Source organism: Nicotiana tabacum, chromosome 14 (assembly GCF_000715075.1).
Source record: "Nicotiana tabacum cultivar K326 chromosome 14, ASM71507v2, whole genome shotgun sequence".
NCBI classification, from domain to species: domain Eukaryota; kingdom Viridiplantae; phylum Streptophyta; class Magnoliopsida; order Solanales; family Solanaceae; genus Nicotiana; species Nicotiana tabacum.
The window spans coordinates 115,866,202-115,938,290 of record NC_134093.1 but is presented as its reverse complement, the minus strand read 5'-3'; the positions used below and the strand labels follow the sequence as shown (position 1 = coordinate 115,938,290).

General features: G+C 38.5%; 3 protein-coding genes across 14 annotated transcripts; 2 read left to right on the top strand and 1 right to left on the bottom strand.

The window, feature by feature from the left end:
- The first annotated feature begins 42,512 nt into the window (after positions 1 to 42,512).
- On the top strand, positions 42,513 to 44,846 carry LOC107802279 (uncharacterized). 5 transcript variants are annotated; one of them, XM_016625756.2, is made up of 3 exons: positions 42,513 to 43,247; positions 44,418 to 44,533; positions 44,709 to 44,846. In XM_016625756.2, the coding sequence occupies exon 1, from the start codon at positions 42,596 to 42,598 to the stop codon at positions 43,196 to 43,198; it is 603 nt and encodes a 200-aa protein (XP_016481242.1). In that variant the 5' UTR covers positions 42,513 to 42,595; the 3' UTR covers positions 43,199 to 43,247; positions 44,418 to 44,533; positions 44,709 to 44,846. The 5 variants fall into 5 exon arrangements, with proteins under 5 accessions (XP_016481242.1, XP_075086017.1, XP_016481249.1 ...); XM_075229916.1 differs by having other exon boundaries at positions 44,706 to 44,843; XM_016625763.2 differs by having other exon boundaries at positions 42,514 to 43,156.
- A 45-nt stretch (positions 44,847 to 44,891) lies between these two features.
- Positions 44,892 to 46,262, bottom strand: LOC107802305 (non-specific lipid transfer protein GPI-anchored 5-like). The gene is made up of 3 exons (XM_016625777.2): positions 45,938 to 46,262; positions 45,264 to 45,323; positions 44,892 to 45,161 (listed from the first exon to the last, which is right to left on the bottom strand). The coding sequence occupies exons 1-3, from the start codon at positions 46,260 to 46,262 to the stop codon at positions 45,037 to 45,039; spliced, it is 510 nt and encodes a 169-aa protein (XP_016481263.1). The 3' UTR covers positions 44,892 to 45,036.
- On the top strand, positions 45,038 to 49,348 carry LOC107802234 (uncharacterized). 8 transcript variants are annotated; one of them, XM_016625702.2, is made up of 7 exons: positions 45,038 to 45,176; positions 45,282 to 45,332; positions 46,970 to 47,093; positions 47,343 to 47,621; positions 48,467 to 48,493; positions 48,610 to 48,684; positions 48,972 to 49,348. In XM_016625702.2, exons 4-7 carry the CDS (start codon positions 47,390 to 47,392, stop codon positions 49,175 to 49,177), a joined length of 540 nt encoding a protein of 179 aa, XP_016481188.1. In that variant the 5' UTR covers positions 45,038 to 45,176; positions 45,282 to 45,332; positions 46,970 to 47,093; positions 47,343 to 47,389; the 3' UTR covers positions 49,178 to 49,348. The 8 variants fall into 8 exon arrangements, with proteins under 8 accessions (XP_016481188.1, XP_016481194.1, XP_075086011.1 ...); XM_016625708.2 differs by having other exon boundaries at positions 47,340 to 47,621; XM_075229910.1 differs by having other exon boundaries at positions 46,975 to 47,621.
- The last annotated feature ends 22,741 nt before the right edge of the window (positions 49,349 to 72,089 follow it).

The window sequence follows — 72,089 nt, the reverse complement described above, 5'->3', positions numbered from 1 at the left end:
TTCATCTTTGTTTTGTTTTTCTTCTCTTTTTTCTTTGTTATTTCTTTTTTTTAATAACATCTTCAGGTTCCAAAGAGGGCAATCAAAGAAAGGTAACCGACTCAAAATGGTTAGCAAAAGGGTTAATGATGTTTGGATAGCGAGAATGAAAGCCTTCGTCATCCCAATCAGAGAACATTAATGCCACATAGAGGGTCCAACATAGTACCTTTTGACTACATCCGCATTGACAGTTGTTTCAGGGACATTTTCTTTGATGCTTCCCAGGTACAACACTCTCTTTTGCAGTACTCTCGTTACAATGTATGGACCTTTCCAATTTGGAGCCAATTTTCCTTTAGCTTCTTCATGAGGTGGGAGGATACGTCTCATAATGAGTTGTTCTATTTCAAATTTAATGGGCCGCACTTTCTTGTTATAGACACAGGCTATTCTTTGTTGGTACAGCTGCCTGTGGCAAATTGTGGCTAATCGTTTTTTATCAATCAGTGTCAATTGTGGCCAATCGGTTCGTGACCCAATCTTTATCCTCAATCTCAGCTTCGACAATGACCCGGAGAGAGGGAATTTCAACTTCTGCAGGTTTCAATCGGGTTTGGCATAGGCTTATTCTCATACTGTTCTGATTTTTTATTTTATTTCCTTAACCTCATTTTCATTGCATTCTGCTTCTTGATTCATTATTTCGATGTCTGACAGAGTTTTACGATCTAGTCATGAAGTCCGCAAGCATGTCATGTTATTAAAATCTGCATGAATCAAAACTGAAAAGAGAATAAGAAAAGTGATAAGATTAAAAAAAATAGACATTCCTAGACAATGAAATATTAATTTCATTTGATTTTTTTATTCTTTTTTTTTTTTGCTTTTTTTTTTTTTTGAATTTTGAAGATAGAAGGGTTTACATCGAAAAGTAAGACAATAAAGTAAAATATCTGGATCACACCCTGAGATAATCCGGACGTAGAAAGGATAGCAAGACTAGCTCCCGAGACTCCCGTCTGATGAGAAACTTTCAGGCTTGGCGAACTTTTTTTAGCTTTTCTTCTGTCTCGACAATGGATGCAATGGCCTTCCATGCCGGATCAAATTCTTCATCTTCACAAATCATTCCGACTAATGGCACATTGGTGTGAGTAGGCAGAGGATTGTTCATCATATTAGGGTCCTTTTCTTCCACTGCTCTTTTGAGAGTCCAACAATCTTCAATATCATGTCCCACTCCTCCGGAGAGGTATTTACATCTAGCATCAGCTCGGTGCAAGGGGGACTCGGGGTTTGGCCTGTTCGGGGCTAATGGCTGCAGTAGACCTAGCATGACTAGCTTTTAGAATAAGCTCGAGAATGACTCACCAACATGGGTGAACTGATTCCATCTCGGGAGAGATTCTTTTTTTTTTTTTGATTTTTTTTCCATATCTTGATTTCTTTTTTTTTTTTGGTTATTTTCTTGTCACTCTTTTCTTTCTTTTTCACTCAATTGTTTTTTTCGGTTTATTTTTCACTCAATTTGTTTATGGCTATGATCGAATTCGATGGGGATTGCCTACGTATCATGACGCCGCATGAATCAGATCTCGCGTAGTTCGGGAAGATAAGAAATAAAATATATAAACTAACTCTTTTTTTACTCATATACAAATAATCCGACAAAATCTCCTAGCAACGAAAATATTTTCAATTGTTTTTTTTTCGATTTCGTTTTTATTTTATTTTATTTTTGTTTTTGGGAATTGGTGAAAGAAAGACTTCTAAATAAGAAAGAAAATATTTTTGGATTTTGAATTTTTTTTTTTAAATTCCAAAAGAAAGAAAATATTTTTTTAGATTTTGAATTTTGTTTTTTGAATTTTGGGAGAAAGACTTATAAAAAAAAGGTAGAAAATATTTTTTTGGATTTTGATTTGATTTGTTTTCTTTTTTCAAATGAAAGACTTCTACAAAAAAAAATTGGTTTAAAGTTTTTTATTTTTATTTTATTTGTTTGGATTTTTCAAAGAAAAGACTCCTAAAGAATGAATTAAAGAATTTGTTTTTTGGATTTTTAAAAATTGGGGCCGGAACCGATGATGTTTGCCTACATATCTCATATCCGGTGAGAATCAGACCCACGTAGTTCACTCAGTTTAGGAATAAAATAAATAAACTAACTCGTTTTTGTTTTTGGATTTTGAATTCCTTTTATTTTTCCGAAAGAAAGGCTTATAATTGAAGAAAAAAAATATTTTTGGATTTTAATTTGTTTTTTTTTTTTTAGAATTTTTGAAAAGAAAGACTTCTAAAGAAGAAAGAAAATACTTTTTTGATTTTTGATTTTTGTTTTACAATATTTTGGAAAAAGACTTCTAAAAAGGTAGAAAATATATTATTTTGAATTTCGATTTTTTTTTGTTGGGAATTTCGAAAGAAAAATTTCTAAAGAAGAAAGGAAATATTAAACTTCTGAAAATATTTTTGGATTTTTAGAAGAAAAAAAAATATTTTTGAATTTATTTTAAAATTGGGATCTCAAAGAAAGACTTTTCTAAAGAACGAAGTAAAGGAAATGTTTTTTGGATTTTTCAAAAATTGTGGATCGGAACCGATGAGGTTTGCCTACGTATCTCACATCCGTTAAGAATCAGACCCGCGTAGTTCGGTCAGTTTTGACGGAACACGGGAAGAAGCATGACTTTTGAAAACATTGGCTTATTTTCTTTCTCTCTTTTTTTTCCAACTTTCGGCAGAGTTTCGAAATTTTTCAAATACCTACCTTTCACTCTTATTTTATTTATTTATTTATTTACTTTCTTTCTCTATTCTAGAAACTGGTCAACATGAAAGACGAAACAAACATATGCATAAGTAGCACGTAAAAATGCATCAGGATGGTCTTTTATATTGGGTACACATGTCCTAGACGGACCCAACCCTTGTGTTGAGTCCCCAAAGTTAAATGCACGTGATGCAAACAAACGTTCCGACTAGGGATGTTATTCTAGGTTTAAATCCTGAGTGTGTTGTTCTAAACCTGGCTTACCCGAGCAGACAACTCGAGCCGGGGAGGGGGGGGCAGCATGCCGGGAATACAAAAGCTTCACCGGATTTGTAACTTGTCCGATCCTCGTTCTAAAATTATGGGTATGACTCTAATAGAAAAGAAGCCACGCGAAGCGCACGCTTCCCAAAAGATTTTGAAGACCTAGAGAGAAGAAGGGTGTCCTAACAATTTTATATACAGTTCACGGCAATATCAAAGCGGTAAAAGGCGGCAATTAGCACATTAGGCTCAAACACGTAAAAATCAGATAATAAACAAAAGCCAAGTATAACAGTTATTCTAAGCTCGAATTCTGAACCCTGAACCAGAGATTCTGGGTTCTTGTCCCCAGTAGAGTCGCCAGAGCTGTCACACCTCCTTTTTTCCGTGGTTTTAGCACGGTCGCTCAACTATTAATGATTGGCCTAATTATCTGATTTAATACATGTTTAAACCCTATTGTGCATTTTAAACTTTTAACCGCTTTTAATTATTTATGAAACTTATTTAAACAAGTCGCGATGCCGCACCCTCATTTGTTTTTGTACATATTGCGAATCGCGTCACGTGAAACGCACCCGCGATTTACAACATGCTTATTTTTATTATTATTCGAAGTTGAAGTCAAGTCGTGTGAAACATGCATTTGAGTTGGGGTTTACATATCGTGACTTTGCAACGGGAACCGTACCCATAGTCACGATGATTTATTAATCGCGCCTAAAGCAAGCTACGAATGTTTATGAGTCTATCTTCCTAAACTAATTTGAGATTATTGTGAAAGCCATAGCTTATGAAATTTATTTGTGGATGACATGTCTTAATTGCTAATGGATCATTTAGTACTTGATGACCAAAAGGCTCTTTTAATTCATCTTATAATCTATAGAATATGCCCTAAGTGATAGTAATATATTAATTAATCCAATCGTTCTTATCATTAAAAAGTAATTCCTAAAGCCCAATCATTTCATGTGAATGTCCAACTCATCTTTCAAGATATTAGTGTATGGCCCAATTAGAAAATAATTCATTTACCAATTAAGCTTTGAGCCCATATTCTTAGCACTAACAATCATTCCAAAATAACGACACCGGTGAAGCAAAACTCACGTCTTAACACCAAAAGAATTAACCAAGGACTTCAAGGCATGCTAATTAACTAAAACTAAAAACAGTAAGCAATTAGACTAAAATATTCTTAAAAAATAACAAGTGAAACAGTAAACCAATCGTGAATCAATCTTTAAGCAAAACAGAAGGAAAAAAAAACATTTAAACTTATAGCAAACATAATATGAATTGGAATCCGAAAACTGGAGAAGAAGAAATGGACCTTTCAATAGCTAAATTTTCTTCGGTACAACATGAACAAATCTCTAATGGACTTTTGTAAGAACTAACCACAATCGGAAACGGTATCGAGAACCTCGACGGAGCTTCTAACCTCGACTGAAACTCTTTTGTTTTAGTGTTTGGGTAAGTTTCAGCTGGTGGTTCATAGAGGAAGATAAAGTGTTAGGTGCTGGTTTTTTGCTGGAATTTTAGGCTGTATTTTCGAAAGAAAGACGAAGAAAGAATGACACAAGTAGAAATTTCCTTATCCTAGAAGAAGAAAATACATTTCTCTCAATTCCCTCCTCCCTCTTTTTTTTCTTTCTTCTCTCCCATTTTTTCCTCACATTTCTCTTCTATTTATAGAAAAAAAATTCGGAATTTTCAGATTTTTTTTAAATTATTTTTTTATTTTTAATTAAAAAAAATTTCCACTTCCCATTTTTTATTTTTTTAAAACAAATATTTTCCCACTTTCCTTTTCTTTTATTTTTTAATTTATCAGTTTTTTTACTTTTAATATATTTAAAATCCCAATGTTTTTACTTTTCTTTTTTTATTTTCCACTTATTTTACTTTTTCTTTTTAATTTCCACTTACTTTTACTTTTATTTAAAAAAAAATTCAGATACCCTTACTTTTATTTTTGAATTCCAACTTTATTTTACTTTTCATTTTTTTAATTTTCCATATTCTTTTACTTTTATTTTTAAAATTTTCCTCTTTTTTTTATTAAATATTTCTACCTACTTTTACTTTTACTTTTTAATTTTACTATTTTTTTAATTCCCCTCCGCAATTTGTTTTTAAAAAACTTAATACATAAATAAATAAATGTTTAATTATTTTCGGTTTTTAAATTTATTTTATTTAAAAATAAAGATAAAAATAAAAATAAAAATAATACTAATAGTAATAATTTAACTTTTAAATTATTATTAATTTTATATATTAAATTTCTGAAATTATTTACATAGTAGAAGGTGGTAAAAATTCAGATATAGTCAAAAATTAAGTGCTCATACAAGCCTGTAGGCTACTTCACCCACCCTTTCAAGAATTTCAAAGGGTCCGATATATCTAGGGCTCAACTTGCCCTTCTTTCCGAACCTCATTACACCTTTCATAGGTGAAACCCGGAGAAATATTCTTTCTCCAACTATGAATGAAATATCACGAACTCTTTTTCATTACGGCCGGCATAACTCTTTTGCCTAGACTGAGCTGTGCGAAGTCGATCCTGAATAATCTTGACCTTATCCAAGGCATCCTGTACCAAATCGATACCCAACAACCGAGCTTCTCCCGGTTCAAACCAACCAACTGGCGATCGGCATCGCCTTCCGTATAATGCCTCATATGGAGCCATCTGAATGCTCGACTAGTAGCTATTATTATAAGCAAACTCCGCAAGTGGAAAGAATTGATCCCAAGAACCCCCAAAGTCCATAACACAAGCGCGAAGCATATGTTCCAATATCTGAATGGTGCGCTCTGACTGTCCGTCTGTGTGTGGATGAAATGATGTACTCAACTCAACCCGCGTGCCTAACTCACGTTGTATAGCTCTCCAGAAGTGTGAGGTAAACTGCGTACCTCGATCTGAAATAATAGACACGGGCACACCATGAAGAACACAAGCGCGAAGCATATCTTCCAATATCTGAATGGTGCGCTCTGACTGTCCGTCTATCTGTGGATGAAATGCTATACTCAACTCAACCCGCGTGCCTAACTCACGCTGTACAGCTCTCCAAAATTGTGAGGTAAACTACGTACCTCGATCTGAAATAATAGACACGGGCACACCATGAAGGCGGACAATCTCACGAATGTAAATTTCAACTAACCTTTCTGAAGAATAGGTAACCACCACTGGAATGAAATGTGCTGACTTGGTCAACCTATCCACAATAACCCAAACTGCGTCAAATTTTCTCTCAGTCCGTGGGAGCCCAACAACAAAATCCATAGTGATACGCTCCCACTTCCACTCAGGAATTTCTAATTTCTGAAGCAAACCACCAGGTCTCTGATGCTCGTACTTAACTTGCTGACAATTCAGACACCGAGCTACAAGTGCAACTATATCCTTTTTCATTCTCCTCCACTAATAATGTTGCCGCAAATCTTGATACATTTTGGCGGTACTTGGATGAATAGAATACCTAAAACTGTGTGCTTCTTCAAGAATTAATTCACGAAGCCCATCCACATTAGGCACACAAATACGACCCTGCATTCGTAGAACTCTATCTTCCCCCACAACAACCTGTTTGGCATCATCGTGTCGCACTGTGTCCTTAAGGACAAGTAAATGAGGATCATCATACTGCCTCTCTCTGATGCGCTGATATAAAGAAGACCGAGCAACTGTTCAAGCTAGAACCCGAATGGGTTCTGAAACATCTAACATCACGAACTGATTAGCCAAAGTCTGAACATTTGCAGCTAATGGCCTCTCACCAACTGTAATATACGCAAGACTGCCCATACTCACAGCCTTTCTACTCAAAGCAACGTCCACCACATTGGCCTTTCCGGGGTGATACAAAATGGTGATATCATAGTCTTTCAACAACTCCAACCATCTTCTCTGCCTCAAATTAAGATCCTTTTGTTTGAATAGATACTGAAGGCTACGATTATCAGTAAATACCTCACACGAGACACCGTAGAGGTAATGCCTCCAAATCTCCAGCGCATGAACAATGGCTGCCAATTCTAAGTCATGAACAGGATAATTCTTCTCATGAACTTTCAACTGCCGCGATGCATATGCAATCACCCTGCCATCTTGCATCAATACTGCACCAAGCCCAACGCGAGATGCATCACAATACACCATATAAGATCCTGAACCTGTGGGTAATACCAATACTTGCGTCGTAGTCAAAGCAGTCTTGAGCTTCTGAAAGCTCAACTCACACTCGTCTGACCATTCGAATGGAACACCTTTCTAGGTCAGTCTATTCAATGGGCTTGCTATAGATGAAAACCCTTCCACGAACCGACGATAATAACTTGCTAAACCCAGGAAACTCCGGATCTCTATAACTGAAGTAGGTCTAGGCCAATTCTAAACAGCCTCAATCTTCTTAGGATCCACCTTTATGCCTTCTGTCGATACAACATGCCCCAAAAAGGCAACTGAGTCTAACCAAAACTCACATTTTGAAAACTTGGCATATAACTGATTTTTCTTCAAAGTGTGAAGCACACTGCGAAGATGCTGCTCATGCTCCTCTCGACTGCTGGAGTAAATCAAGATATCATCAATGAATACAACCACAAAAGAATCCAAATAAGGCTTGAACACCTGATTCATCAAATCCATAAATGTTGTTGGGGCACTTATCAACCCAAATAACATCACTTGGAATACGTAGTGCCCATACCGAGTCCGAAAAGCTGTCTTAGGGACATCAGATGCCCTAATCTTCAACTGATGGTAACCAAATCTTAAATCATTCTTCGAAAATACCTTGGCACCCTGAAGCTGATCAAATAAGTCATCAATTCTTGGCAGCGAATATTTGTTTTTGATAGTGGCTTTGTTCAACTGCCGATAGTCTATACACATCTGCATAGAGCCATCTTTCTTCTTTACAAATAATACTGGTGCACCCCAGGGCAAGACACTGGGTCTAATGAATCCCTGATCAAGCAAGTCTTGTAACTGCTCTTTTAATTCTTTCAACTCCGGTGGGGCCATACGGTATGGTGGAATAGAAATGGGCTGAGTGCCTGGAGCCAACTCAATACAGAAGTCAATATCTCTGTTGGGTGGCATCCTCGACAAATCTGCAGGAAATACTGTTGGAAATTCATGAACAACTGGTACTGAGTCCATAGAAGGAACATATGCACTGGGATCGCGAATATAAGCCAAATAGACTAGACACCCTTTCTCTACCATACGTCGAGCTTTCATATAAGAAATAACCATGCTGACAGAATAGCCAGGAATTCCTTTCCACTATAACCGAGGTAACCCCGGCATAGCTAGGGTCACTGTCTTGGCATGACAATCCAATATAGCATGATAAGGGGATAACCAATCCATACCCAAGATGATATCAAAATCTACCATATCAAGAAGTAGAAGGTCCACACTAGTCTCAGGATTACCAATAGTAACCACACACAAACGATAGACATGATCTACTACAATAGAGTCTCCAACCGGTGTAGATACACACACAGAAGCACTCAGAGAATCACAAGGCACAACCAAATATGAAGCAAAATAGGAGGACACATAGGAATAAGTAGATCCTGGATCAAATATAACTGAAACATCTCTATGGAAAACTGGAATAAAACCTGTGATCACAGCATCAGATGACTCAGCCTCAGGCCTAGCTGGAAAAGCATAAAATCGGGGCTGGGCCCCACCACTCTGAATTGCGTCCCTGGGACGGCCTCTGACTGGCTGGCCTCCACCTCTAACGGTCTGACCTCCACATCTAATGGCCTGACCTCCACCTCTAGCTGCCTGACCCCTACCTCTAGATGGCTGAGCAGGTGGTGAAGCAACCGATGCCGGTATGATGGCACGAGAATCTTGCTGAGCTCTGTTACTCGCCAATCTAGGGAAATACCTCCTTATGTGACCAATGTTCCCACACTCATAACACCCATCCTGATGCCGTGCCTACTGAAGCTAAAGCTGACCCAATGGGCCGGATAACCGCTGTAATAACTCTGGAGTGGTGATGCACTGATAGGAGCTGAATGTGCACTGAATACTGGCTGCCCAAAGTAAGGCATAATAGGACCGTGACTCCTTGAAGCACCGGGAGCTACATGAAATGCTGAATGAAACGGTCTGGGAGGATGAACCCTACCAAAATTACCCTTGCCTCCAGACGAGGCACCACTGTAACCACCGAACTGACGATGCCTCTTATCGGACCTCTGCCCTCTTTCCTGTGCAAGAACCATCTCGATCCTCCATGCGACATTAGCAGCCGCCTGAAAAGAAATCTCACTTCCGGTCTCCTTGTCCATCTGAAGTCTGATAGGGTGAGTGAGTCCCTCAATAAACCTCCTCACTCTCTCTCCCTCCGTAGGTAGTAAAAGGAGAGCATGACGGGCCAAATCCATAAAACGGGACTCATACTGAGTAACAGTCATACTCCCTTACTGTAGACGCTCAAATTGCTTGCGGAATTCCTCTCTCAGTGTGATAGGGAGGAACTTTTCCAGAAATAGCCGAGAGAACTGCTCCCATGTAAGTGCAGGCGATCCGACTGGTCGGGTCAATGTATAATCTCTACACCACCTTTTGGCGGAACCCGTCATCTGAAATATAGCAAAATCAACCCCATTGGTCTCAACTATACTCATGTTCCGTAGCACCTCATGGTAGCGTTAAAGATAATCTGTGGGTCCTCAGTAGGTGTACTACTGAAGTGAACTGGAAAGAGCTTGGTAAGCTTATCCAGTCTCAATAAGTCCTCAAAAGACATGGCGGGCCTATCACCGATCTGTGCCGCTACAACTGGCTGAACTACCCTAACTGGCGGGGCTGATGGAGCCTGATTTTGGGGAGCCATCTACGCCGGAGCGGGAGTAGTGGGAGTTTGTGCTCCTCCCCCAGCCTGTGAGATGGCTGGTGCCACTGGAAATGTACCATTCTGGGTCACGCCCTCCATAAGACTTACCAAACAGACTAGAGCGTCCTGAAGTACTAGAGTGGCTATGAATCCTTCCGGGACCTGAACTGGTCCAACTGGTATATTCTGAACTGGAACTTCCTCCTGAAGGTCCACCTGAGGTTCTTCAACAGGTGCAGCTGCTTGAGCTCTGGACTGAGTTCTACCTCGGCCTCTAGCACGACCTCGACCACTACCCCTGGCCATAGTTGCCACCGGGGGTTTTGGTCCCTGTCCATCGGTAGATGTATTATATGTTCTCTCCATCTGTGAGAGAATAAGAATAGAATGGTTCAATCACTGATGACAGAATAAAATCGCACGACAGAATAAGAAAGAAGTGATATTGTTCCTAAACTTCATAGCCTCTGAGAGATAAGTACATACGTCTCCGTACCGATCCTTCAGACTCTACTAAGCTTGCTCGTGACTCGTGAGACCTATGTAACCTAGTGCTCTGATACCAACTGTCTCGACCCGAAATTCCCACCTTCGGACCGTGATGGCGCCTAACATTTCACTTGCTAGGCAAGCCAACGTTAGAATAATATTAAGCAATTTTTAAACAAATTTTAAATTATTAATAATCAAAGAAACAAATGCGGAAGCAAAGTTTGAAATATAGTGAAATAATCCATAAAAAAAATAACGGTGTCTAAATACCATCCCAGAATTGGTGTCACAAGTGCACGAGCTTCTAGAATAATACAATTAAAGGTCTGAATGAAATGAAACTGTCTGGAAATAAATACACAACTAAAGTAAAATAGACGGGGACTTCAGAACTGCGGACGCCATGTAGTTATACCTCAAGTCTCCTCCGAGTAGCTGAAATCCGAGCAAGTCTATGGCACGCCGCTGGGACCAACTCCGAAATCTGCACAAGAAGTGCAGAGTGTAGTATCAGTACAACCGACCCCATGTACTCGTAAGTGCTGAGCCTAATCTCGACGAAGTAGTGACGAGGCTAAGGCGCTTCACTTATATTAACTTGTACGCAATATTAATAACAACAACAAATAATAGAAATAAATCAAGTAACTCATTTATAATAATTGAAGCCAACTCAGCAGTCATAATTCATTATTATTTCACCCAATTCTGTTGCAGCATGTAACCCGCTCTCACAATATATTCACCTTCAATTTTGTTGCAGCGTGCAACCCGCTCTCACAATATATTCACATTCGGTTCTGTTGTGGCTTACAACCCGCTCCTCCAATATATTCATTTTAATCAAGTTTGTTGCGGCGTGCAACCCGATCTACCAATATATATATATATATATATATATATATATATATATATATATATATATATATATATATGTGTGTGTGTGTGTGTGTGTGTGTGTGTGTGTGTGTGTGTGTGTGTGTGTGTGTGTGTGTCGACTTTTAAATAAGTCTGTTGCGGCGTGCAACCCGATCCTCCAATATGGACTTTTAATAAGTCTGTTGCGGCGTGCAACCCGATCCTCCAATATGGACTTTTAATAAGTCTGTTGCGGCGTGCAACCCGATCCTCCAATATATTCATTATAATTAATTCTGTTGCGGCGTGCAACCCGCTCCTCCAACATATTCATTTACCAATTCTTATAGAAGAAATTTTCCCAATAAATGCAACAATTAATATAAAATTATAAGACAACAAGCATACAATAATTATAATTTAATTAAAATTATAAGACAACAAGCATACAATAATTATGATTTAATTATGAAACAAACAATGACAAATAGCAAATTATTATGGAATCAAAGAGAAAATATGCAGTTTAATATTTAATAAGCTAAATGTCAAATAACAATTAAGGCACACAATTCAAATAACATGTAACAATTAATGCAGGAATTCAAGAATTAATATTTGACAAAGAATAGGAGAGAAATAATTATTATAATAATTAATTCATGATTTAAAATAATTTATGATTTTTCAAGTAAGCAGGCAAAATAATTAATTTGACGACGTATAGACACTCGTCACCTCGCCTATACGTCGTTCACATGCAATTCACATAACAAATAATTTAAGGGTTCTATTCCCTCAAGTTAAGGTTAACCACGACACTTACCTCGCTTTGCAAATTCCAATCATTTACTCGACCACAACTTTGCCTTTTAAATTTGTCTCCAAAAGCTTCAAATCTATTCACAAACAATTCAATATACTCAATACGAATCATAGGAATTAATTCCATATGAATTTATAAATTTTCCAGATAAAAATCCAAAATTCATTAAAATATTCGGTAGTGGGACCCACATCTCAAATCCCGAAAAAATTTACGAAATACGAACACCCATTCTGAGATGAGTCCAACCATACAACAATTATCCAATTCCGATGTCAAATGGACCTTCAAATCTTAAATTTTCGTTTTTGGAAGATTTTATAAAAATCTGATTTTTCTTCCATAAATTCACGGATTCATGATATAAATGAGTATGAAATCATGAAATATAATCAATATAGGATAAGGAACACTTATCCCAATGTTTTCTCGGAAAAATTGCCCAAAACTTGCCTTACCCGAGCTCAAAAATGGAAAAGAGTTGAAAATGGGTCGAAACCCCATTTCCAGAACTTAAGTTCTGTTTCTCGGATTTCAAAAATTTGTGTTGTCCAATTTTACTCTTTGCGAATGCAAGGTCTACCTCGCGAACGCGATGCTTGCCTGTCTTGGCCTTCGCGAATGCGAAGGCTAATTAGCCTGGCCAGCCTCTTTCTCTTCGCGAATGCGAGGCTTCGATCACGAAGGCGAAGCTTCGCACCTCAAGCCTTCGCGAACGCGGTCCCCCTCTTCGTGAATGCGAAGAGTAATTTTCATCTGCCTCTCGTTTCTTCTTCTCGAATGCGAGCCCCCTCTCGCGAATGCAAAGAAGGATACCAGAAGCAGATTTCTGCAGTTTTTCCCAAGTCCAAAAATGATCCGTTAACCACCCGAAACCAACCCAAGCCCTCGAGGCTCCTAACCAAACATGCACCCAAGTCCTAAAATATCATACGAACTTGCTCGCACTGTCAAATCGCTAAAATAACACCAAGAATTGTGAATCGGACACCAAATCAAAGGAAATTTTCAAAAAAACTTTAAAACTTATATTTTTACAATCGGACGTCCGACTCACGTCAAATCAACTCCGATTCTCACCGAATTTGGCAGACAAGTCATAAATATTATAGTGGACCTACACCGGGATCCGGAACCAAAATACAGACCCGAGGTCAATAAATCCAACATCAGTAATTTCTTAAAAATCATTAAGCTTTCAAGCTTTTAATTTTTTATCAAAATTCCATATCTTGAGCTAGGGACCTCAGAATTCGATTACGGGCATACGCCCAAGTCCCAAATCACGATACGGATCTACCGGAATTTTCAAAATACTGATCTGGGTCCGTTTTCTCAAAATGTTGACTAAAGTCAACTCAGTTGAGTTTTTAAAACTCTATTTCACATTTTAATCCATTTTTCACATAAAAACTTTTCGGAAAATTGTACATACTGCGCACGCAAGTCGAGGAATGATAAATGGTGCTTTTCGAGGTCTTAGAACATAGAATTACTTATTAAATTTAAAGATGACATTTTGGGTCATCTCATTTTAAAACGAGGGTTTGACTCAATTTCACTTCATTTTGTCCATGGGAGCCGATTTTGGAGCACTTTTGGAGTGCCATCTTCATCAACTATAATGGGGTAAGTTCTTTCTTCACATTGTGAGTTAAATACATAATTTATATATGGATTTAAGCATGAAAATTAGTAAAAATTTAGGATTTTGGTAGAAAACCTAGAAATTTGTATTTTTAGATTTTAACCATGAAACTGGGCATGGAATTGAGAATAAATTATATATTTGAATTCGTTATGTTACGGGTGATGGTTATCTTCGAATATTTTCGGAATCTGGACACGTGGACCCGAAGGTCGCTTTATCGACTTTTCGAGCGGAGTTGGGAATTTGTTTAAATTGATTCGTTATGAGTATTAGAGTATATTTGTATGGGTTTGTACTTTGTTTGACTAGTTTTGGAGCGAATCCGAGAACGTGTATGGTACGCTAATGGACCACATTCTGGATCGGGTCATACGTCCTCGGCAGAAATCATGCTTAATAATAATAATTACACGATACTTTGATAATTTATTTCAGCTTGCGAAGCTAATTGATAAATTGGAAAATCCTTGAAATTTAATGAATTATTATTCTTGTTTGTTAAGGAATTAATTGTTATTCCTGTAAATAAGATTTAATTGATAAATTGAAAATTTATTGAAATTGAATTGCAATTTGTAAAGCTATTTGATAAATTGGAAGTTTTATTGAAATTGCATGATTTAAATAAATAAATTGGAAAATTGTTGCATTTGAAGGATTTTTATTATTTCTGCTAATTGAATAAAATTATTGTTAACTCTGTGAACTATGTTGATTTGAATAATTACAATTTATTTTAATTATTATTATTGACCCATAGTGAGTGTCAAAGTCGGCTATCTCGTCTCTACCACTTCGAGATTAGGCTTGATACTTACAGGGTACATGTTATTTTTGTACTCATACTGCACTTGCTGCATATTTTATTGTGCAGGTACATATATGTATAGCGGCCTTGTAGGCGCAGAGGTGTGGTTAATAATTATGGGGACAGATGCTGTATTTTATTTTTAATTCCCTAGTAAATGCTCATGCACTGGTGACACCGGGTTTTGGAAACGATTGTGAATTGTTTAGAAATTTAGTTGCTAAAAAAATATTTATCATTTACTCTATGAGTTTTATCTTTACAATTTCATTGAAGAATTTTTTTTTTCAAAAATACTAAAATGGGTAATTAAGTTAATTGATTATGGTTGGCTTGCCTGACAGTGGTGTCCGGCGCCATCACAACCTTTTTGGATTTTGGGTCGTGACAACTCATTTATGGAATTCAATTCTAAATTGAATTCTCCAAATTAGTCAACATTTTAAAATAAAAACATGTAACTCATTTATGGAATTCAATTCTAAATTGAATTCTACAACTTAGTCATACTTTTAAAATAAAAACATGTAACTCATTTATGGAATTCAATTCTAAATTGAATTCTACAAATATTAATTATAATTACCAAGTACTAGCAAAGAAATATTATATAGTTATTAGTCCAAATAAAATATTATTATCAACCAAGAGATGTAATTTAATTTTCTTATTTAAAATAGAAAACTTCAACGTGTCCACAATATTAATTATATCCTCTGTGCTAGCAAAAAATATAATAATATTTTATTTGGACTAATAACTATATTTATTTGACCAATTAAATTCTTTAATTTAATTATCAAATAATAAAGTAATTAATCCTTTAGCAAAGATCAGAACACTCGTTAGTGTGCGACCCCATAGGTTCAATACTAAACCGGTAGTAAATTGATCACATCAATATACTAATCAAGGGTGGCGTCTAGCAACACTCCTTAACGACCGGATAGCATAAAGTATACAGTTTACTCTCAAGAACCTGTAGAAGAATAATGTATTAATTCCTTCTGTCCTTATAGCTCTAGGTCACCCTAGGATATGGTTCAACTGTCAAATCCTAATAGGGGCCGACTATGTATTCATGTAAAAAATAATCGACCATTGAATGACCTAAGAAACTCTTTTTTTCTTTCATTCAATCGCCCTGGCCAAGGTCTTAATTTGGTCAGTTATAATTTACGACAACTTGAAGCTTAAACTCATTACCAAGAGTTGACAGATTCTATCTTGGCCAATCACTAATTCTACAAGTATTTAATCATACCCAATATCCTTTCAACTATCGCCCTAGGGCCATAGGTGTCTAGTATCAAAGCACAATAAATAACTTGTCAATTAATATAATGATATCAGATCAAAGGAAACTCTTGCATCACATTCTTCAAGAGAATATCCTATTAACAGTTTATGGTAATTCTAACCATTAGGAATTATCCAATGAATCGGTTCAATGATCATATATCTATATGCATCATCTATTTATGTTATTTAGTTAATGAGATCAACTAATCTTTAACCCATAAAGACGATCACATAAATATTGATCTAACCGGATTACTAATGTCCAAATTAATACTCCCACGATCAAGAACAAAATTTAGATTAAATTGTAAGAGACTTTACTCTCATTATTATGATCTCCATCATGATGACAAGTCTCAAAATTTAATCAAGGACCTTATTAAATTAATCAAGAAATTAATAATAACTATGATAAACGAATATCAAATGCCATATGTTTTTATATCAAATAACATTCACAAAAATATGTTCAAATCATCAAATATGAGATTGGATCTAGGACATATCTAATATATCCCTAACAGCGCGCACGAAGACTGTTAGCAAAATATTGTTCATCTTTTTTACTCTTTTAAATTAGAGATTACACTGAATAAAATAGTTATTTTATTTTTTTTCTAATTTTTAGAAATAGTCATTTAATTAACTTTTCTACTATTTAGGAATAGTCATTTAATTATTTCCCTAATATTTAGAACTTTTAATTCCTTTTAAGTTTTAGAATTTCAAACACTTTTAATTCACACTAGAAAAGTTTCATTCACTTTCAACTCCACCTATATTTAGGAGTATTAAATTTCTCATTTAAGGTTTAGAAGGTTTTTATTTTTAGTTAATGAAATTTTGCAAGAGATTAGTTCCACTAAGAAAGTTTCGTTAACTTTCTAATTCCATTTAGATTTAAGAATATTATTTTTCACACTATGAAAGTTTGGCCACTTTATACTCGTTCTAGGCTTAGGAGAGTTTCTTTTAGTTAATAATAGATATATGTCAAAGCACATAAAATATGGGTATGTCGTCAATCATCATATTTGTCGTATGAAACAAAATACACGACGGGACAACATATTCCGGTTTCATATTCATATTTGACAATTTAAAAATACAATAGTAGCTTGTAAATATTTCCTAGGTAACGCAATTTAAGATTTACCAACTAAAAATTAAATATTATTTTCAGTTACAATCCAATAAAGAAGTAAATTATAAACAATCATTAATTCATAAGGAAACAACAATCTAAAAATTTTAAAAATACAAATTAAGAAAATATCTCGTGAACCTAAAAGGACAACAAAATAGTCGAGACTTCCCTACTGTGAATTTTCCTAAAATGGAGTTGAAAGTAAAAAAATCATGCAATCAAAAGCTGGTACCTAAAAATGAATACAATCATTATATAAACAATCATTATACTTGAAGTCAATAACGCATATACATACTTCCTAAATTTAAATGGAGTTGAAAGTAAAAAAATCATGCAATCAAAAAGGAAGTATTCATTTTTAGGTACCAGCTTTTTGATTGCATGATTTTTTTTACTTTCAACTCCATTTAAATTTAGGAAGTATATATATATATATATATATATATATATATATATATATATATTGTTCTTCTAATTACTATATCATTTGGTTTAATGTTGTTCTTTAAACTTGAAGTCCAATTTCTAATTGATAATACTTAAAACTATTTAACCGAGTGATTATTTAATTCTTTTTGTTGAATTTTTTAAATCTAAGTTTAAAGCCAGAATTTTGTAATATAGTAGCTTACTAAAGTAAGGAACTTCTACAAAGTATAATAGAAGAAATAGATTATTAATGTAAGAAACTTTTTGAAAGTAGAGTAGAACAAAGGAACTAAACAATAAAATAATGACAGTCAATTTTTAATTTTTAGTGATAATAAATCGCCCATCTTTGTCAGTTAAAAATGTTAAAGCCTTTGGACCTTATGATTATGAGTCGGTAAGATCTTAAGCAAGTACTAGAGCCAATTGGATGAAGAACCATTCGAGTTGATCCAAATCCCTAAATGATCAACATTTATCATCACGTTAGGAACCTTTTTTGCTTTAATTATTTATTTTATGACTCAAGAAATATCTTTTAAATATTATCTATATTATTTTCAAAAACATTATTTTCATTGATAAAGGGTCACGCGCAACGCGCGTATCCAAATATTAGTATATAAAATAATATGAAAGAAATATTACAAAAGTTCTTTTTCTCTTAAAAACATATGGCTTGAAAATTCTAATAGAAAATATTTTTCCTTTTAAATTTTAATAGACCTTATGTTGTTCGAATTCAAATTACTAAGGATGCTAAAGCGGGAATCCGAATCCCTCAAAAGAGTGGAGATTAAATGGGTTTTCTAGCCCCCACAGACAAATATTGAGAAAGGACTAAATATTTATGTACATACATACATCAACAATTAACCATACTAATAACAGTAATTAACAATATTGATATATAGTATTTTAAAGAGATATTGCATATGCTACCCTTAGTAATTCCACAGCAAAGACGGCTCAAAACAGCTTGAATTACAAAATTTTCTTTCATGGTTTTTGATTCATGAAAGAGAATCGAACTTTGACGTGAAAAACATGTTGAATATATAATTAAATAAAGACAAAAAAAGAGAGGTTCAAATCTGGATGTATTAGTATACTATAGGTTTTGACCAATATTGTCCCTTATCTTTGAGAGTAAGTCTATTTTGGTCCTTCAAATATAACCCTGAGCATATTTAGTCCATTAAGTATACTAATGTGGAGCACCTTTAGTCTCACTGACACAATGTGTTCAAAAACTAACAGTGTTACCCAACTCTGATTCATGAAGCAAATCTTCTGCTCTGAAGCAAAAGTTGCCTCTTTTTTTATTGGATAACGCAAATTATCACTTTAATTTCTCATTTTTAGATAATGTCTTCTAAAATTTCGACCTTGAAAATATCTCCTTTTGTGCCAGTTTTCAATGAGAAAATGACATTTATAAATTTTATACATTTTTCGGCTATTATTTTTACAGCGGCTATACAGTGTCATTTTCTCATTGAAAACTGGCACAGAAGGGGATATTTTCAAGGTCGAAATTTTAGAAGACATTATCTAAAAATGGGGAATTAAAGTGATAATTTGCGTTATCCAATAAAATAAGAGGAAACATTTTGCTTTAGAGCAGAAGATTTGCTTCATGAATCAGAGTTGGGTAACACCGTTAGTTTTTGAATATATTGTGTCAGTGAGACTAAAGATGCTCCACTTTAGCATACTTAAGGGACTAAATATGCTCAGGGTTATATTTAAGGGACCAAAATAGACCTACCATCAAAGATAAAGGACAATATTGGTCAAAACCTCTAGTATACTAACCAGAATTGGTTAATTTTGCCTTTTATTATAGATTATCTCGTATTTATTTTTATATTAATAGAGCTCCAATCTGAAATGGTCGGATATTACGCATCCAAAACTTTTGAGAAGAAAAGAAATCTAAGTTTGTTTACCCTTAAAATTGGATAACAATTAAACTTATAATGTGGTTCTAAGTACACGTGATTTCACTTAATGCCAATTGATAAATAAGAAGATTAATAACAGAAATGAACTATAAAGTAAAGCAAACCAGTGTTTGAATGGAACTCAACCCTCGAGTTTTGATACCATCGAACTGGTTAATGTAAGAACAATTAAAATATAACAAGTTGATGAGCAATAGTATAAACGAGAAAGAGAATTATATTGCTTTGATATCTGTGAACAATGTGTGTTACAGATGATTAGAATCCCCCTTTAAATAGTAGAAGAATTTCACTTATAGTATAATTCTAATTACAGAAAAAAATCCCATGATTAGCTAATTAACCATTTCTGATTTGATCCATTCCGAGATTTACGCTATGATCCTCGACCAGTCATAGATATCTCGCCTTTCTGTTATTGTGCTATCTTTGATCTTGCTCGATGTCTATCTCATTTGGCTTCGATCGCTACTAGCCTCGATCTCGACAGGTGCCTCGATTCTGAACTCGATACTTTATCCTCATGATTTAGTCTGTTTTGTTACGAGGCCATCTTTCGATGCAACCTCCCGGTCTCGGTCAAATAGTAAAATTGGATGGGCCCGATTTTAACCGTATACAGATAGTCCCCTCGTTTTTTGGAGTGAAATGATAAGAAACGAATTGAGCCTTCAATTTTCTACCTCGACCTGTCATGATGTCATCCTTGTGACGTAAGCGACGGGAGTGACCGAAACATCTCGTCGATACAGTTCCCTAAGTCATTAATGAGTGTCAGTTGGTGGTCGGCCAATAGTGCCTTGAACCATTGCCGTAAATCCAATAAATAGGCCCCTTCTTCATTGATTCAAACTTTACTTTCACTTCCTTCTAATCTCCAAAGGTTTTACATCTCTTAAGTTCTTCCCTTTTATAAATCTTCAGGTTTTGCTGTTAATCCTTTCTCAAACGTCAAGTCCTATTATCTTCCTCTTCTTCAAACTTACACAAAAATGGCAAAAATATCGAAAATGGTACCATAAAAAGAAGCTGCTTCATCTTCTCAACCGGCCGGTGGTAAAATGCCGATGGAACCCCATCTTGAGGAATGCATTCTTGGGGGGTGCGCGCTAAACTCCGATTTCAAGACTGATAGAGCCTCGTCGATTCCTGGTCGATGCGAGCCAATGTCGAGGTATATATGCTCAATAACTGATGGATACCTTAAGCAGGTAAAGAAAGACTGCAACTGGGAGGGCAAAGAGGTGGTGACCCCGATGCCCGAAGAAGACATCACGACCCATGTGGAAGGGTTTCTAAGTGTTTACACTTACCCTTTCACGTTGGCCCCCCTCGACCCCGTCATCGTTGATTTTTGTCTTCAATATCAAATAACCCTAGGCCAAATCCATCCTTCCTTTTGGCAAATTTTAATCTACTCCGATTCTTCGTGAGCAAAGTCGAGGGTTTCCCTTTCACCCTCGATCACCTTATCAGATTGTATAGCCCCGCCTCTATCGAGGCGGATGTGATGACCCAAAAGGTCATCTTTAAATTTAATAACTAATTCTATGTTCTAAGATCTACAAAAGTACTATTTATCATTCTTCGACTTGCGTACGTAGTCTTTATAATTTTCTGGAAAGTTTTTATATGAAACATTAATTAAAAGGTGAAATAGAGTCTTAAAACTCAATTAAGTTGACTTTGGTAAATATTTTTCGAAAACAGACCCGGATCAGTGTTTTGAAAGTTCCGGTAGGCTGGTATCGTGATTTGGGACTTAGGCGTATGCCCGAAATTTAATTTGGAGGTCCCTAGCTCAAGTTATGACCATTTGACGGAAACTACAAATTTAAAGGCTAAAGATTTTTAAGTTTGACCACAGAGTTGACTTTTTGATATCAGGGTCGGAATTCGATTCCGAAAATTGGAATATGTCTGTTATGTCAATTTTTGGAATTCGATTCCGAAAATTGGAATATGTCTGTTATGTCTTCAAAGTCTATTATGACTTCGAATGTAGAAGTTGAAATTTTTTAAGTTCCTTAAGCTTGAATTGTGGTATGATTTGTGGTTTTAGCGTTATTTGATGTGATTTGAGGTTTCGACTAAGTTCGTATGATATTTTAGGACTTGGTGGTGTATTTGGTTGAGGTCTCCGGGGCCTCGGGTGATCTTCAGATGGCTAACGGGTTGAATTTTGGACTTGGAACTTTGTTGGAATTTTTCTGATGCACTGTCTGGTTTCCTTCTTCGCGTTCGCGAAGAGGTCTCGCGTTCGCAAAGAGGAACTGGAGGCAGGCGAAATTTACTCTTCGCATTCATGAAGGGGTAAAGGATAGTGTACATCACGAACGCGTGGGAGCATTAGCATTCGCGTAGAAGGGCGAGGCCTGGCCGGGCACCAGGCGATAAGGCTTCGCGTTCGCGTAGGGGAGACCACGTTCGCGAAGGCCAAGTTTGGCAAGGCATCACATTCGCGAGACTGCCCTCGCGTTCGCGAAGAAGAAATCTAGGGCAACGCAAAAATGTTCTTCGCGAACGTGAGGGTGCTATCGCGTTCGCGAAGAAGAAATTCCTAGACAGCAAAACTTAAGTTCTAGAAATGGGATTTCGTCCCATTTTTCATTTTTCAAGATTTTGAGCTCGGGTAAGGTGATATTTGGGCGATTTTAATGGGAAAACATTGGGGTAAGTAATATTTATCCTATATTGATTATATTTCATAATTCCACACTCATTTATATCATGAATCCGTGAATTTATAGAAGAAAAATCAGATTTTTATAAAATCTTCAAAAAATGTAAAATGAAGATTTGAAAGCCAATCCGATGTCGGAATTCGATAACTTTTGTATGGTTGAACTCATATCAGAACAGGTGTTCGGATTTCGTGAGTTTTTCCAGGATTCGAGATGTGGGTCCCACTAATGAATTTTGAAATAAATTTCGGGTTTTAATCCCAAAAATTAGTAAATTCATATGGAATCAATTTCTACGATTTGTATTGAGTATATTGATTGTTTATGACTAGATTTGAGGATTTCGGACACAAATTCGCGAGGCAAAGGTTCATTGGAATCTTGAGTTGGTTGCAAGTCGAAATAAGTGTTGTGGTTAACCTTGACTTGAGGGAATAAAACCCTTGAATTATTTGCTATGTGAATTTCATGTGTAACGATGTATAGGCAAGCTGACGAGTGCCTATACTTTGTCAAATTAATTGTTTGCTTAATTATTTAAACATCTTAAATTATTTTAAGACACGAATTAATTGTTATAATAATCGTTTCTCTCCTATTCCTTGTCAAATATTAATGCTTGAATTCCTGTAATAATTGTTACATGGTTATTTGATATATGTGCCTTAAATGTTGCTTGACATTTAGCCTATTAAATATTAAACTGCCTATTTTCTCCCTGATTTTCATAATTAATTGCTACTTGTCGTTGTATGTTTCATAAATAAATTATAATTACTGTATGCCTTAATGCTTAATAGTTTCTCATTGAACGTGGTATTTATTGGAGTATTTTGTTTTTTGTTATAATTAAGAGTTGTTAAAATATATGGGGGGGAACGGGTTGCACGCCGCAATAGATTTATTTAAAGTTTATATTGGGGGGAACGGGTTGCACGCCGCAACAGATTTATTTTAAGTTTATATTAGGGGATCGGGTTGCACGCCGCAATGGAAACATGTTGAAGGATTAAGACTGCTGAATTGACTTCAATTATTGATATTATTTACCGGTCTTACTACTATTCCTGTTATTATTATTATTATTATTATTATTATTATTATTATTATTATTATTATTATTATTATTATTATTATTATTATTATTATTATTATTATTATTATTATTATTATTATTATTATTATTATTATTATTATTATTATTATTATTATTGTGTACAGGTTAATGTAAGCGACCTGCCTTAGCCTCGTCACTACTTCGTCGAGGTTAGGCTCGATACTTACCAGTACATGGGGTCAGTTGTTCTGATGCTACACCTTGCACTTCTTGTGCAGATTTCGGAGTTGGTCCCAGCAGCGTGCCATAGACTTGCTCGGATTTCAGCTACTCGGAGGAGACTTGAGGTATAACTGCATGGCGTTCGCAGCTCTAAAGTCCCCTTCTACTTTATCTTAGTTGTGTGCTTTCTTTCAGACAACTTTATTTTATTCAGACCCTTATTTATATTATTCTAGAAGCTCGTGCACTTGTGACTCCAGTTCTGGGATGGTATTTAGATATCACATTTATTATGGATTATTCACTTTATTTCAGACTTTATTTTCGCATTTGTTTCTTTGTTATTAATTAATTTAAAATTGTGTTAAAATGGCTAATTATATTCTAACGTTGGCTTGCCTAGCAAGTGAAATGTTAGGCTCCATCACGGTCCCGAAGGTGGGAATTTCGGGTCATGACAGTTGGTATTAGAGCCCTAGGTTACATAGGTCTCACGAGAAAACTTAGTCTAGTCTAAAGGATCGATACGGAGACATCTGTACTTATCTTTCCGAGGTTATAAAGCTTATGAACAATATCACTTCTTTCTTATTCTGTCATGCCATCTTATTCTATCATCGATAATTGAACCATTCTATTCTTATTCTCTCGCAGATGGCGAAGACACGTAATATATCTACCAACGGACAAGGACCAAAACCCCCAATGGCAACTAACGACAAGGGGTAGAGGTCGAGGTTGAGGTCATGCAAGAGGCCGAGGCAGAGGCATATGTAGAGCTCAGTGTAGAGCTCGAGAAGCAGCACCTGTTGTAGAACCTCAGGTGGATCATCAGGAGGAGGTTCCAGTTCAAACAATACCAGTTGGACCAGTTCAGGTCCCAGAAGGATTCATAGCTACTCCAGTGCTTCAGGACGCTCTAGTCCGTTTGGTGAATCTTATGGAGGGCGTGGCCCAGAATGGTACGTTTCCAGTGGCACCAGCCGTCTCACAGGCTGGGGGAGGAGCACAAACTCCCATTACTCCAGCTCCGGAGCAAATGGCTCCCCAGTATCAGGCTCTAGCATCCCCACCAGTTGGAGTAGTTCAGCCAGTGGTTGCGGAAGGGGCCGGTGATAGGCCCGCCATGTCTTCTGAGGCCTTATTAAGACTGGATAAGTTTACTAAGCTCTTTCCAGTTCACTTCAGTGGTATACCTTCTGAGGACCCACAGGATTATCTTGACTGGTGCCATGAGGTGTTGCAGAACATGGGTATAGTTGAGACCAATGGGGTCAATTTTGCTGTATTTCACATGACGGGTTCTGCCAAGATGTGGTGGAGAGATTATACATTGACCAGACTAGTTGGATTTCCTGCATTGACCTAGGAACAGTTCTCACAGCTATTTCTGGAGAAGTTCCTCCCTATCACATTGAGAGAGGATTACCGCAGGAAATTTGAGCGTCTACAGTAGGGCAATATGACTGTTACTTAGTATGAGTCCCGTTTTGTAGATTTAGCTCGTCATGCTATCCTTTTACTACCTATTGATGGAGAGAGAGTGAGGAGGTTTATTGAGGGACTCACTCACCCTATCAGGCTTCAGATGGCCAAGGAGACCGAAAGTGAGATTTCCTTTCAGGCGACTGCTAATGTCGCGAGGAGGATCGAGATGGTTCTTGCACAGGAGAGAGGGCAGGAGTCTGATAAGAGACCTTGTTGGTTCGGTAGGTTCGGTGGTGCCTCGTCTGGAGGCAGGGGTAATTTTGGTAGAGGTCATCCTCCCAGGTCGTTTCATTCAATATTTGAGGCTTCTCACGGTGCTTCAGGGAGTCACGGTCCTATTATGCCTTACTCTAGGTAGCCGACATTTATTTCACATTCAGCTCCTATCAGTGCACCACCACTCCAGAGTCACTACATGTTATCCGGCCCGTTCGGGTCAACTTCAGTAGCCACGACTGCAGGATGTGTGTTATGAGTGTGGGAACATTGGTCACATCAGGAGGTATTGCCCTAGGTTGTTGGGTAACAGATCTCGGTAGGATTCTCGTACCATCATACCGGCACCGATTGCTTCATCGCCTGCTCAGCCAGTTAGAGGTAGGGGTCAGGCAGCTAGAGATGGAGGTCAGACCATTAGAGGTGGAGGTCAGACCATTAGAGGTGGAGGCCAACCAGTTAGAGGCCGTCCCATAGACGCAGTTTAGAGTGGTGGGGCCCAACCCCGATTTTATGCTTTTCTAGTAAGTCCTGAGGTCGAATTTGCCATAGAGATGCTTTAGTTCTATTTGATCCAGAATCTACTTATTCCTATGTGTCCTCTTATTTTGCTTCATATCTAGTGATGCCTCGTGATTCTCTAAGTGCTCATGTGTGTATGTCCACTCCGGTGGGAGATTCTATCATGGTAGATCATGTCTATCTCTCGTGTGTGATTACTATTGGAAGTCTTGAGACTAGTGTGGATCTTCTACTTCTTGATATGGTAGATTTTGATGTAATCTTGGGTATGGATTGACTGTCCCCTTATCATGCTATATTGGATTGTCACGCCAAAACGGTGACCTTAGCCATGCCGGGGTTACATCGATTAGAGTGGAAAGGAACTACTGGTCATTCTACCAGTAGGGTTATTTCTTATATGAAGGCTCGGCGTATGGTCGAGAATGGTTATCTAACCTATTTGGCTCATATTCGCAATTCTAGTGCGAATGTTCCTTCTATAGATTTAGTTCCAGTTGTCCGTGAATTTCCTAATGTATTTACTGCAGATCTACTGGGATGCCACTTGACAGAGTTATTGACTTCTGTATTGATTTAGCTCTGGGCATTCAGCCCATTTCTATCCCACTATATCGTATGGCCCCGCCGGAGTTGAAACAATTGAAGGAGAAGTTACAATACTTGCTTGATCAGGGATTCATTAGACCCAGTGTCTCGCCCTGGGGTGCACCAGTGTTATTTTTAAAGAGGAAAGATGGTTCAGTGCGAATGTGTATAGATTATCGACAGTTGAACAAGGCTACTATCAAAAACAAGAATTCACTACCAAGAATTGATGACTTATTCGATCAGCTTCAGGGTGCCAAGGTGTTTTCAAAGATCGACTTGAGGTCTGGTTACCATCCGTTGAAGATTAGGGCATCTTATGTCCCTAAGACAGCTTTTCGGACTCGGTCTGGGCATTACGAATTCCTAGTGATGTCATTTGGGTTGACAAATGCCCCAACAACATTTATGGATTTGATGAATTGGGTGTTCAACCCCTATTTGGATTCTTTTGTGGTTGTATTCATTAATGATATCTTGATTTACTCCAGCAGTCGATATGAGCATGAGCAGCATCTTCGGAGTGTGCTTCAGACTTTGAAGAATAATCAGTTATATGCTAAATTTTCAAAATGTGAGTTTTGGTTAAACTCAGTTGCCTTTTTGGGGCATGTTGTATCGGTAGAAGGCATAATAGGGGATCCTAAGAAGATTGAGGTTGTTCAGAATTGGCCTAGACCTACTTCAGTTATAGAGATCCAGAGTTTTCTGGGTTTTGCAGGTTATTATCATCGGTTTGTGGAGGGATTTTCATCTATAACAAGCCCATTGACCAAACAGACCCAGAAAGGTGTTCCATTTGGATAGTCAGATGGGTGTGAGTTGAGCTTTCAAAATCTCAAGACTGCTTTGACTACGACGCCAGTGTTGTTATTACCCACAGGTTCAGGATCTTATATGGTGTATTGTGATGCATATCGCATTGGGCTTGGTGCAGTATTGATGGAAGATGGCAGGGTGATTGCATATGCGTCGCAGCAGTTGAAAGTTCACGAGAGGAATTATCCTGTTCATGAATTAGAATTGGCAGCCATTGTTCATGCGCTAAAGATTTGGAGACATTACCTTTACGGTGTCTCGTGTGAGGTATTTACTGATCATCGTAGCATTCGGTATCTGTTCAAACAAAAAGATCTTAACTTGAGGCAGAGAAGATGGTTGGAGTTGTTGAAAGACTATGATATCACCATTTTGTATCACCCAGGAAAGGCTAATGTGGTGGCCGATGCTTTGAGTAGAAAGGTTGTGAGTATGGGCAGCCTTGCTTATATTCTGGTTGGTGAGAGACCGTTAGCTGTAGATGTACCAAACTTTGGCCAATCAATTCATGAGGTTAGATGTTACAGAACCCAGTCGGGTTCTAGCTTGCACAGTCGCTCGGTCTTCTTTATATGAGCGCATCAGAGAGCGGCAGTATGATGATCCCCATTTACTTGTCCTTAAGGACACGGTGTGGCATGAAGATTCCAAACAGGTTGTTGTGGGGGAAGATGGATTTCTGCGAATGCAAGGTCGTATTTGTGTGCCTAATATTGACGGGCTTCGTGAATTAATTCTTGAAGAGGCACACAATTTCGGGTATTCTATTCAACCAGGTGCCGCCAAAATGTATCAAGATTTGCGGAAACATTATTGGTGGAGGAGAATGAAGAAGGATATCGTTGCATATGGAGCTCGATGTATAAATTGTCTGAAATTTAAGTACGAGCATCAGAGACCTAGTGATTTGCTTCAGAAGTTAGAAATTCCTGAGTGGAAGTGAGAGCGTATCACTATGGATTTTGTTGTAGGGCTCCCACGGACTCAGAGGAAATTTGATGCAATCTGGGTCATTGTGGACAGGTTGACCAAGTCAGCACATTTCATTCCAGTGGCAGTTACCTATTCTTCAGAGCGGTTAGCTAAAATTTACATTCGTGAGATTGTCCGCCTTCACGGTGTGCCCGTGTCTATTATTTCATATCGAGGTACGCAATTTACCTCACACTTCTGGAAGGCTGTACAACATGAGTTAGGCACGCAGGTTGAGTTGAGTACAACATTTCATCCATAGACAGATGGACAATCAGAGCGCACTATTCAGATATTGGAAGATATGCTTCGTGCTTGTGTTATAGACTTTGGAGGTTCTTGGGACCAGTTCTTTCCACTTGCGGAGTTTGCTTATAATAGTAGCTACCAGTCGAGCATTCAGATGGGTCAATATGAGGCATTATACGGAAGGCGATGTCAATCGCCAGTTGGCTGGTTTGAACCGGGAGAGGCTCAGTTGTTGGATACCGATTTGGTACAAGATGCCTTGGATAAGGTCAAAATTATTCAGGATCGACTTCGCACAGCTCAGTCTTGGCAAAAGAGTTATGCCGACCGTAAAGTTCGTGATGTTGCATTCATGGTGGGAGAGAGAGTATTGCTCCGAGTTTCACCTATGAAAGGTGTAATGCGGTTCGGAAAGAAGGGCAAGTTGAGCCCTAGGTATATTGGACCATTCAAAATTCTTGAAAGGGTGGGCAAAATAGCCTACAGACTTGCATTACCACCTAGTTTATCAGCGATTCATCCGGTGTTCCATGTATTTATGCTCCAAAAATATTATGGTGATCCGTCCCATGTGTTAGATTTCAGCTCAGTCCAATTGGACAAGGATTTGACTTATAAAGAGGAACCGATAGCTATTCTAGCCCGGTAGGTCCGGCAGTTGAGTCTAAGAGTTATCCTTCAGTTCGGGTGAAATGGAGGAGTCAGTCGGTAGAAGAAGCTACCTGGGAGTCCGAGTCGGACATGCGAAATAAATATCCACACCTTTTTACCAGCTCAAGTACTTTTCTAATTACGTTCGAGGACGAACGTTTGTTTTAGAGGTGGAAAATGTGATGACCTAAAAGGTCATCTTTAAATTTAATAATTAATTCTATGTTCTAAGACCTCGAAAAGTACTATTTATCATTCCTCGACTTGTGTGCGCAGTTCGTATAATTTTTCGGAAAGTTTTTATATAAAAAATTGATTAAAAGGTGAAATAGAATCTTAAAACTCAATTAAGTTGACTTTGGTCAATAGTTTTAGCAAACGGACCCGGATCAGTGTTTTGACAGTTCAGATAGGTCCGTATCATGATTTTGGATTTGGGCGTATGCCCGGAATTTAATTTGGAGGTCCCTAGCTCAAGTTATGACCATTTAACGAAAACTAAAAATTTAAAGGCTAAAGATTTTCAAGTTTGACCACGGAGTTGACTTTTTGATATCGGGGTTAAAATCTGACTTTCGAAATTGGAATAGGTCCGTTATGTCATTTATGACTTGTATGCAAAATTTGACGTCAATCGGACTTGATTTGATAGGTTTCGGCATCGAATGTAGAAGTTGAATTTTTTAAAGTTCCTTAAGCTTGAATTGTGGTATGACTTGTGGTTTTAGCATTGTTTGATGTAATTTTAGGTTTTGACTAAGTTCGTATGATATTTTAGGACTTGGTGGTGTATTTGGTTGAGGTCTTGGGGGCCTCGGGTGAGTTTCAGATGGTTAACGGGTTGAATTTTGGACTTCGAACTCTACTAGAATTTTTCTGATGCACTATCTGGTTTCCTTCTTCGCGTTCACGATAGGGGCCTCGCGTTCACGAAGAGGAATTGGAGGCAGGAAAAATTTACTCTTCGCGTTCGCGAAGAGGGGACCATGTTCGCGAAGTGGTAAAGTACAGTGTACATCGCGAACGCGTGGGAGCATTCGCGTTCGCGTAGAAGGGCGAAGCCTGGTCGGGCACCAGGCGATAAGGCTTCGCGTTCGTGTAAGGTAGACCGTGTTCGCGAAGGCCAAGTTTGGTAAGACATCGCGTTCGCAAAGAAGAAATCTGGGGCAGCACAAAAATATGCTTCGCGAACGTGAGGGTGCTTTCCCATTCGTGAAGAAGAAATTCCTAGACAGCAGAACTTAAGTTTTGGAAATGGGATTTCGTCCCATTTTTCAAGATTTTGAGCTCTGGTAAGGCGATTTTTAGGCGATTTGCACGGAAAAATATTGGGGTAAGTGTTCCTTATCCTATATTGATTATATTTCATGATTCCATACTCATTTACATCATGAATCCGTGAATTTATGGAAGAAAAATCAGATTTTTATAAAATCTTCCAAAAATGTAAAATGAAGATTTGAAAGCCAATCCGATGTCGGAATTCGATAACTTTTGTATGGTTGAACTCGTATCAGAACGGGTGTTCGGATTTCGTGAGTTTTTTTGGGATTCGAGTCATGGGTCCCACTGTTGATTTTTTAAATAAATTTCGGATTTTAATCCGGAAAATTAGTAAATTCATATGGAATCAATTTCTACGATTTGTATTGAGTATATTGAATTGTTTATGACTAGATTTGAAGATTTCGGATACGAATTTTCAAGGCAAAGGTTTATTGGAATCTGAATTGGTTGCAAATCGAAGTAAGTGTCGTGGTTAACCTTGACTTGAGGGAATAGAACCCTTGAATTATTTGCTATGTGAATTTCATGTGTAACGATGTATAGGCAAGGTGACGAGTGCCTATACTTTGTCAAATTAATTGTTTGCTTAATTATTTAAACATCTTAAATTATTTTAAGACACGAATTAATTGTTATAATAATTATTTCTCTCTTATTCCTTGTCAAATATTAATGCTTGAATTCCTGTAATAATTGTTATATGCTTATTTGATTTATGTGTCTTAAATGCAACATGACATTTAGCCTATTAAATATTAAACTGCCTATATTCTCCCTGATTTCCACAATTAATTGCTACTTGTCGTTGTATATTTCATAAATAAATTATAATTACCATATGCCTTGATGCTTAATAGTTTCTCATTGAACGTGATATTTATTGGATTTATTGGAGTATTTTTGTTACATTTAAGAGTTGTTAAAATATATGGGGGAACGGGTTGCACGCCGCAATAGATTTATTTAAAGTTTATATTGGGGGGAACGGGTTGCACGCCGCAACAGATTTATTTTAAGTTTATATTAGGGGATCGGGTTGCACGCCGCAATGGAAACAAGTTGAGGGATTAAGACTGCTGAATTGACTTCAATTATTGATATTATTTACCGGTCTTACTACTATTCCTGTTATTATTATTATTATTATTATTATTATTATTATTATTATTATTATTATTATTATTATTATTATTATTATTATTATTATTATTATTATTGTGTACATGTTAATGTAAGCGACCTGCCTTAGCCTCGTCACTACTTTGTTGAGGTTAGGCTCGACATTTATCAGTACATGGGGTCAGTTGTAATGATGCTACACTCTGCATTTCTTGTGCAGATTTCGGAGTTGGTCCCAACGGCGTACCATAGACTTGCTCGAATTTACGCTACCTAGAGGAGACTTGAGGTATAACTGCACAACATCCACAGTTCTGAAGTCCCTGTCTACTTTATTTTAGCCGTGTGTTTTCTTTCAGACATGTTTATTTTATTCTGACCCTTATTTATATTATTCTAGAAGCTCGTACACTTGTAACTCCAGTTTTGCGATGGTATTTAGATATCGCGTTTATTATGGATTATTCACTTTATTTCAGACTTTATTTTCACATTTGTTTCTTTGTTATTAATTAATTTAAAATTGTGTTAAAATGGCTAATTGTATTCTAACGTTGGCTTGCCTAGCAAGTGAAATGTTAGGTGCCATCACGGTCCCGAAGGTGGGAATTTTGGGTCGTGACAGTGGGTTAATCACACTCCAACGTCGGGCTACCGAAGTGTTGTTCTCGAGCATAGATGAGGACAAGGATCGAGGCTGGATGGGCCGGTTCGTTCGAGTGAGGATTTCCGACCTAATCCCAACCGAGAAGATGCCATTTCCTGAGAAATGAAACATGAATCGTAAGTATTGTCTCACGGTTAGCTTCCATGTATTATTTGTTCCTTTATCATTTCTCATTGATGTATTTTTCCATGATGTAGCGGTCGCTTGGATGCCCCGTGTGATTCTCGACCTCGAGAGCTAGGTTCGGAACCTGGCCTTGACCTCTACATACGCCGAGCGCTCATGGCGCAATTTACTAAAGGGCCGATGGGAGGCCAAGAATCATGGTAATCCCACTTTTTGTGTATTTGATGATTTTACTAAGATGCCCTTCTTCTACTTATTCAATTTTCTCGTGTACAGGCCTAGGAAAGGATAAGGTCATGAGGCTCCCGTCTGGTGAGGAGGAGACTTTGACCCCGGTTCCGAAGCCGGCGAAGGATAAGAAGAGAAAAAGGACCTCAACCTCTGAGGATCCAAAGCCTAAGAAGAATCCGGTTCGTAAGCCGAAGAAAGACATTAATGCCCTGCCTGCAGATGTGATTCAATGGCTAAGGGTGGAAGAAGAACAACAAGAAGAAGATTAAGACGATGGCTCAAAATTTGGTGGCCCGAGTGAAGAAAACCATCGAAGCCCCAAAGGCCACTGAGTCGGTGGTGGTTGAGGAGATTCCGCCTCGAGCCGAGGGGGTCTTGGAAAAGGACTCGAGCAAAGTCCCCGAGTCGTCGAAGATCAAAGATGCCTCCCGCCGAGATGAGCAAAAGGTAGGTATGTCTGAAGGGGCCGACTCGGAGGCCCTTCGCAGAGAGGAGAACACCCCAAGTGGCTCACTTGGGGCAATAGATATTAGAGACTCGCCGATTCTCCCTGCATTTTCCAAGGAGGCAATTCAGGAGGCCCAAGCTACGAGGACTCCTGAAGTAGATGGGGCCTATAGAGGGGAGGACCCCGTGGTTACTTTATCGGGGTCGAGGATGCTACCGACCTGAGTGAAACATCGAGTCTCCTCGATGAGGCTCAACAAGCCTTGAATCGGGTGAGTCTCAACTCCCTTTGTCGATATCATACTTAGTTTATTTCTTCTCTTCCTATCTAATTTTCTTTCTTTTTTCCGTATAGGCTTTGGCACTCCATCAGGAGGAATTTTCAAAGTCCTGAGCAGAGCCGAGTCCAGCCGATGTAAAGCCGACCTCCGAGGGCTCACGTAGGAGAGAAATGCCCTTAAACTTCTCAGTGGGAAAAAGGAAGAGGAGATCAAGGACCTCCGAGCCGAGTTGTCCAAGGCTCACCAAGATCAGGCCGACCTGATCGAGCAGGTAATGAAAATCTTAAAAGATCATGGGCTCGAATCGGGAATGGTGGCTAACATTTCAATCTCACAGTTGCAGTAGAAGGACGAGAGGATCGAGCAGTTCTGCGAGGAGGCCAACATGATGAAGGCAGAGACTTTGGGGTGGAAAGAAAGTATGGACCTCTTTGCTGCTGAAAAAGAGGCTGCTCGAGCCCAATTATCATCGGTCAAAAGTTAGCTTCGAGGCATGAAGGAGAAGAGCTCAGCTCAGGCAAAGAAAATAAATGAGCTTGAGGCTTGGTTGGCTTTCGAACTTGCAAAGGCCAAATCTGAAGCCAAAAAGGCAAAGGCCGAGGTAGAGGCGATCGTGGCCGTCTACTGGGCCGATGTTGAAGTCGCTCAAGTCCAAGCGAGAGAGGCAGCCGAGATCACTCAAACTCGAGCACATTGGATTTTTGAACCTTCCAAATGCCAATCTCGAAGGGAAACCCTCGAGGAGATCCATGCTCGAGGTTTCGATCTTACCGACGAGATAATAAAGGCTAAAGAGCATGAAGCTGATGCTAGAGCGCTGGCCTCTTCCGATGATGATGATGATGATGATGGCAGCAAGAGCGGGTCCGAGAATGGGGAGGACCTCGATGGAGAAGAAGCTGCCCCTGAGGAAAATTAGGAATCTTAGGCTTTTTTCTTTTTTGATTTTTTGTGCGGGACCCTGATCTGTCCATGTAAATATTTTCATATAGATAAAAGATCTTTTTACTCTTTGACTTGTCTTTATTCTATTTCTTTCCTCGTAAAAATTCTATTTCATTCATGCCTTATGGAGATTTTGCTCACAAGTTTGGGACTTTAGGCAACTAGACCGAAGTCGAACTAGTGTAGTCTTTAAAATCGAGTGAGTACTTGCTCGAACTCCAAGTAGAGTGACCCTTAGGTTTTAGTTAAGTAAGGACGATTTCTCGAATTCAAAAAATAAAATGGCCCATAGGCTCTTGAATTAGGCCGATATGGCCTCAAAAGAATGGTTTTTTCCCTTTTTCAGCTCGAAAAATTAATCATAAAAAAATTTCATGCCTTAGCATGAGATAAATTTGAACCCATTAGGTTTTTCGAGGATTGTTGTTATCGAAATCCTTTGCTTTGTTATGCCTTAGCACAAAATTATCCGGGAGTTCGAATAAATCGCTACCCTTTAGGGTTTTTTGAGGGTCGATATTATCGAGACCCTTAGTAATTCAACCGAGGGTTGCCTTTTTTAACCGGTTTATGAGAATATTTGAAGGCCTGTTTTATAACAAAATTCGGACGTCTCCGAGCCGTATTAATTTGGCCGTAGCCTTTAGTTTGTGATTTGCCCCTTAGGCTTGTTTCCCTACTATACTTCGAGCTCGTTCGAAGTGTCAATCCCCGAGTAGGGTGGCCGTGACCTATAAAATCAAAGATTGCCTTTTTAAGGTCTTACGATTTCGAGGTTTAGTAATTTGATCATGTCGATTTTTTGGACGGCAGTCCCCGAGTATAGGGTAAATTATTTGAACTTCAGTTGTGATCGGCCCTTAAGCCAGTTTCCACAATATATCATAAGTATGAAATTGTAAAGTATAAATTTTTCTAAGGCATGGAACATCTGGTAAGGAAACATACTTCTTTCAATAGATTATACATGCGTACATGTTTTGCTATTAGGGCTCGAGTAATCTACATGGACACGGTTCATTTCACCGTTTGGTCCTTTACCTATCGAGACCCTGTTGACACGAAGTATTTTTCTTGTAACTATCCAAGGGTGATGCCCCCCAGTATTCAAGGTTGATTGTAAAGGAGCCTTGGATACTGTTGAATTGCTCTAAGTTAGCACGAACAATGATTTCCTCATTAAAAATCTCACCGGAAAAACCCATTTGAGACAAAACCCGGTCTAAGGGAAAAAAGAGTGCAACGCATGCTTTCAGACCTAAGGACTTTGTGTTTGAAGAATCCTTTGGTGTCTTCGATTAAACACCTACAAATGCTTAGTATAAAATATAAACGAAAATGGAGAAGGTCGTACCTTAGCAGTAATATCGTTTGAGGAGTGATATGTTCCAATAGTTTGGTAATTGTTGGCCGTTCATCGTGCCAAGTTTGTAGGATCCCTTTCTGATGAAATCGAGGACCTGATACGGTCCCTCCCAATTAGGGCCAAGTTTTCCTTCGTTTGGGTCTCGAGTATTGAGGGTGACCTTCCTCAGAACCAAGTCCCCGATTTTAAAGTGTCGAAGATTGGATCTTCAATTGTCGTACCTTTTGATCCGTTGTTTCTGTGCGGCCATTCAAATGAGGGAGGCTTCCCGTTTTTCATCTAGCAATTCGAGGATTGTATTCATAGCCTCGTGATTTGAATCTTCCGTTGCATATCGAAACCTAACGCTAGGTTCCCCGACTTCAACGGGAATCAGAGCTCCGGCGCCATATACTAAAGAGAACGGTGTTGCCCCAGTACTGGATTTTGACGTTGTTCGATACGCCCAAAGGAAGGACTTCGGACAATATTTCTCTCCATTTTCCCTTAGCGTAGTTCAATATTTTCTTTAGATTTTGAATGATGGTTTTGTTTGTCGATTCGGCTTGTCCGTTCCCACTAGGATGATATGGCGTTGACAGGATCCTTTTTATTTTGTGATCTTCGAGAAACTTTGTCACTTTGCTGCTGACAAATTGCTTTCCATTGTCGTATACGATCTCGGTAGGCATCCCGAATCGACATATAATGTGGTCCCAGATACAGTCTATGACTTCTTTCTCTCTAATTTTCTCGAAAGCCTGCACTTCAACCCACTTAGAGAAATAGTCAGTCATAAACAAAATAAATTTAGCTTTACCTGGGGCCGATGGTAGAGGGTCGATGATATCCATTCCCTATTTCATGAATGGCCATGGGGATAAGACTGAGTAGAGTTTCTCTCTGGGTTGGTGAATCATCGGCGCATACCTTTGACATTTGTCGCACTTTCGAACAAACTCTTTTGTAACCTTTTCTATATCGACCCAATAGTATCCTGCTCTGATGACTTTGTGAACCAATGATTCGGCACCGGAAGTATTTCTGCAGGTGCCCTCGTGGATTTCTCATAGGACGTATTGCCAATGGTCCATCGAACATCTGGGGTCAGTTGTGCTCATACTACACTTCTGCACCTTGCGTGCAAATGTTTGTTGTTGATGTTGCTGTGATCGATGGGAGCTGGAATTGAAGACGTACCTGCATTCCAGTTGTAGCTGCCTCTCGTTCATGGTAGCCTTAGATTTATAAAAATCGAACAGATGGTGTATCTATTTCATACCATCTTTGTAAATTCTAATCTGAGAAGCTCATGATTCGTACTACCAGTTCTTGGGGAGATGTATCAGTTTCAGATATTTTCTTTTAATTAATTGCCTTATTATTTCATTGGAATTGGTTAGTTGTTAATTGGCTTACTTAACGGGTTGGGTTAGGTGCCATCATAGTGTTCCATCTTCGGCCAATGTGAATCGTGCGGCCTTCCTATGTAGAGTCCTCGATTCCTTAGGATCCGATGGAAGCTTCCTGTTCTTTAGGTACTCGATATATTTATTCCTCCAATCCCAGGTCATACTTGTGGAGTTAATTTCGGCGTGGCCTTCTTCGATTACTGACCTTGAAAGTTGTACGACAGTCCCCGAGCTAATCTCGTTGTCTTCGACTGATGACCCCAAATTTGCAAGGGCATCGTCCTTGCTATTTTGTTCTCGAGGCACATGCTGTAGGGTTCATTCTTTAAACTGATGTAGAGTCACCTGTAGTTTGTCCAATTACCTCTACATTCAATCTTCTCGAACCTCTAAGGTTTTGTTGACATGGTTTACCACAAGTAGGGAGTCACATTTGGCCTCGATGACCTCTGCTCCCAAACCTTTAGCTAGCTCGAGACCTGCAATCGTGGCCTCATACTCGGCCTCATTGTTAGTTAACTTGGAAGTTTTGATATCTTGTCTAATTGTATTACCTTTGGGCGGCTTCAAAACGATGCCTAGCCCGGACCCCTTCACGTTTGAAGCGTCGTCTGTGAAGAGGGTCCACACCCCCGATGATGTACCCAAATTTAATAATAGTTCCTTTTCGACCTCGGGTATGAGGGATGGCGTAAAGGCGGCCACAAAGTCCGCTAAGATTTGAGACTTGATGGTCGTTCGGTGTCGATACTCGATATCGCACCCACTAATCTCGACGGCCCATTTGGCCAATCGGCCCGAAAGTTCGGGCTTATGCAAAATATTACAAAGGGGATAAGTAGTCACCACACAAATCGGGTGACACTGAAAATATGGTTTTAATTTCCTAGAGGCGCTTATTAGGGCAAGCGCTAATTTTTCTAAGTATGGGTACCGAGTCTCAGCCTCACCTAAAGTTTGACTAACATAGTAAACAAGACTGCAAAGTAGGACCCCACTTACCGCGATTTCCAAGACTGCAAAGTACAAGTAGAGTTGCTCGTCTGCTTTCGGAGTATGAAGCAGTGGAGGGCTCTAGAGGTACCGCTTTAATTCTTCCAATGCTTGTTGGCATTCCGGGGTCCATGTTGTGAGAAGAACCTGTGACTTCTTTCTGAAGACCTCGAGATGAATCGACCTAGGGCGGCTATGCGCCCTGTTAATCTTTGTATGACCTTAATATTGTCCATGACTGTGTTGTCTTCGATTGACTTCATCTTATCGGGGTTGATTTCGATCCTCCGATTTGATACCATAAAGCCGAGGAACTTGCCCGAGCCGACCCCGAATGCACATATCTCCGGGTTAAGTTTCATGTAGTATTTCCTTAGTATATCGAAGGTCTCCTGCAAATGTATCAAATGGTTCTCTGCTCGTAGGGACTTAACTAGCATATCATCAATATAAACCTCCATTGATTTACCTATTTGTTCTTCGAACATTCGATTTTCTAAGCGTTGATAAGTGGCACCATCATTTTTTAGTCCAAACGGCATTACATTATAACAATAGGTGCCGTACTTAGTGATGAACGAAGTCATTTCCTGATCCTCCAGGTTCATTTGTATTTGATTGTACCCGGAGTAGGCATTGAGAAAACTAAGGATCTTTTGGCCGGCCTTGACATCGATCATGCAGTCGATATTCGATAGAGGAAAAGAGTCTTTAGAACATGCTTTATTCAAATCTTTATAGTCTACGCACATTCTAAGTTTATTTCCCTTTTTAGGAACTATGAATACGTTTGCTAACCATTCGGGATATTTTACTTCCCGAATGGATCCTATTTTGAGAAGTTTGACTACTTCGTCCTTGATGAATGCATGTTTTACCTCGGACTGGGACCTTCTCTTTTGTTTAATCGGGTGAAACTTCGGGTCCAAGCTCAGTCAATATGTAGTGATCACCGGAGGGATCCCTGTCATATCTAGGTGGGACCAAGCAAAACAATCCATATTATTGATAAGAAATTTAATGAGTTTTTCCCTGATCTCGGGGGTTAACCTCGTACCCAGGTATTCCTTTCGATCGGGTAGATGCTCGATTAGTATGACTTGCTCCAGCTCCTCGACTGTCGATTTGGTGGCGTCAGAATCCTCGAGGATTATGAAGGATCGAGGGGTCCAGTAGTCATCGTCCTCGTCCGTTCCCTGCTTCTCCGACTGAGTCGAGGGTGGTGGTTGCTATTTAGCTTCCTGATTTCCTTTGGACTCCGATCCCTTTGTTGACGAAAGCACCGATACCGGTATTACTTTGTCGACCGCGAACATCTCTTTGACAACATGCTGTTCCCCATACACCGTTTTTACTCCATTCGGTGTTGGGAACTTCAGCATTTGATGAAGGGTTGAGGGGACCGCCCTCATGTTGTGAATCCAGGGTCTTCCGAGCAGTGCGTTGTATCTCATATCGCCCTTGATCACATGGAACTTTGTTTCTTGAATAGTTCCGGCTACATTTACTGGTAGGATGATTTCACCTTTAGTTGTTTCACTTGCCATGTTGAAGCCATTGAGAATCCGAGTTACTGGTATGATCTGATCTTGTAGGCCGAGCTGCTCCACGACCCTCGATCGAATAATATTGGCCGAGCTTCCTGGATCAATTAAAACATGTTTAACCTGAATTTTATTCATACGGATAGAGATTACCAAAGCATCATTGTGGGGTTGTCAGATCCCTTCTGCTTCTTCATCATTGAATGATAAAGTGCTTTCTGGCACATAGTCTCGAGTTCGTTTTTCCCTGGTGATTGATACTTTAGTGCGTTTGAACACGGGCCCTTGTGGAATATCGACCCCACAAATGATCATGTGAATCACGTGTTGTGGTTCTTGCTGCTCGTTTTTCCTATTTGCATCCCTGTCTATGAAATGGTTTCTAGCTCGGTCGCTCAAGAATTCTCGAAGGTGACCCTTGTTGAATAGACGGGCCACCTCATCCCTTAGTTGTCTGCAGTCTTCGGTTCTATGACCATGTGTACCATGGTATTTGCATTTTTTATTGGAGTTTCTTTGGGATGGATCTGTTTGTAGGGGTCTGGGCCATCTAGTATCTTTGATTCTCCCAATGGCTGACACAATACCTGATGCGTCGATGCTGAAGTTGTATTCTGATAATTGTGGTGCTTCTGTGGGATCGACATGTTTATCGAAGCCACTTTTGCTCATGAGCCCTCGAGAGATCTGTCTTTGATCGTTCCTTCGATCATTCCAGATGAGATTGCGTCCTGGGCCGTTGTTTCTACGATATGTGTTGTATGGTTGATACCAATCTCTGTTCGACTGGGGTTCTCTATCGATATCCCTTTGAGTTCTGCCAACGGGCCTGTTTGGATAAACGGAACCGGAATGGGTCCCTAATTGATCATCCTTGACCCTGATCTTTGACTGGTACCGATTATGTACATCGGCCCAGGTTACCGCTGGATATTCAATTAAATTCTGCTTTAGCTATCGTGATGCCACCGAACTTCGTTCGTTCAAACCTTGAGTAAAGGCTTGAATAGCTCAATTGTTTGTGACCGGTAGTAGTTTCGTGCGTTCCATCTGGAACCGAGATACGAATTCCCTCAACATTTCGTTGTCTTTTTGTTTCACCTTGAAGAGGTCCGACTTCCTAGTCGCAACCTTTATTGCTCTGGCATATGCCTTTACGAAGGAGTCTGCAAGCATGGCGAAGGAATCGATGGAATTAGGCAGCAAATTGTGGTACAATATCATTGCTCCTTTTGACAAGGTTTCTCCAAATTTCTTCAGTATAACAGATTCAATTTCATCGACTTCCAAGTCATTCCCTTTTATTGCGCATGTATAAGAAGTGACATGCTCATTAGGGTCAGTGGTCCTATTGTACTTAGGAATTTCTGGCATTTGGAATTTCTTCGGAATGGGTTTCGGAGCCGCACTTGGAAGGAAAGGCTTTTGTACGAATTTCTTTGAATCCATACCCTTTAGAATCGGCGGTGCCCCTAGTATTTGGTCAACCCGGGAGTTGTATGTCTCTACTTTCTTATCATTTACCTCGATTTTCTTTCTCCCGATTCAATCAATTTAGTGATCTCCTTGAGCATTTTCATAATGGCGGGGTCAGTCCCCGATTCGTTGGTGTTCGACCTTTCCGGCACAGACTCGGTCCTATGGACGAGTTCTGGTTCGATCCTACTCGGTGTTCGGTGCTGATTTTGTGGTTATGCTATAGTGACTTGTTGAGCCTGTAATATTTCGAATATAAATTGGAGGCTAACTCCACCATCTTCTCCTCCCTACGTACCTCGACCACCTGATCGAACTTCCCTGCGTACGCTACCTTCGGGATCAACGCCCGAATTTGCATTTAGGGCGACATGTGAACTGGCATCGACGAGATTTGCAATTGGTGCTCCCTCGAGGTCAGCCTGAGGCACCTCGATCCATGTGGCGGCTATATTGTCATTTTTCCCATGAAATCTGAGGCCGTTGTCACCATGTGTAGGTGCGGCTTATGAGTTTGACAAGTTTATCTTGAAAACAAAGATTCTTACGAGAACAAGTGTAAAACAATGTGTGTTATCAGAATCAGTATTAAGCAATCACTATTATCCTTGGCCCCACGGTGGGCGCCAAACTGTTTACCCTTAAAATTGGATAACAATTAAACTTATAATATGGTTCTAAAGACACATGATTTCACTTAATGCCAATTGATAAATATGAAGATTAATAATAGAAATGAACTATAAAGTAAAGCAAATAAGTGTTTGAATGGAACTCAATCCTTGTGTTTGGATACTCTCGAACTGGTTGATGTAAGAACAATTAAAATATAACAAGCTGATGAACAATAGTATAAACGAGAAAGAGAATTATATTACTTTGATATCTGTGAACAATGTGTGTTACAGATGATTAGAACGCCCCTTTAAGTAGTAGAGGAATTCCACTTATGGTATAATTTTAATTACATAAGAAAATCCCATAATTAGCTAATTAACCATTTCTGATTTGATCCGTTCTGAGATTTACGCCATGATCCTCGACCAGTCACGGATATCTCGCCTTTCTGTTATTGTGCTATCTTCGATCTTACTCGATGTTTGTCTCATTTGGCTTCGATCGCTACTAGCCTCGATCTTGACAAGTACCTCGATTATGAATTCGGTACCTTATCCTCGTGATTTAGTCTGTTTCGTTACGAGGCCATCCTTCGATGCAACCTCCCGGTCTCGGTCAAATAGTAAAATCGGGTGGGCCCGATTTTAACCATATACAAAGTTTACCCCTCAACGTTTGATTATAGTTCAAAACTACCCTTAAGTTTGAGCTATGTTAAGAGTCAAAGATAAAAATAACACTTTTCTTAATTTTCAGATAATATAATACAAAAATTAACGAAAGGTAAAATTGCTCAATTTCGAATTATACATCACAAATTCGACTAAATTCACTCTAGTAAATAATACAATTGTTTCAATTTAGGCGACAAAATTTGACTCAGTACCAAAACTTAAGTAAAAAGAAACTTTTGAATTTTATGGTCCGGTCTCAAACATGCAATAAAATGAAGTAACTATTTTCTCATTAAAAATAAATTGAAAGGGACTAATAAAAAAATATTGTGGCATAATCGCAATATTACCTTTGATGGTTAAATTGTAACGTTACCTTTGATTGATAAAACACAGGAAAATATTAGAATTTGTATTTATATAGGTACTTTTTTATTATCACAAGTAGCCAAAGTGACTAGTGATTTCTTGGTATTTTAAATTTTTATCAGAATCTTGGAATTGTTAGCTAGGGTCCAAAACTATGCACGTTAGAGCTTAATATTGATTAACTACAAAAAGAAAATGTTACTGCAAATTTATGCCCCATTTCATCTCCCTTCCCCAAATTTTCCATCAAATCCTAAACATTCGAATCTTGTAGTAATAGAAATGGATGAAGAAATCATTGATATCACCCTACGGCCAATTGAAATATCAGATGCAGATGATTTCATGTCATGGGCAACAGATGAAAAAGTCAGCCGTTTTTGCACTTGGGATACTTACACTTGCAAAAACCAAGCTTTAGAATTTCTCAGCACCAACGCTATTCCCCATCCATGGTTTAAAGCAATTTGTATTAGTAATAAAGCAATTGGTTCCATTTCTGTTACACCAAATTCTGGTACCAGAGCTGAGCTTGGATATGTGTTGGCTTATAAGTATTGGGGCAAAGGGATTGTTACAAATGCAGTGAAAATGGTAACATCAATCATATTTTCTGAGTGGCCAAATCTTGAAAGGCTAGAAGCTTTAGTGGACGTAGATAATACAGGGTCGCAAAGGGTGCTTGAAAAAGCTAGTTTTTTTAAAGAGGGAGTTCTGAGGAAGTACGTGGTGTTGAAGGGGAGATCAAGAGACATGGTAATATTCAGCTTTCTCGCAACCGATTCTCCTCTATCGTAGCGTCCTTTCGTTTTGCTCTAGAGGCGGATCCAAGATTTAAATTTGATGGGTACGACATATAAGGTTCTTATACGGAACTCATTGTACTTTTATAGTTTAGGAGTTTAGGTATAATAGTTGTTGAAATTTCAATGGGTTGTTACATGTAAATATATGCTTCGTGTAGAAAATATTGTGTTCGGATGAATCCTTTGTGGGAGTGTGGTATCCGCCCTTGTCTTATCCTTGGCTTTGTGTTGTGGAAATTTATCATAAATATATAGGCATTTTATATATACTAGCTGTTAACTTACTGCTACTCTTTTTTATACGAATTTGGGATTGGCAATCTGAGGAAGTTCATTTAATTTAATTTTATATAATATTGGAGTGGAATGAGCTTAATATGGATGATATCAACCGTGTGAATTCATATAACCGACTCCAACTTGCTTGGATTTGAGATATAGTAATTGTTGTTTTTGCTTTTACCACTTAGCTTTGTTTGATGGTTAATCAGGGAAGTAAAGGGTGCTATCTCATTGTGATGCTGTAAAAACCTGACCCCTTGTTTTGCTTATTTGCATTCTAAATATGTTTTGAGCATGTTATGATGTTTATTGTGATTTGTAAGCATGGTTTGGATAGAGTTTTGAGGGATTAAAACATGCTTTAGGCGACATTGGAAGTTGGAGATAGTTGTTCAAAATTTGATATATGGTGTCATCACGATCGTGGAAGGAGGACCCGCGATCCTAGTATGGTTGACTGGGAAAAATTCACATTTTCTGTGATCCCGGGTCTTGGTCCGCGATAGCGGTATGTTGACCAGCTTACTGGAGGTTGACCTCTGTGATTGCGGAGGTAATACCATGATTGCAGACGTGTTGCTGGCCAAAGATAGTTGACTCTCCGTGATTGCAGAGAAGAGGCCGCGACTGCAGGACTTGTTGACTGGCCCAAGAGAGTTGAGTCCCTGCATTGCGGCGAACCTGGCCAAGGCCCAGATGGTTTTTTTTTCTTGATCGCAGTAGGTACATTGCTGTTAAGGTTGAGGTTCTAAGACTAAGAAGTCTTTGGGTTTAGTTCGATAAAAGCATAGGCTTTTGTTAAACTAGTACATTGGCTTTCTCCATCTTTTATGTGTGTAGGTGAAGTTTTTGGTTCCATTTAGATTGGTGTGTATAGTACTCTTACTTTTATTTTCCTAACTATAAGCTTGCATTGCTGTATTAATTAGAATGAGAGGAAAGATTTCGTGAAGCGCGTTTTAGCCAGCTGAAGGAAGGTCGCGTTAGCGCCCCTGCAATCAGAAAGCCTTTTGATAGATGCCAAAGTTACTTCATTAAACAAAGGGTTAGTTACTTGAATTCTTATGTATTATTCTCCTGTTGAGTACCGTTGCGCTAGCTGATGATCTTTCATAATTTCTTTGTTTTCCTAGCCTAATAGTAAAACAGCTTGTATTCTGAAATCCGTTTATAGTACTTGACTGCCTATTAATCCTGATATCGTGCTTTTGTTGCAGCAGGTGAAATAAGAAAGTAGCAATTATCACAAACAGAAGCTGGACCGCTGACTCCCGCTATTTCCAATAAGGCCGACAAATTTGTTAATGCAAAGAAAAACTAGCTAATACATATCACAACAATGGGCAGTCGAGTGCACAAGGTATCCCACGTTCACGCACTGTTCGAGGAAGAGCCGCACCCCATTGAAAAGTTGAATATATGTATTGAATATATATCTGCAGAGACAATAATTGCAGAGGAACTAAAACAAGACAAAAATACAATAAAAAATCAGTCTCTATGGGAAAGTTGACTTCTGATATGATCCCAAAGCCTGATAATCCCGAGTTACGCGGTGGTGAATGTTGAAGCATAAGAACTAATGAAAAGAAGGAAGAAGAAAGGAAGACCGATCATCTTGGTTAAAGTTGCATCACTGGAACCGCCTTCTGATGATGGTACAGATCCACGCCCTGTCACGCGATATGGTATGTGTAAGTAAGTGTTTCGAGTTAAAAACCAAAATTTAAGCTTCCCAAAAAAATGAAATATAATTTTAAAGGATTATAATGTACCTGAAGCTTCTGTACCAGGAGAATTTGGTGTTCCAGCAGGAGAGCTATTCGGGGAGCCGGCTGTTACAGGTAAGTAATGTTATTGAACTATCAAATTCGCAAGGAACATAAAGTTTATAGTTGATACTCCCTCCGTTTTAATTTATGTGGTATTACTTACCTTTTACTTTGTTTCAAAAAGAATGTCTATTTTGTAAGTTTTTACTTTCAACGTTCTCAACTTACCCTTAATGACACTAAAAGGCGGAACTAAGTACAGGGAAGGGGCTCAACTGAATCCTCTTCATCAGAATAATTATATTGTGCAAGTAAGGTGAAATTATTATTTTCTGATTATATATAAACCGTTGAATTCACTTGACATGAAGAATTTTAGTGTAGTAGCAAAAGGAGGTTCAAACGTTGTGGTAGGTCATAGGTTCAAATCCCAATTGTCATATTCTAGAAATTTGTGAATCCCCTTTTTTAAATTCCTGGCTCCGTCACGGATGACACTCCATAAACGACTCTTTAACACTCCAAATATCAAAGGGTACTTTTGGTATATTATACATACCTTTAGTTCAAGATTGCAAGATTCAAAAGTCTTCTTTACATTCTTAAACTTCGTGTCTAGTCAAACTAAGACATAAAATGAGCGAAGGGAGTATTTTAGAATGAATTGTCTTTCTTACCATTGCATTTGCTGACTGATGGAGTCTGAACTTTGCAAGCAGTAGGAAGAGCTAGAGCTTGAGTCTGGTTAATATTGAGTCCAAGGTTGGAACCACCACCATTGAGGACCTGGCACAAGCATACGGGGTTGTTCTTAACCACCGTGCCAAGCTGCGTGCAGCATCCTGAGGACGGCGATGAAGAGTTCCCCGTGATGTAATTCAAGCATGGCGACATACTAACCAACACATTCGTGCAGTCATCGCTTGATTGAGCTGCAGCTCCTGTCCAGATCATCGCCAACGCAACAAAAACAAGACTCATTGAGTTCCTTTGAATTGCCATTTGATTGGCGATTGGTACTCAGAAATCGTTGTGAGGTGCAGAGAAAATTGTTTTGCTGGTGTTAATTGAGCACACAATCTTGCTGGAAGAAGAAAGTGTGGCTTGATTTATATAGAAAATAGAGAATGAAGAGTCAAAATAAGGTGTTCATATAATTGGTGAATTGGAAAGGAAAAATAACTGTTGAGGATTTTTTGTCATAATTTACAAATGAATTAGGTAGAGTTGGAAAATAGTTAGTTATACAGGTTATCAACTCATGCTAATTGTACCCCACAATTTGTTTACTGGTAAACAGAGAACAGCTAAGGCTTAAAAAGCTGTTCAAAGATAAAGACTTTAATGAACTTAAAGAAGGTTATGATTGGAATCTGATTCCAGCTTTTGCGGCTCTGCTACTATTATTTCAAACTTTCCTACAGGCAAACTAGATTTATGCTGGAAAACCTTTATTAAAGTTCTATTTTTGCATTTCAAGAAAATTTGCTTTTGTGTTTTGAGAAAATTTAATTTCATTAAAAAATTTAAAGTAGAATCTGATACATTATAATTAGTTTTTATGACTATGAGTAAAAGTAAATAGTAAATTGCAAGATAATGTCACTTGTCATGCATTTGTTGGTTAGTTCAAGTCTAAAAGTGTCGGCTCAACGCATTCAAAATTTTATATATATACGAAAAAATTTACTTCTGTTCTATTTTCACAGTACAGTTGAACCCTCTTCATTGGCTGTGGTGGAACTCAAAGGCAAAAACAACAATTAGGCCACGGCAAGCAAAGCCAGCAAGTCAGCAAAACTATTGGAGAATTTGACAAAAAAGTTTGTTAAGGTAGTTGAACTTCATCACCTGCTTATTTATCAACTACATAGCTACATTTCTCTTTTATACATTTCCTCTATATATTCCCTCTTCTTTCTCCCCACTTAACCATTCAAACCATCAACAAATTCCTCAAACAAATTACATTAACAAAACCAAAACAAAACTATCTTTTAACAGCTCGTCTAGCTAGTACAATGGCTATTCAAAACTCTGTGTTATTTCCAGTTATGTTTCTTTCTTGCATTGTCTTAGCAGCTCTGCCTATTAATGCCCAATTTCCGACTTCCCCTTGCACGTCGACGATGTTGACAAGTTTCACCCCATGTTTGAGTTTCTTGGCGAACAGCAGCAGCAATGGGACAACCCCATCTGCAGGCTGCTGCACTGCACTCAAAACTATGATGAGCAATGGCACTGCTTGTCTCTGTGTTATTGCAACTGGTGGCATTCCCTTTCAAATTCCGATCAATCCGAACGCAACCATGTCTCTTCCCCGTGCTTGTAACATGGCTGCTGTTCCATTCCAATGCAAAGGTAAAAGAATTTATGATCAAATCTATAACAGAAAAGACATCAAATGTTCATAGTTTTGAAAAGAAGGAAATGACCACCATTTCTTTCCATTTTTAGTTCCACAGTTGTGTTGGACAAAGAAGGGAGAGCCTTGGCGTAACTGGTAAAGTTGCTGCCATTTGACCAGGAGGTCACGGGTTCGAGCCGTGGAAACAACCTTTTGCAGAAATGTAGGGTAAGACTGCGTACAATAGACCATTGAAGCCGGACCTGGCGCATAGCGGGAGCTCAATGCTTCGGGTTGCCCCTTTAGTTGTGTTGGATAAACTCAAAGTTTGAGCCATTACATTCCTCTTATCACAAGGGCAGCTTGATACATTAAGCTCCCGTTATGCATGGAGTCCGAGGAAAGGTCGAGCCTAGAGGCGGACCTATGCTGTAAAGAGAAGGGTCATCGGCACGGAAAGTTGGCAAAAATTTCATATATATATATATATATATATGTATTTAGAAAATAGTGATATAGTAGTAGTGATACCATATATACAAAGTAAATTTTGGTTGAATGCAAAAGTACACTTGCGACCTTCAAATCCTGGATTTCCCTCTGGTCGAACCATATTGGGTCTTATATACGCAGCTTTATCTTACATTTCTGCAAGAGACTGTTTTCACAGCTTAAATCTAAGGCCTCCTAGTCACAAGATGCAACTTTTACTGTTGCGCCAATACTCCCCTTCATTCCTCGATTGTTTTATAAATAAGAAAATTTAAGAGGACTATTATGTTTATATTTAATTTTTTAGTCTTATTGGTACCAAATTTTAAAGGATTACTAACACCCTTAATGGTTTTTTTTATTGCAGCCTCAAGTCCACCTGCAGCGGCTCCAGGTATATATTACCTATTTTATGTCATCTATTTTTCTATAATGTCCATTTCATTGATTTTATCATCTAAAATTGCCATGAAAAATTATGTGAATTTAATACTTGTTTTTGTCAACTAGGTCCTTCTGGTGCTGGTGCTACTGCTCCAAGTTCTTCACCAACAGCTGCCCCTAGTCCTTCTCCTAGTCCTAAAGGTATTAATATAATTTTAGGATCTTTACATAAATAGCCGGTATACATAATTTTTACATTAACTATACACGGTTATACACATATTATACACATTTGTCTATACTAACTGATTAAAAGCCATGGGCTCTGATCCTTCAATAATCGCGTCAGGTGTAAATCGGATTCCCCAAAATTTATTTATTTTTTGGAGGACCCGACACAAGTCCAATGATATTTTTGAAGGATCTGACCAACATAGATTAAAAGTTTATGAATTATACGATTTTAACTTGATAATTACTTTACGCAGATACGACTGATTCTCCGCCAATGTCACCAACTTTGGCACCAGAAGCTGAGGTAGTTCCTGCTGTAACTCCAACATCTCCATCCGCGACGAATTCCGGCCGTCGACAAAACCCTGTTACGCCATCAGCTGCCCTTTCTCTCAACTATGGTTTTTCACCATTATTCCTCCTTGTTGCATTTGGTGCAATTGGTTTTATGTTGTATTAGTTTGAGATGATAAGACACCAAAATTAGTGAATTTGTGTTCAATGGGGTGGGGGTATTTATGGCATTTATTTTGAGATTTTTATTATAATGTTAAGAAATTATTCTTTCATTTGTGAAGCTATGATACTGATGTAATATAGATATTCAGAAGATTATGTACTTTTTGTGTTATTTGGGACCTTTGAATTAATTTAAATTTGGGCATTTGTTATGTTTTCAATTGGACAAATTTGAGAACAAAAACGAGTTTGCTATGTCACTTGGTGGGGTGAAATTCAAAAATAGCAAGATTTACGAGTGGTAATTGAAAAATAGCCACAGTTTAAAAAATAATCAAAATTTAGCCACTTTTCATGTAAAGATAAATCTGAACGAAAACACTGTTAAAAATTCAGAAAATATTCCAGCATAATATACTGGAGTTCGAATTTTTTACATGTGAACTTCAAGCATAATATACTGGAGTTTCAGAATATTATGCTGGAACTCCAGCATATTATGATGGAGTTCCAGTGTATTCATACACAGGTGCTCCAATCTCCAGTATATTATACTGGAACTTTCCGTGTTGCAGCAAAATAGTGACTATTTTTTAATTACCAGTCCAAAAACTGGCTAGTCCGTGCGATTTTTACCACTTCGTGAGTCTGTGCTAATTGCTCCCCCGTTTCATTTTATATGATCATATTTGACTGGACATGAAGTTTAAGTTATTAATTTTAAACTTTTAATATGTTATAATCTTAAACATTTCATAATGTAACTGTAGCTTTATTAAATATTTTCGATTTTTTAATAAAATTAGACATGTCATAATATTTTTGTAGCTATATTAGCTTATTACACACTAAACTAAAAGTTTTAAGTATTTAGAAATTAGTCTTCCAAACAGACTTAAAAGGAAATAGAGTATAAAATAGAGTTAAAACAGTTTCCATAAACTTCTTTTTTTTAAAAAGATTTTGGTTTTACAAGCTAAAAACAAGATAGAAACGGTCAAATGTTTATTGGATAAAATTTAGGGATTTTTACCTTCCTATACACTATTTGAAACTTTATTACCCTTGTGAGCACCTAATTTTTGACAATATTTGAATTTTTATCACCTTATACTATGTTTATATTTTTAGAAATTTAATATATATTTTTTAGCTTTGTTACATTTGTTTTATATATAGGGTAAAAATTAAAAATAATTTAAAAGGTCAATTATTGCCATTAGTATTATTTTTATTTTTATCTTTATTTTAAAATAAATTAAATTAAAAAACCGAAAAAAATTAAATTTTTTTTTAAAATTTTCGGATGGGAATAAAAAAAAGGAAAAGTAGAAGTATGAAATTTAAAAGTAAAAGTAAAAGTAGGTGGAAATTGTTTAATAAAAAGTAAAAGAAAGTGGAAAATTCTAAAAAGAAATTAAAAGAATGTGGAAATTTAAAAAATGAAAAGTAAAAGAAAGTTGGAATTAAAAAATAAAAGTAAAGGTAGGTTAAATTTTTTTAAAAAAAGTAAAAGAAAGTGGAAATTATAAAAAGAAAAGTAAAATAAGTGGAAGATAAAAAAAAAAGTAAAAAAAAGTGGAAATTTAAATATAATAAAAGTAAAAAGTGAGAAATTAAAAAATAAAAGTAAAGTAAAGTGGAGAATTTATTTACTTTTTAAAAAGAAGAAAAATGGGAAGTGAGAATTTATTAGTTAAAAAAATAAGAAAATAATTAAAAAATAAATCTGAAAAAATTCCGAAATGTTTTCTATAAATAGAAGAGAAATGTGAGGAAAAAAGAGGGGAGAGAAAGGAAAAAAAGGGAGGGAGGAGGGAATTGAGAGAAATGTTTTTGCTTCTTCTACGCTAAGGAATTTCTATTCGTGTCATTCTTTCTTCGTCTTTCTTTTGAAAAAGTCATCAGCTTCACCACCCAAAAATCACCTTGAAACCCATAAAAATCCAGCCAAGTCCCAACCTCGCTCTCCCATTTGCGTGAGGTTTAAGAGGTCTTGTTTGAGGTCCATTTTCAGCGAGGTTCTCATTCATCCGAATTCGGTTCCGTTGAGGCTGTTCGAACTCCGTTCGACGTCCTGTTCTCATTCGAGTTGTAGCCGGCACTTTCCTTCTGTAATTCAAACTTGGAGATTCTTTTTTTTATCAATATAGAGAAGAAGGTTTTTCACCTCAAAGGTCCGTTTCTTTTCCATTTCATTAATGTTTATTGCCATGCTCCAGTCATATCTCTTTGAATTGTAGTTCTTTGTTGACTTTATTTGGCATGAACTTTTATCATAATATTATGTGTTTAGTTGTTTTCTATGATTAGTTGGTGTTGTATTTTTCATTATCAGTTGGTTTGATTGTTGATCATTTTGGGGTTAAAGGTATATTTATTTTTGATTTATATGAATCTAAAGTCATGTGTAGTAGTAGGAAGACACGCATTCTCTGTTTAAATTTGAGATAGAAAAATTTGTATATGTAAAAGTAAAGATGTCTTGGTCAGCACATTTTGTATAGTTGGGTCATGAGTGTTAATTAGATTTAAAGGGAGCTGAGTTTGTTTAATGAAGTATGTACTACTGAAAATGGCTAATGGACAATGGACTAATGGAGTAGCTTGGTGAACTAGTAACTGAGCCTACTTTTTAGTTGGTTTTAAAAGGCCAATTGTACTACGATCAATTTTAATTTATCTGGGCCAAAATTATTTCTGTCATGCCCAATTTAGTAAGAGCAAAAGCTCACCCATTTTCCACAATTGATTTCCATAGCTCTTGACCTTACAAAATTCTCAAACTCGTAAGGAAAAATAAATTATGAACACGTGCTAGTTGCTTTAGGCGCGATTAATAAATTATCATGACTATGGGTACGGTTCCTGTGGCATGGTCACGATATGTAAATCCCAACTCAAGTGCGCATTTCACGCGACTTGATCATAACTTCAAAATAATAAAATAAACATGTTGCAAATTGCGGGTATGTTACATGTGGCCCGATTCACAATATGTACCAAAACGATAAGTGTACGACATCGTAGCTTGTTAAAAACATAACTCCATAAATACTAAAAATCGGTTAAGTAAATAATTAAAAACGGTAAAGAGTAAAATGCACAATAGGTCTAAAACATGTAATAAATCAGATAACTAGGTTAATCATTGATAGTTGAGAGACTGTGCTAAAACTACGAAACCCCAGAATGCCTAATACCTTCTCCCGGGTTAACAAAATTTCTTACCCGGTCTTCTGGTTTTCGCGGACTTTAAAATAGAGTCAAATTTCCTCGCTTTGGGATTTAAAATAAATCGGTGACTTGGGACACCATAAATTATTTCAAGTGGCGACTCTGATTTAAATAAATATTCTCATCTCGAATAATGTTACTTTAATTGGAAAAATTTTCTATCCCCTATCCCTCGGGAAAAAGGAGGTGTGACAACTCTGGCGACGCTGCTGGGAACAATAACCCAGAACTTCTGGTTCAGGGTTCAGAATTCGAACTTAGATGACTGTTATACTTGACTTTTGTTTATTATCTGATTTTACATATTTGGGCCTAATGTGCTAAATGTTGCTTTGATATTGTCGTGAACTGTACCTAAAACTATTACAACACCCTTCTTCTCTCTGAGTTTTCTAAATCATTTGGGAAGCGCACGCTGGCGTGGCTTCTTTTTTGTTAGAATGTCATATCCCTAATTTAGAACAAGGATCGGATCAGTTACAAAACCGAACGGCCTTTTGGTTCCCGGTACGTTGCCCCCTCGGCTCGAGTTGTCTTCTCGGGTAAGCCAAGTCTAGAACAATACACCCCCAGATTCAAATCTAGAATAACATATCGTGCATTTGACTTTGGGGACTCAACACAGGGGTTGGGTCCGTCTAGGACAGGTGTACCCAATATAAAAGACCATCCTGATGCATTTTACGTGCTAGTTGTGCATTTATTTATTTTGGCTTGCATGTTGACTGGCTTCTACAATAGGGAAAAAAAATCAAGAAAAAATAAGATTGAGGTAGAAAAGAAAATCACCCGGTTCTGAAAATTTCGGTATTCAAACTATCCCGAAACTCAGTCGAAATTTTTGAAAAGAAGAAAAGGAAAAGTCATTTCAAAATAAGTCATATTTTCCTATTGCGTCAAAACTGACCGAACTATGCGGGTATGATTCTCAAAGGATGTGAGATACGTAGGCAAACCTCATCAGTTCTGACCCCAAATTTTCAAAAGTCCAAAAATATTTTCCTTTAATTCCTTCTTTAGAAGTCTTTCCTTCGAAAATCCCAAATAAAAGAAAAAGATTTTAAAGCCAAAAAATATTTTCTTTCTTTTTAGAAGTCTCTCACTTGAAAAAACAAAATCAAATCAAAATCCAAAAATATATTTTTTTTAGAAGTCTTTATCCCAAAAGAAAATCAAAATTCAAAAAAAAAAACATATTAGTAATTTAATAGTTTAACAAAATAATAATAATAATAATAATAATAATAATAATAATAATAATAATAATAATAATAATAAAATAAAAAATAAAAAATAAAATAAAACATCAATCCAAAACATATTTTAGAAAAAGGACTTTTATATACAGGGAAATACATATAAATATAGGAGCATTTTGTTGTACAATTTTTTATTTTTTTAAAAATAAAATAAAAATAAAATGGTGAATAAAAAAAAGAGTTAGCTCAGTTACTTTATTCATGATCTGACCGAACTACGCGTGTCTGATTCTCACCGGATGTGAGATACGTAGGCAAACCTCATCGGTTCCGGCCCCAATTTTCAAAAAATAATTCAAAAATATTTTTTCCTTTCCTTAATTCTATGTTTAGAATTCTTTCCTTAGAAAATCCAAAAAAAAAAAAACAATCAAATCAAAATCCAAAATATTTTCTTCCTTATTTAGAATTACTTCTTTTAAATTAAATTCAAAATTTCATAAAAAGAAAAAACTCAAAAAACTATTATTTTAAAGTCTTTATTAAAAAAAACAATGGGACCGTCTATTCCCGATCTTTCCGAACAACGCAAGATCTGAATCATGCGGCGTCATGATACGTAGGCAATCCCCATCGGATTCGATCATAGCCATTAAATAAACTGAGTGAAAAATAAAAGAAAAAAAAAAGAAAAGAAAAGAAAAGAGTGACAAAAAAAAAATAACAAAGAAAACAAAGAGCGAAAAAAAGAAAGTGAAAAATCCAAAAAAAGAACCATGTGTCGAGTTTGAAAAGAAAACCGCGAAAAATTTCCATGAATATTCTGTCAAATGGCGTGAGCAAGCTGCCAGGGTAAAGCCTCCAATGGACGAAGCAGAAATGATTACGGTCTTCCAACAGGCCCAAGAGGCGGACTACATCTAGAACATGATGTCCGCTATGGGTAATCCATTCGCTGAAGCTATCAAAATTAGGGAGATGGTCGAAAATGGTTTAGAAACGGGCCGAATCTTGAGTCATGCTGCCTTTAAGGCCACATCACAGGCCGTTCAAAATAGTTCAGGGGGTTTGATGAACAGAAACGAGAGAGAAGAGGGAGCCATGATGGCTTCTAGCTCGAGGGGACCCGCAGGTCATTCAACCAATCACATATGCTTCCTAAGGTCCCACAACACTATTATTCCCATCAAGATGCTGCTTATGCAGTGGCTATGCCTCCCTATGCGGTGATGAAAGTGAGACAGTACACGCGGCCACAATATTATACACAAAACCGAGCTTCACCTCCTAGAAATGCCCATCCTTACCAAGCTCTGTATAATCCCCAACCAAATATTCCCCAATACAATCCTCGCCCAAGATATCTGCTCAGAATGAATAAATTCACCCCTACTAGTGAATCATATTCAAGTTTGTTTCAAAAGCTAATCGGGCTAGGTGTGCTGCAGTTAGTGGCCCCGAACCGGCCAAACCCCGAATCCTCCTCGTACCAAGCTGATGCTAGATGTGAATACCCATCTGGAGCAGTGAGATATGATATAGAGGATTGTTGGGCCCTCAAAAGGGCAGGTGAAGAATTGATGATCCAACATTGAAAGCCACAATAGCCATTGCCGCGACAGAAGAGAAACCTAAAAACGAGCGCCAAACCTGAAAGTTCCCTGTCAGACGGGAGTCTCGGTAGCCAGTCTTGCTATCTTTTCTGCGTCCGAATTATTTTAGGGTGTAATCCAGATGTTTTTACTTTTATTATCTTACTTTCTGATGTAAACCCTTCTATCCTTAAAAAAATAAAAAATAAAAAAATCAAAATCAAATGAAATCAATATTTCATTGTTCAAGAATGTCTCTTTTCTTAATCTTGTCACTTTTCTTATTCTTTTTCCAGTTCTGTTAATGCAGATTTTAATGACATGATATGCTTGCGGACTTCATGCCCAGATCCTAAGACACTGTCAGACCCCGAAATAATGAATCAAGAAACAGAATATTTTGAAGACAAGGCTTGTAATAAAATAAATAGAAAATTAGAACGAAGTTGAGATTCCCTCTCTTCGGATCATTGTTGAAGTCGAGATTGAGGATAAAGATTGGGTTGAACCGATTGGAATAATTGACACCGATTAATAAAAAATAATTGACTGCAGTTTGCCACGGGCAGTTGTACTAACAAAGAATGGCCCATATCTACAACTAGAAAGTGAGGCCCAGAAAATTTGAAGTGGGGCAACTCGTTCTGAGACGTATTCTCCTACATCATGAAGAAGCCAAAGGAAAATTTGCTCCTAATTGGAAAGGTTCATACATTATAAGAAGAGTGTTGTTGAAGGGAGCGTTGTATTTGGGAGACATCGAAGGAAATGATCCCGAGACAGCTGTCAATGCAGATGCGGTCAAAAAGTATTACGTTTGACTGCTTTCACAGCTTTAACATGCTCCGATTGAGATGACAAATGATTTCTTTCTCACTATCCAAACACTACCAATCCTTTGCAAACCCTTTGAGCCAGTTCCCTTTCTTTGATTACCCTCTTTGGAACCTGAAAGTGTTATAAAAAAATGAAAATTGAAAAAAAATAAAATAAAATCAAAAATAATGTTTCTTGAACTACGTTCGACTTGATTCCGAAAGGATATATAGGCAGCCTCTCTCCGGGATTCAGTCACACCAAAATAAAAATTCACATTTCCCCAAAGGTTGAAACTGGGGCAGATGATTCGGCGATTGTTTCGCCTGAAAGGTTCCAAAGTTGTATTTTAATCCGATTTCTTTTCACCCAAATCCTTTCCAAGTCCTTCCGATCAATTGGCAGGAATGTTCAAGAATTGGAGGATATAGTCACTCGGATCTGATACAACCAAATGAGAGAAATAAAATGAGAGAGTCTTATTGTTTAAAACTCTCATGGGTACCGTAAGGCGATAGTAAGCAGAGAAATTGAAAATGAGAGTCTTGTTAGTGAAAACTCGCAAAGAGCACTATAAGGCGATTGTGAGAAGATAAATGAGAGAGGTCGGCTGGTGAAAACTTGCAAAGGGTGCCACTGATCGAAAAGAGGATCCTCACAGTCATCGACATAGACACAGTCCTAGGAAAGGTTTCTCGGTTGTGAGGCAAAAGTTGTGATGAATTTCTGAGAGTCGGATGGTTTACACGGGTCAGGAATACAGTCCAAAAGGCATGTCATGTTCATTGAAGTCCGTATGCACTCCATTCTTGTTTTAACTCATTCTCCGTTCCATTTTTCATTTTCTTTTAATCCCTTTCGGTCTAACTTTGTTCCAAAAACTAAGGCAAAGAAGAGATAACAAGATTGATTTACAGGGCTCTCATTTAACAGAAGCTAAAATGCAAAAAACGTACCCAACCTCGACAGGGGCAGCAAGTCGACCCTGACTGGCCATGGCGGCTGATGCTTCAAAATCACAAACTCTTGGAAGAAGGGAATCAAATTAAAGTGCCTACAAAGGCAAAATGAAGTTGAAAAGGTTATCGCCAAGTGGCTAACCGTCTAGGCAAAGTTTGAAGAGCCAAAGGTTCCCCAATGCTCTGAAGTTAAAAAAATGGAAGAAAGAAGTCAAATGCCCACAAAGGCAAAATAAAGTTGAAAAAGGTTAAGTCTCACGCGACCAACCGTCATGGTAAAATTTTGGAAAAGCCAAAGGTTATCCGGGGACAGAAATGCAATCAGTATCCAGGAAACAACCAGTCACTGTTGAATTTATCGTCAAAGAAGTCGGCCAAGATCAAATGACTGAAACACTCAAGGCCGCAAAACCAACCACCGTTTCAAACTGACAAATTGTTCTTTGTTTGAACCATAGGAAACAGGTGCAATCCAAATTGTTCTTGCAAGAATGTAACGACCCGGTCGGCCGTTTCGAGAGTTGTAGCCCCGTTTTCCCCATTTCTGCTTCTTTATGTGTTGTTCAGCTGTGTTGAGTTGCATCGAGTTGGTAGGTTTGGGTCTGGAGTAGTTTTGGAGTGAAATGAACACTTAGTCTCTTAGTTATAAAGTTAAGTTAGAAAAGTCAATCGGAAGTTGACTTATGAATAAACGATTTCGGATGTGGAGTTTTATGATTCGGTTACCTTCATTGGGTGATTTTCGACTTAGGAATGTGTTCGGAATATAAATTGGAGGTCCGTGGTAGAATTAGGCTTGAATTGATGAAAGTTAGAAATTTGGCGATTTTGGTCGACAGTGGAAAATTAGGTATCGGGGTCGGAATGGAATACCAGAAGTTGGAGTAGGTTCATATTGTTATTTTTGATGTGTGTGCAAAATTTGAGGTCATTCGGACGTGGTTTGATAGGTTTTGGCATCGTTGGCGAATTTTGGAAGTTTAGAAGTTCTTAGGCTTGAATCCGAGGTTGAATTGGTATTTTGGTGTTGTTTTGGGTGTTCCGAAGGTTCGACTAAGTTTGGGTAGTGATATATGACTTGTTGGAATTATTGGTTGAGGTTTCGAAGGGATCGGGATGATTTCAAATGTTGGAAAATGCAGCTAAAGATGTTGGTGTTATGTTACTGGTGTGGCCGCACCTGCGGATGGGGAGGCTCACAGATATGCGATGATCGCATGTGCATGGGAGGCTCATAGATGCGGAGATAGAGGCCTGGGGCAAAGAGGATCGCACCTGCGAGCCCACAGGTGTGAAGCCTGGTCGGTTAAGTGGAATGCACAGGTATGCACCTGGGACCGCAGATGCGGAAGCGCAGGTGCGAGAAAGGGGTCCGCAGGTGCGGAATCCCTGGGGCAGAACCTATATAAGTAACACTTCGTGAATTTTTGTCCTTTCTTCACCATTGTTGGATGACTTTTGAGCTTTGGGCAGTGTTTTTCAAGGGAGAATCAAGAGATATCATTGAGGTAAGTTACTTGGGTTTATTTTCGCGTGTTTTTAATGATTTCCCACTGTTTAGTCCTGAAATTAGTAGGAGTTTAGGGTTAAATTGAGGGAGTTAGGGCTTGAGTTTTGGAGAGTTTGAGGCGAGGATTTGGGGACCAAACGGAGTCCAATTTTGACAAATTTTATATGGTTAGACTAGGGTGAGGATGATGTTTGTTATTTTGCCATTTTTGACCGATTTCGAGACGTGGGCCTGGGGGCCGGGTTTTGGCCGATTTCGGATTTTTGGCTTATTTATGTAGTTTTTATTGTAGAATTCGATTCTTTAGCCTATGTTGATATTAGTATTCTGATTTTGGTTAGATTCAAAGATTTTGGAGACCGAGTCTAGAGACTAGGGCATCCCAAAGTAGGATTTTACGCTGTTAAGGTAAGTAACAGTTTTAAGTCTGGTTCTGAGGGTATAAACCCGGAGATTTGACATCACGTGATTGTTTGGAAGTGATACCCATGCTAGGTGACAGGCGTGTGGGTGTGCACCGTGCGAGGGATTGAGACTTGGTCCGTCCCGTGCGGCCTAATGGCTATTATCTGTGGTTGTGTTTTTATTAGTTGTTGAACTTGTTTGCCTTCATGTTAGAGATCATGCTTAGGCTTTATTCATGCTCACATTATTTGCACTAAGTCATAGATATTATTGTACATGTTTACCTTAGTCCCTATTATTTTGCTGATATGTTGTGATACTTGACGTGGACTGTGTTCCCTTATTTGTTGATGATGGTGAGGCTAGAGAGGTACATGACTGAGTGAGGCCGATGGCCTGTTGTGAGGTATTTGATTGAGGCACGTGAGTTGTCCGTGTGGATCCAGGTATTGATACCATAGCGCGTGAGTTGTCCGCGTAGCACGTGAGTTGACCGTGCGGATCCAGGGATTTATATTATGGCACGTGAGTTGTCCGTGCAACACGCGAGTTGTCCATGCTTAGTGCTTGGGCTTTGGGAGCCCCTCCGGAGTCTGTACACACCCCCAGTGAGCGCAGGTACCTATTGAGTGTTGAGTGTATTGAGTGCCGAGTGCTGAGTGATGGAGTGACATTGCTGTGAGGTTGCATTTACTTTTGTTGTTGCTGCATTTACCTGTTAATTTCTTTGTGGCATTTGTTGGTTTTATGGAATTTACATGTTTATTCATGTTTATTGTAAATTGTGAAAATAAATAATTGGACTATGTTTCTTAGCTCGTCACCACTACTCAGTTCCTTAGTTATTTATGTTACTACTGGGTCGGTTGTACTCATACTACACCCTGCACTTTATGTGCATATCCAGGTGAGTTAGAGCGCGACGATCATTGAGTTCTGGCCGGCTATCGTTGGAGACTGCAAGGTAGCTGCTGGCGTCCGCAGGACCTTGTTACTCCTTTTATCATTTCTTCTTTTGGACTGTATTGACAGTTAGACAGTTTTATTTCTTAGTTCATAGATTTAGATGCTCATGACTTAGTGACATCCCGATATTTGGGGGTCGTTTCCGTATTTTCTATAATTATATTTAGAGTTGATTTATTTTATGAAAAATTCAAATGTTGGAAATATTTTATTAAATTTTTATAATCGATTTAGTAGTAATATTTTAGGAAATAGGCTTGCCTTGTAACACGATAGGCGCCATCATGACCATGGTTAGATTTTGGGTCGTGACAAAGAAGCAAGTGCAACCAAAAGAAACCGCACGGAGACTAAAATAGCTCTGCAGCAATAATAACCCCAAAAGGGAAGTTTTCTCCAAATTCTTTCCCGCATTTTACTCATTCTCTAGTTGACCACTAAAGTCTTATGACATAGACGTATCAATGGGATCTCAGTAGTTCATTAATGGGATGGAACTAATTCTTACATCTTATGGATGAGTCAGATGGGGATAAGGACAAAGATGGATAAGATTATCTTTGGTTTGGGAGATCCAAGGTTTGTATAACTCCTTATGATATATTTTCTTCCTATCCATCAGAATGGATATGTGACTATAAGAGTTTGTATGTCTTGAATGTAACGATCCGCCAGTTATTTTGATTACTAGAATCCCATTATCATATTTGAAGCTTTCCATGGGTTCATTTAATTTGATAATTTATGACTTGTGGGGATGGGTGGTTTGGGTCCCAAGAGGTGCGAGAGTACTAATTTAGAATACTTAGTCCCTAACTATAGGCTTAACGTTAAAAGAGTTGACCAAAGTAAACATTTTAGATAAAAAGACTCGGATTGGTGATTTAAAAGTTCCAAAAGATTCGTATTATGGGTCTTCACTCCCTAATCGCTTTTCCAACATAGGGTCTCCATTACATAAGTTGATGTCTTTTCCAACATAGGGTCTCCACTCCCTAGTTGATTTTATTTTAGACATAGGGTCTCCACTCACTAGTCTCTTTTCCAACATAGGGTCTCCACTCCCTAGTTGATGTTATTTTGGACATATGGTCTCCACTCCCTAGTCTCTTTCCAATATAAGGTCTCCACTACCTAGTTGATGTTATTTTAGACATATGGTCTCTACTCCCTAGTCTATTTTAGACATAGGGTCTCCATTCCCTAGTTGAAGTTATTTTAGACATAGGGTCTCAACTCCCTAGTCTCTTTTCCAACATAGGGTCTACACTCCCTAGTTGAGATTATTTTAGATATAGGGTCTCCACTCTCTAGTCTCTTTGCCAACATAGGGTTTCCACTCCCTAGTTGATTCTATTTCAGACATATGGTCTCCACTCCCTAGTCTCTTTTCCAACATATGGTCTCCACTCCCTAGTTGATATTATTTCATACATAGGGTCTCCACTCCCTAGTTTATATTATTTCATACATAGGGTCTCCACTCCCTAGTATCTTTTCCAACATAGAGTCTCCACTCCCTAGTTGAAGTTATTTTAGACATAGGGTCTCCACTCCCTAGTCTCTTTTCCAACATAGGGTCTCCACTCCCTAGTTGATATTATTTCATACATAGAGTCTCCACTCCCTAGTATCTTTTCCAACATAGAGTCTCCACTCCCTAGTTGAAGTTATTTTAGACATAGGGTCTCAACTCCCTAGTCTCTTTTCCAACATAGGGTCTCCACTCCCTAATTGATTTTATTTTAGATATAGGGTCTCCACTCCCTAGTCTCTTTGCCAACATAGGGTCTCCACTCCCTAGTTGATTCTATTTCAGACATATGGTCTCCACTCCCTAGTTTCTTTTCCAACATAGGGTCTACACACCCTAGTTGAAGTTATTTTCGACATAGGGTCTCCATTCCCTAGTCTATTTTCCAACATAGGGTCTCCAATCCCTAGTTGAAGTTATTTTAGACATAGGGTCTCCACTCCCTAGTCTCTTTTCCAACATAGGGTCTCCACTCCCTAGTTGATATTATTTCAGACATAGGGTCTCCACTCCCTAGTATCTTTTCCAACATAGAGTCTCCACTCCCTAGTTGAAGTTATTTTAGACATAGGATCTCCACTCCCTAGTCTTTTTTCCAACATAGGGTCTCCACTCCCTAGTCTTTTTTCCAACATAGGGTCTCCACTCTCTAGTTGTTTTTATTTTAGACATAGGGTCTCCACTCCCTAGTCTCTTTTCCAACATATGGTCTCCACTCCCTAGTTGATATTATTTCATACATAGGGTCTCCACTCCCTAGTTGATATTATTTCATACATAGGGTCTCCACTCCCTAGTATCTTTTCCAACATAGAGTCTCCACTCCCTAGTTGAAGTTATTTTAGACATAGGATCTCCACTCCCTAGTCTTTTTTCCAACATAGGGTCTCCACTCCCTAGTCTTTTTTCCAACATAGGGTCTCCACTCTCTAGTTGTTTTTATTTTAGACATAGGGTCTCCACTCCCTAGTCTCTTTTCCAACATATGGTCTCCACTCCCTAGTTGATATTATTTCATACATAGGGTCTCCACTCCCTAGTTGATATTATTTCATACATAGGGTCTCCACTCCCTAGTATCTTTTCCAACATAGAGTCTCCACGCCCTAGTTGAAGTTATTTTAGACATAGGGTCTCCACTCCCTAGTCTTTTTTCCAACATAGGGTCTCCACTCCCTAGTTGATATTATTTCAGACATAGGGTCTCCACTCCCTAGTATCTTTTCCAACATAGAGTCTCCACTCCCTAGTTGAAGTTATTTTAGACATAGGGTATCCATTCCCTAGTCTATTTTCAGACATAGGGTCTCCAATCCCTAGTTGAAGTTATTTTAGACATAGGGTCTCCATTCCCTAGTCTATTTTCCAACATAGGGTCTCCAATCCCTAGTTGAAGTTATTTTAGACATAGGGTTTCCACTCCCTAGTCTCTTTTCCAACATAGGGTCTCCACTCCCTAGTTGATATTATTTCAGACATAGGGTCTCCACTCCCTAGTATCTTTTCCAACATAGAGTCTCCACTCCCTAGTTGAAGTTATTTTTGACAGAGGGTCTCCATTCCCTAGTCTATTTTCCAACATAGGGTCTCCAATTCCTAGTTGAAGTTATTTTAGACATCGGGTCTCCACTCCCTAGTCTCTTTTCCAACATAGGGTCTCTACTCCCTAGTTAATATTATTTCAGACATAGGGTCTCCACTCCCTAGTATCTTTTCCAACATAGAGTCTCCACTCCCTAGTTGAAGTTATTTTAGACATAGGGTCTCCACTCCCTAGTCTCTTTTCCAACATAGGGTCTCCACTCCCTAGTTGATACTATTTCATACATAGGGTCTCCACTCCCTAGTATCTTTTCCAACATAGAGTCTCCACTCCCTAGTTGAAGTTATTTTAGACATAGGGTCTCAACTCCCGAGTCTCTTTTCCAACATAGGGTCTCCACTCCCTAGTTGATTTTATTTTAGACATAGGGTCTCCACTCCCTAGTCTCTTTTCCAACATAGAGTCTCCACTATCTAGTTGAAGTTATTTTAGACATAGGGTTTCCACTCCCTAGTCTCTTTTTCAACATAGGGTCTCCACTCCCTAGTTGAAGTTATTTTAGACATAGGGTCTCAACTCCCTAGTCTCTTTTCCAACATAGGGTCTCCACTCCCTAGTTGATTTTATTTTAGATATAGGGTCTCCACTCTCTAGTCTCTTTGCCAACATAGGGTCTCCACTCCCTAGTTGATTCTATTTCAGACATATGGTCTCCACTCCCTAGTCTCTTTTCCAACATAGGGTCTCCACTCCCTAGTTGAAGTTATTTTAGACATAGGGTCTCCATTCCCTAGTCTATTTTCCAACATAGGGTCTCCAATCCCTAGTTGAAGTTATTTTAGACATAGGGTCTCCACTCCCTAGTCTCTTTTCCAACATAGGGTCTCCACTCCCTAGTTGATATTATTTCAGACATAGGGTCTCCACTCCCTAGTATCTTTTCCAACATAGAGTCTCCACTCCCTAGTTGAAGTTATTTTAGACATAGGGTCTCCACTCCCTAGTCTCTTTTCCAACATAGGGTCTCCACTCCCTAGTTGATATTATTTCATACATAGAGTCTCCACTCCCTAGTATCTTTTCCAACATAGAGTCTCCACTCCCTAGTTGAAGTTATTTTAGACATAGGGTCTCAACTCCCTAGTCTCTTTTCCAACATAGGGTCTCCACTCCCTAATTGATTTTATTTTAGATATAGGGTCTCCACTCCCTAGTCTCTTTGCCAACATAGGGTCTCCACTCCCTAGTTGATTCTATTTAAGACATATGGTCTCCACTCCCTAGTTTCTTTTCCAACATAGGGTCTACACTCCCTAGTTGAAGTTATTTTAGACATAGGGTCTGCTTTCCCTAGTCTATTTTCCAACATAGGGTCTCCAATCCCTAGTTGAAGTTATTTTAGACATAGGGTCTCCACTCCCTAGTCTCTTTTCCAACATAGGGTCTCCACTCCCTAGTTGATATTATTTCAGACATAGGGTCTCCACTCCCTAGTATCTTTTCCAACATAGAGTCTCCACTCTCTAGTTGAAGTTATTTTAGACATAGGATCTCCACTCCCTAGTCTTTTTTCCAACATAGGGTCTCCACTCCCTAGTCTTTTTTCCAACATAGTGTCTCCACTCTCTAGTTGTTTTTATTTTAGGCATAGGGTCTCCACTCCCTAGTCTCTTTTCCAACATATGGTCTCCACTCCCTAGTTGATATTATTTCATACATAGGGTCTCCACTCCCTAGTTGATATTATTTCATACATAGGGTCTCCACTCCCTAGTATCTTTTCTAACATAGAGTCTCCACTCCCTAGTTGAAGTTATTTTAGACATAGGATCTCCACTCCCTAGTCTTTTTTCCAACATAGGGTCTCCACTCCCTAGTCTTTTTTCCAACATAGGGTCTCCACTCTCTAGTTGTTTTTATTTTACACATAGGGTCTCCACTCCCTAGTCTCTTTTCCAACATATGGTCTCCACTCCCTAGTTCATATTATTTCATACATAGGGTCTCCACTCCCTAGTTGATATTATTTCATACATAGGGTCTCCACTCCCTAGTATCTTTTCCAACATAGAGTCTCCACGCCCTAGTTGAAGTTATTTTTGACATAGGGTCTCCACTCCCTAGTCTTTTTTCAAACATAGGGTCTCCACTCCCTAGTTGATATTATTTCAGACATAGGGTCTCCACTCCCTAGTATCTTTTCTAACATAGAGTCTGCACTCCCTAGTTGAAGTTATTTTAGACATAGGGTATCCATTCCCTAGTCTATTTTCCAACATAGGGTCTCCAATCCCTAGTTGAAGTTATTTTAGACATAGGGTCTCCACTCCCTAGTCTCTTTTCCAACATAGGGTCTCCACTCCCTAGTTGATATTATTTCAGACATAGGGTCTCCACTCCCTAGTATCTTTTCCAACATAGAGTCTCCACGCCCTAGTTGAAGTTATTTTAGACGTAGGGTCTCCACTCCCTAGTCTTTTTTCAAACATAGGGTCTCCACTCCCTAGTTGATATTATTTCATACATAGAGTCTCCACTCCCTAGTATCTTTTCCAACATAGAGTCTCCACTCCCTAGTTGAAGTTATTTTAGACATAGGGTCTCAACTCCCTAGTCTCTTTTCCAACATAGGGTCTCCACTCCCTAATTGATTTTATTTTAGATATAGGGTCTCCACTCCCTAGTCTCTTTGCCAACATAGGGTCTCCACTCCCTAGTTGATTCTATTTAAGACATATGGTCTCCACTCCCTAGTTTCTTTTCCAACATAGGGTCTACACTCCCTAGTTGAAGTTATTTTAGACATAGGGTCTGCTTTCCCTAGTCTATTTTCCAACATAGGGTCTCCAATCCCTAGTTGAAGTTATTTTAGACATAGGGTCTCCACTCCCTAGTCTCTTTTCCAACATAGGGTCTCCACTCCCTAGTTGATATTATTTCAGACATAGGGTCTCCACTCCCTAGTATCTTTTCCAACATAGAGTCTCCACTCTCTAGTTGAAGTTATTTTAGACATAGGATCTCCACTCCCTAGTCTTTTTTCCAACATAGGGTCTCCACTCCCTAGTCTTTTTTCCAACATAGTGTCTCCACTCTCTAGTTGTTTTTATTTTAGGCATAGGGTCTCCACTCCCTAGTCTCTTTTCCAACATATGGTCTCCACTCCCTAGTTGATATTATTTCATACATAGGGTCTCCACTCCCTAGTTGATATTATTTCATACATAGGGTCTCCACTCCCTAGTATCTTTTCCAACATAGAGTCTCCACTCCCTAGTTGAAGTTATTTTAGACATAGGATCTCCACATCCTAGTCTTTTTTCCAACATAGGGTCTCTACTCCCTAGTCTTTTTTCCAACATAGGGTCTCCACTCTCTAGTTGTTTTTATTTTACACATAGGGTCTCCACTCCCTAGTCTCTTTTCCAACATATGGTCTCCACTCCCTAGTTGATATTATTTCATACATAGGGTCTCCACTCCCTAGTTGATATTATTTCATACATAGGGTCTCCACTCCCTAGTTGATATTATTTCATACATAGGGTCTCCACTTCCTAGTATCTTTTCCAACATAGAGTCTCCACTCCCTAGTTGAAGTTATTTTAGACATAGGATCTCCACTCCCTAGTCTTTTTTCCAACATAGGGTCTCCACTCCCTAGTCTTTTTTCCAACATAGGGTCTCCACTCTCTAGTTGTTTTTATTTTAGACATAGGGTCTCCACTCCCTAGTCTCTTTTCCAACATATGGTCTCCACTCCCTAGTTGATATTATTTCATACATAGGGTCTCCACTCCCTAGTTGATATTATTTCATACATAGGGTCTCCACTCCCTAGTATCTTTTCTAACATAGAGTCTCCACGCCCTAGTTGAAGTTATTTTAGACATAGGGTCTCCACTACCTAGTCTTTTTTCCAACTTAGGGTCTCCACTCCCTAGTTGATATTATTTCAGACATAGGGTCTCCACTCCCTAGTATCTTTTCCAACATAGAGTCTCCACTCCCTAGTTGAAGTTATTTTAGACATAGGGTATCCATTCCCTAGTCTATTTTCCAACATAGGGTCTCCAATCCCTAGTTGAAGTTATTTTAGACATAGGGTCTCCATTCCCTAGTCTATTTTCCAACATAGGGTCTCCAATCCCTAGTTGAAGTTATTTTAGACATAGGGTTTCCACTCCCTAGTCTCTTTTCCAACATAGGGTCTCCACTCCCTAGTTGATATTATTTCAGACATAGGGTCTCCACTCCCTAGTATCTTTTCCAACATAGAGTCTCCACTCCCTAGTTGAAGTTATTTTTGACATAGGGTCTCCATTCCCTAGTCTATTTTCCAACATAGGGTCTCCAATTCCTAGTTGAAGTTATTTTAGACATCGGGTCTCCACTCCCTAGTCTCTTTTCTAACGTAGGGTCTCTACTCCCTAGTTAATATTATTTCAGACATAGGGTATCCACTCCCTAGTATCTTTTTCAACATAGAGTCTCCACTCCCTAGTTGAAGTTATTTTAGACATAAGGTCTCCACTCCCTAGTGTCTTTTCCAACATAGGGTCTCTACTCCCTACTTGAAGTTATTTTAGACATATGGTCTCCAATCCCTAGTCCCTTTTCCAATATAGAGTCTCCACTCCCTAGTTGAAGTTATTTTAGACATAGGGTCTCAACTCCCTAGTCTCATTTCCAACATAGGGTCTCCACTCCCTAGTTGATTTTATTTTAGACATAGGGTCTCCACTCCCTAGTCTCTTTCCAACATAGGGTCTCCACTCCCTAGTTGATGTTATTTTAGACATATGGTCTCTACTCCCTAGTCTATTTTAGACATAGGGTCTCCACTCCCTAGTTGAAGTTATTTTAGACATAGGGTCTCAACTCCCTAGTCTCTTTTCCAACATAGGGTCTCCACTCCCTAGTTGATTTTATTTTAGATATAGGGTCTCCACTCTCTAGTCTCTTTGCCAACATAGGGTCTCCACTCCCTAGTTGATTCTATTTCAGACATATGGTCTCTACTCCCTAGTCTCTTTTCCAACATAGGGTCTCCACTCCCTAGTTGAAGTTATTTTAGACATAGGGTCTCCATTCCCTAGTCTATTTTTCCAACATAGGGTCTCCAATCCCTAGTTGAAGTTATTTTAGACATAGGGTCTCCACTCCCTAGTCTCTTTTCCAACATAGGGTCTCCACTCCCTAGTTGATATTATTTCAGACATAGGGTCTCCACTCCCTAGTATCTTTTCCAACATAGAGTCTCCACTCCCTAGTTGAAGTTATTTTAGACATAGGGTCTCCACTCCCTAGTCTCTTTTCCAACATAGGGTCTCCACTCCCTAGTTGATACTATTTCATACATAGAGTCTCCACTCCCTAGTTGAAGTTATTTTAGACTTAGGGTCTCAACTCCCTAGTCTCTTTTCCAACATTGGGTCTCCACTCCCTAATTGATTTTATTTTAGATATAGGGTCTCCACTCCCTAGTCTTTTTGCCAACATAGGGTCTCCACTCCCTAGTTGATTCTATTTCAGACATATGGTCTCCACTCCCTAGTTTGTTTTCCAACATAGGGTCTACACTCCCTAGTTGAAGTTATTTTAGACATAGGGTCTCCATTCCCTAGTCTATTTTCCAACATAGGGTCTCCAATCCCTAGTTGAAGTTATTTTAGACATAGGGTCTCCACTCCCTAGTCTCTTTTCCAACATAGGGTCTCCACTCCCTAGTTGATATTATTTCAGACATAGGGTCTCCACTCCCTAGTATCTTTTCCAACATAGAGTCTCCACTCCCTAGTTGAAGTTATTTTAGACATAGGATCTCCACTCCCTAGTCTTTTTTCCAACATAGGGTCTCCACTCCCTAGTCTTTTTTCCAACATAGGTTCTCCACTCTCTAGTTGTTTTTATTTTAGACATAGGGTCTCCACTCCCTAGTCTCTTTTCCAACATATGGTCTCCACTCCCTAGTTGATATTATTTCATACATTGGGTCTCCACTCCCTAGTTGATATTATTTCATACATAGGGTCTCCACTTCCTAGTATCTTTTCCAACATAGAGTCTCCACTCCCTAGTTGAAGTTATTTTAGACATAGGATCTCCACTCCCTAGTCTTTTTTCCAACATAGGGTCTCCACTCCCTAGTCTTTTTTCCAACATAGGGTCTCCACTCTCTAGCTGTTTTTATTTTAGACATAGGGTCTCCACTCCCTAGTCTCTTTTCCAACATATGGTCTCCACTCCCTAGTTGATATTATTTCATACATAGGGTCTCCACTCCCTAGTTGATATTATTTCATACATAGGGTCTCCACTCCCTAGTATCTTTTCCAACATAGAGTCTCCACGCCCTAGTTGAAGTTATTTTAGACATAGGGTCTCCACTCCCTAGTCTTTTTTCCAACATAGGGTCTCCACTCCCTAGTTGATATTATTTCAGACATAGGGTCTCCACTCCCTAGTATCTTTTCCAACATAGAGTCTCCACTCCCTAGTTGAAGTTATTTTAGACATAGGGTATCCATTCCCTAGTCTATTTTCCAACATAGGGTCTCCAATCCCTAGTTGAAGTTATTTTAGACATAGGGTCTCCATTCCCTAGTCTATTTTCCAACATAGGGTCTCCAATCCCTAGTTGAAGTTATTTTAGACATAGGGTTTCCACTCTCTAGTCTCTTTTCCAACATAGGGTCTCCACTCCCTAGTTGATATTATTTCAGACATAGGGTCTCCACTCCCTAGTATCTTTTCCAACATGGAGTCTCCACTCCCTAGTTAAAATTATTTTTGACATAGGGTCTACATTCCCTAGTCTATTTTCCAACATAGGGTCTCCAATTCCTAGTTGAAGTTATTTTAGACATCGGGTCTCCACTCCCTAGTCTCTTTTCCAACATAGGGTCTCTACTCCCTAGTTAATATTATTTCAGACATAGGGTCTCCACTCCCTAGTATCTTTTCCAACATAGAGTCTCCACTCCCTAGTTGAAGTTATTTTAGACATAGGGTCTCCACTCCCTAGTCTCTTTTCTAACGTAGGGTCTCCACTCCCTAGTTGATTCTATTTCATACATAGGGTCTCCACTCCCTAGTATCTTTTCCAACATAGAGTCTCCACTCCCTAGTTGAAGTTATTTTAGACATAGGGTCTCAACTCCCTAGTCTCTTTTCCAACATAGGGTCTCCACTCCCTAGTTGATTTTATTTTAGATATAGGGTCTCCACTCCCTAGTCTCTTTGCCAACATAGGGTCTCCACTCCCTAGTTGATTCTATTTCAGACATATGGTCTCCACTCCCTAGTTTCTTTTATTTCAGACATATGGTCTCCACTCCCTAGTCTCTTTTCCAACATAGGGTCTCCACTCCCTAGTTGAAGTTATTTTAGACATAGGGTCTCCATTCCCTAGTCTATTTTCCAACATAGGGTCTCCAATCCCTAGTTGAAGTTATTTTAGACATAGGGTTATCCACTCCCTAGTCTCTTTTCCAACATAGGGTCTCCACTCCCTAGTTGATATTATTTCAGACATAGGGTCTCCACTACCTAGTATCTTTTCCAACATAGAGTCTCCACTCCCTAGTTGAAGTTATTTTAGACATAGGGCCTCCACTCCCTAGTCTTTTTTCCAACATAGGGTCTCCACTCCCTAGTCTTTTTTCCAACATAGGGTCTCCACTCTCTAGTTGTTTTTATTTTAGACATAGGGTCTCTACTCCCTAGTCTCTTTTCCAACTTATGGTCTCCACTCCCTAGTTGATATTATTTCATACATAGGGTCTCCACTCCCTAGTATCTTTTCCAACATAGAGTCTCCACTCCCTAGTTGATATTATTTCATACATAGGGTCTCCACTCCCTAGTATCTTTTCCAACATAGAGTCTCCACTCCCTAGTTGAAGTTATTTTAGACATCAGGTCTCCACTCCCCAGTCTCTTTTCCAACATAGGGTCTCCACTCCCTGGTTAATATTATTTCAGACATAGGGTCTCCACTCCCTAGTCTCTTTTCCAACATAGAGTCTCCACTCCCTAGTTGAAGTTATTTTAGACATAGGGTCTTCATTCCCTAGTCTATTTTCCAACATAGGGTCTCTAATCCCTAGTTGAAGTTATTTTAGACATAGGGTATAAACTCCCTAGTCTCTTTTCCAACATAGGGTCTCCACTCCCTAGTTGATATTATTTCAGACATAGGGTCTCCACTCCCTAGTATCTTTTCCAACATAGAGTCTCCACTCCCTAGTTGAATTTATTTTAGACATAGGGTCTCCACTCCCTAGTTGATATTATTTCATACATAGGGTCTCCACTCCCTAGTATCTTTTCCAACATAGAGTCTCCACTCCCTAGTTGAAGTTATTTTAGACATAGGGTCTCCACTCCCTAGTCTCTTTTCCAACATAGGGTCTCCATTCCCTAGTTGTTTTTATTTTAGACATAGGGTCTCCACTTCCTAGTCTCTTTTCCAACATAGGGTCTACACTCCCTAGTTGATATTATTTCAGACATAGGGTCTCCACTTCTTAGTATCTTTTCCAACATAGAGTCTCCACTCCCTAGTTGAAGTTATTTTAGACATAGGGTCTCCACTCCCTTGTTGATTTTATTTTAGACATAGGGTCTCCACTTCCTAGTCTCCTTTCCAATATGGGGTACCCACTCCCTAGTTGATTTGATCTTAAATGCAGGGTACACCACTTCCTGATATCTTTGCCAATATAGGGTATCCCATTCTATGGATGACCTTTTATTGCTTTCAATAAAGAAATAGTTTAGAATTTTGTTACTAATAACTCACGAAATTTTTCTAGTGCAAACTGGGACAAAAAAATTTCGTTTGTTTGTTTGTTTTGGTATCTAGGTAGGTTTTACCTCGAGGAACATGGTTCGAGATGACCAAAAGAAGAAGTCTCAATTCAGAATAAAAGAAAAGAAGAAAATAAGCGAATCCAAAATGCAAAAGCAGTTGAAAAGATGTGGAATGCTCAAGACATGATTGGAGCCACGAGCAATGGAGTCCCGTTTTGATTAGAAGAAGCTATAGAACAATGAACTAGCACCTACAGCTAGCGAGCATCAAGGTTTAGATTAGAGTCTGTATGAAGAACCAGTCAAGACTCAAGATCAAGTTTCAGAAGAATCAT

Coding starts and splice junctions, on each gene's coding strand:
- LOC107802279 (XM_016625756.2), top strand. CDS start 42,596: ATGTTACTGCAAATTTATGCCCCATTTCATCTCCCTTCCCCAAATTTT.
- LOC107802305 (XM_016625777.2), bottom strand. CDS start 46,262: ATGGCAATTCAAAGGAACTCAATGAGTCTTGTTTTTGTTGCGTTGGCG. Junction 45,324..45,937: donor ATCAGTCAGCAAATGCAATG/GTAAGAAAGACA, acceptor TACCTGTAACAG/CCGGCTCCCCGAATAGCTCT. Junction 45,162..45,263: donor TCCTGGTACAGAAGCTTCAG/GTACATTATAAT, acceptor ATCGCGTGACAG/GGCGTGGATCTGTACCATCA.
- LOC107802234 (XM_075229910.1), top strand. CDS start 47,282: ATGGCTATTCAAAACTCTGTGTTATTTCCAGTTATGTTTCTTTCTTGC. Junction 48,494..48,609: donor TCCACCTGCAGCGGCTCCAG/GTATATATTACC, acceptor TTTGTCAACTAG/GTCCTTCTGGTGCTGGTGCT. Junction 48,685..48,971: donor TCCTTCTCCTAGTCCTAAAG/GTATTAATATAA, acceptor TACTTTACGCAG/ATACGACTGATTCTCCGCCA.